Here is a 72,089-nt window from a genome sequence, read left to right as displayed (position 1 = left end):
CATGCAATGGAAGACACGATTCTACAGCTACCCTCTGGAGAAGATACCGATCCAGCTGCAATTGCTCCTCCTGATACCACAATAGTTACTCTGAGTGAAAATCCAACCCCGACTTCACCCCCCGTGGGTAACATTTCTTCGCCGGTGCTGGCTAAGAGTCTCCCACCGCGAAAACACACGCACTGCTATGGATGGATCGAGAGCAACGAAGAGGATCTTGGCGAGTTTATATTTTTTCAGCCGGCAACCGGATCATTCCAGGAGAAGCCAACCCTGCCGCAGCAACAGCAACAGCAGCAGCAGCAGCAGCCCAAGAGAGTGTCGTTTGCGGCTCAAGGGAAGAGAATACGACGGTCGAGATGGGACGAGCATCCCGGCGAACCTTAGCTCCTCTTGGGACTATGTTTTGGTGAGTTTTGCTGCAACACTCGAGAATATGTGCATTCTTGTTTGAAGATGAACAAGGCATGTATAATATATATATAGATATATATATATCACATCATTTATGGGATTTGTTAATGTACTTTGATCTAAAAATAGCATAGATGTTACATTGTGACTTCTAAAAAGGAAAATACATTTTGGATTTGGACATGTTTGAATTGGTTTTTTTTTTTCTTTTTTTTTTCTTATATCAAAAGTAAAAGAAGAATTTAGAGTTTTAAAAATACTTTTTAAATTGGAGATGCTTGTGAAAAAAAAAAAAAAAACATAAAAATAAAAAAAAGGTAGAAGAGAGGATTTTTAAAACATAAAATTTAATTTAAATTCTCATTGGTATTTTGATATTTAAGTTCAGTACCTATACCCCTTTTTTGTATACACTGCACTTCTCATTTTTAAAAAAATATTGGTATTAATTCCCTGCCCTAATGTCAATTTTAAAATTGTCATTCTTCACCCCCAAAATCTATTTTATCAGTTATGATATTTGCGACGTAGTGTTTCTGTCTAACATGCAGGTTCATTTGCGCATGCCGAAGACACTAGTAAGGGGAAATTTCGATTCCAAATCCAATTTCTAATTTTCAGGTTTATTTCGCGAGAAAAGACACTGGTAAGGAAAAATTTCAATTCTGAATGTTCTCTTACTGTAATTTTTTTGGTTGAATACGGCGGTATTGTTAGGGCTCGCAACTGATTTTGGTAAATAGTTTACTATTATTTTGGTAATTGTTTCCCTATTCGCAATTATGATTACAGTAGTTGCTAAATGAGTTTCATTAGGACCTTTCGTTGGGATGGTATGTATAGAAGAAAATCTTGGTGGGGGGAAGAGTGGATTGTTTCAATTTTTTACTAGTATGCGCAGACATTTTCCGAGATACTTTCTTCTGATGTAGTATACTTATATTTACTAATAATGTACCTTTGTTGTATGATATTCTAAGTTGTATTTGTTTGAAAATGCCCTGGTTTTATTGATATATACTATGACTATTCATCTATTAACCTTGGTATTTATTTTATATACTTTGTATATTGAATAATGTTAAAATCGTATGTTTATGCAACGGTGTCTACAAAAAATGATAAAATTTCAGAATAGTTTTGGAAGTTAAGATTTGTTCTTCATGTCGATGATTTATAATTGACAAAAATACATTTTTTCGAATAGATATTCGGGACTTCTAAAATCCATTTCCGTCGTATTCCGTCAAAGCCTACCACAGATACTTTCCTCAGTACCTAGTGGTCAACTTTCACACTCAGGTATGTGTAGAATATATTTTTTATTTATTATAATATATACAACAACGTAATTACATTTCATATAGATAATATGAAGATATCCGATGCACAACAAGAAATGATAGATTTTCATTTTCAACAAAACCAGTTATGCTCCTTTATAGAAGAATTTTGAGCAGCATATAAAGGCTCTGGCGGAGGCCATGCCACTTCTCTGAAATTTCATTACACAATCACAGCTCTAGTATTGGGCGAATTATCTATTTGAATGGACTCATTGTGGGATAATAATAACAATATAGTCGAGTCGTGGAATAATATGATGCGCTCAATAAGGTCATTGTTTTTTTTCGAGATGCTTGAATTCATTTGGCAACAAGTGATGTCTTTGATGAACGAGTATCGTTATGGTTGTCTAGGACACACATCAACGAATTTGTAATGAGACTTTATTGTAGGTATGTGTTTCTCGTGACTGTAATTTTTTTTTTTTTCTTTTGGAAAATTAATCTAAATTATATGTTACTTGATGTACACAGTTATTATATTGTGGTACATATTATCTAAATTAATTCTTCCAAAGTAAAAATAAGGGTATATGAATTCAAAATGAAAATACGTTACACGTTATTGTAAATAATGGTTTTTAAGTATCTTGAAATAGTTGTATAATGTGATATAAATAGGTGTTTATGTGATATTTTGAATGTAAAATTAATTTTTAGTATATAGATATATAAGTTTTTTAAATTAGTAATTAAACAATGAAATGGATATTTTAAGTAACTAAGTAAACAATAAAAGGGTGGGGTGGGGTGGGGAAGGGCTGCAGCCCTGCCGCTTAATACGTCTGCCCCTGGTTATTAATTGTTAATGGATCAAACAACTTCGAATTGATTATATCACACATTTCTTGTCGGAAGTTAACGTGCATCAACGGATACTTATGAAACAATTTGTGAGATCACTTATCCATGTATTAAATGGTGGATGCGAATATCACTTAGAATAGACACGACTTTACATATCACATGGTGAATCATAGTAATAGATATTCTAAAGTTGGTGCATAATTGATGACATATGATGTTCTATGTATTGTGATTTTTTTACAAGTATTTTTCAAAGTATGAGGAATGTCCAAGCAAAAAAACAAAAAAAGTGTTTGAAGGTATGTGGAATAAATGTTAAGCATAAGTCATATTTGACCTACAATTTAAGGAACATATTAATCATTGATGCGTACATGTGAACCATGATTATTGATTATATGACCTATAGAATATTGCAGTCGTTTACTTAAATTTATATTAACAAAAACTACATTGATTAATATAGGTATTTAAACTTTTATATGAAATTCTTACATTTACTTTAAGAGTATGAAGTTGTGTTTGAAGTATATTGAGTGTGACCCAATGTATATTTATCTAATAAACAAGCTTTATCGTTGTGTATAGAAGTATTTATATTGCTATGTGGATATCAATTTGATAAATATGGGTACTTAAGCTATTATAAAAAATGTTTCATTGATTATGACTATGAGATGGTTTTGGGTTGAATAGGTATTGTTATTTTATCGAATATTGGTGTTTATTAATCAATATTACTGAAACAATTAGTGAGATCATTTGTTCATACATGAGAATGTTATGTAAGATAAATTTGACACAAAATATCATATTGTGGATCATGGTAAGAGAAAAAATAGACAAATGAGATGCCAACAATATGATAAAGATATCATTTTAAAGTGAGACAGACAATAATAGTAAAAAAAATATTTTGATTTGGGACGAAAATAATATTTTTTTCATTCTAAATTAGATGAAACCAAACACATATCCTCTTTTACAGCTTCCACCTGACTCACAAAGTGATTTCCAACGGAAAAACAAACAAATTATTAAAAAAACTAAGGGTGTGTTTCTCCTAGGGAGATTTGAAAAAATTTACTGTGCAGTAATGCACAGTGAATTTCCCCCAAACCCCTCGTATCTCTTTTTTCACCGACAGTCTGAAGCATAACAATTGTTTTTTTTTTAAAAAAAAAAATCGATAATTACACGGTCTGTGCACAGCCGTGAATAGACCATTAAAAGTATTTTGATATTAGTATATAATTACTTTTAATAAAATATGAAAGAGATATTTAAAGTGAGATGAATGAAAATGGTACTTTGAGTTGGGATAGAGAAAATATTATTTTTAAATTAATACAAAACTCCAAAAAAATCCATTTAAATTGAGACGGAGGAAATATTAATTATTTCATATAACAAAATTATTATTAAACTAATTTATCATATTAAATAGAATTCTTAGTATAGTATTTATATTAAATAATACCTCATCCATTTATAAACTAATGTCATAATTTTTTATTTGGAATGTCCGATAACTATTGTCTTATTTATATTTTTATATAAAAAATTTATTTTTTTAGCTTTATTCATTTATCATTTTTATTTGAGCATATTTTCTCTATATTACCACAAAGAATAAAATTGTCAATTTATAACCAGAAAATACTTATTTAAACGAATAAAAGAAAAGATTGTCGTTCTTGTATAGAGAAATAGTTCCTCAATTTTTATTTTATTCTTTTATTATTTGGTTGATGTGGTGGCATTACATCATAACGGTGGATTCTTCAATGGATTAAGAGCACACACAACAACTATAATTTAGACGTCTTCTTCATTTTCTTCGAAAATTTCATTCCGCAACCGCTTTTATGAGATGTCTCATAGATCTTACATATTGGAATGGTAAAATGGTTTGGCACTTTCTCGTGGGGATGAGCTTCAAAGAGAATGGTTCAGGGTTCAGGACCGTATAGGCCTGGTATTTGACCCGAATACGCTGGACCTTTGGGTTTCGAAGTATGAATTTATCAAGGTGTATGTGTATCCGAGCATGCCTCACCGATGTATTAGAAATGATACATGCTTGTTTGAGTAATAGCAATGATATTTCCCAGCTGAGCTATCCCGACCATTCCGTGGCATCGGGTAAGAAAGAAGGGGGGAACAAGCACACTTGGAGAGCGCAGTGCAACGGAGAATTGTATGCTGCATTCGAGAATAAGGTTTGATCTTGATCCTTAAAAAAATGTGAACCCATGGACTCAGCAGGCAGTTCGAAAAGTTGCCCTATTAATCCTCGAAACTCATTTATTTTATCGATTGTTTCCTTAACAAACGACAGAAATTGATTTGAAACCTTACAAAATAAATAAAAATAAAATAAAATAATATTTTCATGATCAAGCAGTCCTACAGCCTAGAAACTGATCTGTTTCCTTCACAAACAATCACTTATCCAAGTCTTCAATACATATTTTCATCACTCTTCTCAAGCCACCATCTGTTCTTGCTCTATGTACATTTGCTCAATCCACCTCGCCCCCCCGCCCACCGGCCACCGCCCCCTGTCGCCGCCCGGCGGCGCCACCGCCACTGCCGGAGCCACATTGCCGCTTCGGATCCCGAACGACATCGACTTCCTAAGCTTACTCGCAACCTCGTCGTTAAAACCCCAATCGACCTTCCCGTCCGGTGAGCTCCATTCCGCAAGCTTCGATCCGATCACGCCCGGATAATTCCCCGCCGTCCGATAGGTCGCCGGACTCCGGTCTGCAAAGCTCTGGCTACGGTTCATCGTCGGCGACGGGTAGCTCGCGCGAAGCTGCCGGACCGGAAAAATGTCGTCTAGGTTCGACAGGCTCGCCGTCTCCTCGATCACCGGCGGACGCGCCGCCTTCGGCCGGCGGCCGGCCGGAAAATGCAGGGGAGGCGATATCGGCGTTGTTAGGTCGTCGGAAATGGCGGAGCCGGTGGCGGCGTAGAGCGGCCGGAGCTCGGCCGGCTTGTGGGCAAAGAAACAGACTTTACGCGCGCAGGCGGCGTCGTCCTTGCAGAGGCGCGTGCGGTACTGCGCCGGGTGGAGCCACGACTCGAAGACGCCGTGCGCGTACTCGCACGCGTCGGCCTTTCCGCACGCGCCGCCGCTCTTTTTGAACTCCGGGCAGGGGACGCAGGTGTAAGTGTATTTTCTCGGGTCCCGGCGGCGGGCATTCTCGCCGGGGTGGACGAACGGGCAGTCGGTCCAGTCGTGGGGATAGGCCCTCGAGCAAGGGTTGACTTTGAAATTATACATTCGGAACTCGTCGGAGCTGTAAATTCCGGCGTTAATGTCCGGCAACGCCACGTCGGTGAGATATTCCCGTTTTGCCGGCGCCGGCGTTTCAGATTCCGGTGGGCCGGCGCGGCCGTTGAGGAGGAGCTCCAGGGCTCTCCGTTTGGGGCCAGGGGAGGATCTGACTGCGGGGGGGATTAAATCGGCCGGTTTCTTGCCGCCGACGCTGACGGCGTTGACGTCGCCGGAGGCGGCGATTAGGAGGCGGGAGATTTCTACAGACGGCGGTGATCCGCCGGCGGCGGCGCAGTGAAGGGCGGTGGCGCCGTCGGTGGCGGAGGCGCGATTGACGTCGACGTTGCCGGATTTTAGGATGTAGTTGAGGACGTCGGAGCTTCCGAAGAGGGCGGCGATCATTAGCGGAGTACGATGTTGGAAGGTCATCTTGTTGGAGCAGAAGCTCCTGCTGTACCAGAAGCTGACGTCATCAATGGCGGAACCCTTCTTCTCCACTTGATCAACGAAGGCAGACAAGTCATCTGCGGCAGCCAATTCTAGAAGCTTCGAGCAGTGCTTTCCACCTTCCATTGCCGAATCAAACTCAAAAAAAATACCCAATTAAACCCTAAATAAGAAAGATTCGATATTCAGACAAACTAATTGCCCATAAATCCAAATCCTTTGTCCCAAACTTTCAACCAAGTTTTGAAAATAATTACAGCAAGAAACCTGACACAAGACTTTCTCAAGAAAGACTGTAAGGGAAGGGTTTGGATTGAAACTTAATTGCAACAAATGATTGGGATTTAATTTGAGCTGTGAGGATAAGATATATATATATATATATATAATTGCAAAAGGCCTGAGGAGTATTGGGAGGAAGGTGGGAGGAAAGTGTGACTTTTCTTATCGCGTCTTTAAGAAATTTTTGGCTATTTCAAAAGAAAATAGTATTTATTTATTCTTTCGTCATGTTTCTATAATATTTTTTAAAAAAATTAATTCCTCCTTTCGTTTCGAAATTAAATATTCATTTGTTTTTTCACATAATTTTAGAAATATTAATATTATATTGAGATATAATAAAAATAAAGTAGAAATAACTAAAATAACTTTATTAGTATTAATATGTGTGATATAAATATAATGACGTAAGGATATTTGTAATGTTAGGATAACACAGTTACTAAAAAAATAAATATTTTATAAAGGAATATATATTTTAATTATATTTTAAAATTTAAATATAAGTTTTTTAATTTTATTTAATTATTTAATTATTTTAATTTTAATTTATAATTATTTTTATTAATATATATTTTAATTATTTATATTTTATCTAAAATTCCATATCTAATTTTATCTGAACGGAAGGAAGTATTTTATTGCAAAAAGAAAAGTTTGAGGACGAGTCAAAAGTCAATGGTCAAAACTGGGGGGTTCAACGCAGTGCCCTCTCACACTGCTTGAGTGTCTTGAGCGCTGACTCAGTGTTTTGAGATGTAAATGTAGATTCGAGTGAAATGCAGATGAAATTGAAATTCAGATGTAAGATTGATTCAGTGGTGGTCCCCACCTTGGAGCGGACTTCGTTTATTCAAACATCCTCAACGGATTTGCCCGTCACGTGTGTAGAAATAATATTTATGTGGTTTGCTTGATTGACATCAATAATATTTGATTATATGATCGTTAGATTGCTCTAAACTATTTTATATTATAATTTCATAAAATCGTAAGAAATAATTTTTAATAATTATAAAAAAAAAATTGTGACAATTACATTGCTTTGCGACAATTACTATTTAATCGTTGTGGAAGGTTCCGATAAATGTTGCGATAATTATTTTTTCATCGTTGCGAAAAATTGCAACAAAAATTGCAACAATTATTATTTCATTGTTGCAAAATGCTGCGAAAATGTATACTTATATTGTTGCAAAAAGACGCGACAAAGAATATTAATATTGTTGCAACTTTCCGTAACAATTTGTCATAGTCTTCTGCGACAATCGTAATTAGCACGAAAAACACGGTCCTGAACTACATTTGTGACAATTCCGCAATTGTCGCCAGAAATAAATAGATTGTACAACAATTTCAAAGGAAAATGAATTTTAGTGAATAATTTTTATGATTTTTTTATAAAATTGTAAAGTAATAAATATAAGATTTTATACTACAATGAGTGTTAAAAGAAGCTATTTGAATATTTGTGATTCAAATTGAAATTTTAATTACAAGTGGTTGACGGTTCCAATTCAAATTAAAAAAGATAATAAAATTATAATGGAAATTTGAAAAAATAAAATAAAATAAAAAGCAGTAACCCAACCCATCACACAAGATATTTGGTAATAAAAAGCCCAAACTATAGTCAATAATCGTCTGCACTTCTCCATACATTGCATAAATTAATCAGACATATATTTGGTCAAAGGGATAAAACTTAAAACTTCCCTCCAGCCAAGACAACCACCACAACATTCTATTCTTATTCTTATTTCATTTTTTATACGATGAACAATCCTAATATATTATTAATTCGATTCACACATCCGCGAAAAGATGGTACGTACCGGAATCGACGACGATGAATCTGACGGCGGAAGCCGCGGCGGCGACGGCGAAGCAGCTGAAGACGAAGATGTTGAGCCAATGCCACCATTTCTGCACAAACCTTAGCTTGTCCCTCTTAGCTACCAAATACATGTGATGCGCCAAAATGAACGTCAGCGGGTACGTGCTCAGCGCCCCCGTCAGGCTCATGAAGTCGCCGAGGAACGGCAGCATCGCCGACACCAGCGACGTCAGGGCGATGTAGCCGCCGCGCACCCCTGCTCTGAAGAACAGGCTGCGCAACGCTAGGGAGCTGCCTTTGATGCCATACTTGGTGTCCAAGTACTCGTACATAGGGCTCGCGAATATCTGACAATGATCGAGTTAGTATGGTATGTAGATGGTAAGAAAATTAGAGTGGAATGGATTGTTTATCGGGCATTACATGTACAGCGATGACGGTCTGCAAGAAGGTCGAGATGTTGGCTGCAACTTTTAGCCAGATCGGGCCGTGAACGTTGTGGAGCAAGTATTCGGATGTGTGGGCGCCGTAAGCCCAATATCCGGCGAAGATGATCGTGTACATCGGCACCAGTCCCACCGTGAATTGGAAGAACAGACCTTTCATCATGTTTTTAATGGCTGGTTGTCTCACTGTTGCCTGTAAAGGAATGAAATATTATGTTCGTAGATTCGATCCTTCGGATGTAATAAACAGTAAGGCACCTGTATTTCGGGAAGCATGCCCGTGTTGAAGGAGAAAACCGAATTGGCGATGGCGCCGAGGATTTTGAAAACTTGGGTTGCTTTTGTTCCGGGGATGCTGTAATTTCTTGGAGGAGCTTCCACGCCTGCAAAAATGGCGAAAAAAATTACAAACCCTCAAAAATTGCAGAGGATCGAATTAGGATAGGTCGAAAATTGTAACCATCTTTAAGCGACAGAGCACATCCAACAACAATGTAGATCAAAGTAAAGAATGTCGAAAATCCAAGCCAAATGCGCAGTGCCGACAAATGTGGTATGGAAATGGCGAAGAGAGCAAACGCAATGGCGGCTATAGCAATGAAGTGCGGAAGCTTCATTGTGTGGTCATCTCTGAAAAGATCATACACAGCCTGCAACCAAATACAAGAATTAACACAATAGTAAACACATCCCAAGTTGAAAGAAAAAGCCTGCAATGTACCTTGAGAGAATTTCCTGCTATGATCATGAATCCTACATTGATCATAAACAGATTCACATATTGCATTCCCCAAGTAATCAAATAAGCTCTTTCACCTGTGCAGAAAACATAAACATCCTCACTCACCAGCAAGTAATTATGAATTCTAGTGTTGTTTTTGGTAGCTCTTTTTCTTACCATACACAGATGCTGCAAGGTCTCTGTATCTGATACGCCTCTGTCCGCCATGTTCGTGAAGCTTCGCTAACAGTTCATTGGCATGGAAGGATGCTATTGTTGCTAGAAGTAGAGCAACAATACCACCCACCCAACCCAACGGAACCATAATAGTACCAGAATAGCCCAACACATAAGCACTGTTTACCCCGGTGGTAAGAACAAATCCAGCTTGAAACCACGAATCTATGTTTGAATTAACAATTACAGCAACAGTTAGTAAACCAGGAAGGCTACTTTTGTTAGTCCAAAATTGATGAATTCGAATGTTTTTCTTCACATTATTCAGGTCGCTGTGATTGAAACATGATTTTCATTTGTCAAAAAGGATTGAATCCTCCCCCACATGCTCTTGGCTTTTTAGTCGGGAAAGCAGTTACACGGTGTCGTGTAAAACGTTAGTGTTACCAGAAATTGAATAAAATAGGGACATCACCATTAAAGTTGTTTGGTAAACACCTAAATCACGAATCCAACACGTTTAGGTTTTCATCCACAAAAAGGAGAGACAGAGAGAGAATTCCTTTCACAGTAAACAACGAATGGAAAAGCAGTGAAAGTGCTAGGCAGAAAACGAACAATCCAATGCATATACATCAGTTAATGCAGTCAATGAATCGAATCCAAAAACTTCTTCAAATCGAAGGCAAATTTTACCAAATAAAAAGCGAAATCAAATCAAATAACACAGAAGAAATGAGCAAACGCAAACATCGAACATCGAAGTTCAAAATACACTTATTATCGAGAAATAAACAGTAACTAATCTGCAAGTAGAAAAAAGGCTTCGTAGATTAACCATTGCTGATCTGATGCGCAGTGAGCGGAATTTCAATGGCATCATGCTCCTTCCCAACGCCTGCCTCCATCATGGAAACCTCTCGTCCTTGCCTCTCCATATCCACCTCTTCCAAACACACACAAGAAAAAATGAAAATTCCTGCTTCCACTGAAACAACAATCTACACGGCAAACCGCAGTAGCGAAATTGCGACGGGACTGAAAAGCTGAAATTGGTCAAGCTGTGTCTGATAATCGTAAATTCGTAATGGCGATTGGCGCGGCGTGGTCCTCATTGATATATATATATATATATATATGTGTGTGTACGTAATAAATACTACCAAATTAATAAATATGCTGGTTATTAGATGGGGAAATTATCCTGTGTGGCTGCGGCTAATTGTGCATGCTACATCAAACCAATCGGAGCCGTCCATTTTAAGAGATTTGGGATGGTTGCTGATAATCCTACCAGATCTGTCCCCATTGAACTCTATAAACCTTTTGAGCTCAGATAAATTTGATATAGAGAATGAAATTATAGAGAAATAAATATAGAATAAGATTAGTGGGAAAAAAAAATTGAGTAGAAAATAAAAATTAAGTTTTTAGTTTTATAAAATAGAAAATTCAGTTGAGAAATATAAAAAAAGATAATAATTCGGATAAGAATAAATGATTAATTTGACAAAAGAAAGTTTTAACTACCGAAAATTTATGAAAAAATATTTTTGATATTTTTTTTAAAAAATAAAAATATAAATTATGCACGATATTTTGTAATTATAATAAATAATACAAAATACTTTCTACAAAAAGTCAAAAAAGTCATTAAAAACCTTCAAATACTTAATACAAAATTAACAGTACAAAAAATATTACTCCCTCCGTTCAACAACTATTATTCTATTTTTTTTAATACAAATTTTACATTTTTACCCTTCATTCATTTATTACTTTTAATATCTATCATACAATTAAGGACAAACTTTTCAATTCATAACAAAAGATAATCACCTAAAAAACGGTGCAAATATACTTTAGGACAATAGAAATTGGACGGATGGAGTATATTTTATTTTATAAAAACTACTCCCTCTATCCCATGACAAAAATATCTATTTTTCCATTTTAATTCGTCACATACTAAAGTATTTATTTCAATTTTTTAGTAACTGTATTATCTACTTAACATTACAAATATCCATATATTACGCAAATGTCATTACTTTTATATCACACATACTAATAATGTTATTTTAGTTATTTCTATTTTATTCATACTATATCCCAATATAATATGAATATTTCTAAAACTATGTATAAAAAACAAATGAATATCTACTTATGTGACAGAGTATCATAACTACCTAAATAAAAGATAAAAATCAATACATAAAAACCATATATGAATATAACAAACCCTTGTAGCTCGTGTTTAGGGTTTAGGACGAGGAGTAATAAAAATTTTGATTTCAAATAAAATCAAACAAATTCAAATTTCAATATTTTGGATACTATTTTGCATATGAAAAATTTTAATCTTAGATAAATGTAGTGATATTTTCATTGATTTTTGAATATGATGAAATTTATTTAATTAAAAATAAATTTTAAATATACATTCAAATATTTTTATGGTTATTTTTTTGATAATAATGTATTCAATATATACATATTCTTTGTTCTCTTGACACTATTTTTTAATTGCGATTCTAAAAAAATCACTACAAAAAAAATAGTATATTTTTAACGGAATTCCGTTCCTAAAGTTAACGTAATTAACGTAATTCCATCTCTAATATCATTAGTAATGGAAAAAGTGGATTTAACAACGAAAAAATCTTGCTACAAAATTGATATTTTTTTGTAGTGAATAATAATACAAAATATTTTATACAAAATAGTAAAAAGTCAAAATATTCATTATAAAAAGTCAAAGAATCAAATATTCAGCTTAAAATAATATATACTCCATCCGTCTCATATCTATTTATCCATTTATTTTTTGCACGGAGTTTTAGGAATATTAGTATTATATTGAAATGTAGTAGAAATAAATGTAAAAAGATTAAATTATTGTATGATATAAAAGTAATGACATTTGTTTAATATGTTATAAATTGAAAGGGTAAATGTAATATTAGGTAGATAGTACAGTTACTATAAAAAAAAATGAATACTTTGTTATAATATGGACCAACATAAAAAAAATAAACAGATTGTTAAGAAACGTATGAAATATTGACAAAACCAAGTCTTTCAGTCCCTCTCAATGGGAAACCGGGGCAGACCAGCATTGTGAAAGGCTACTAGCCGCATTATATTTTTTATACAACTTTTTGTTACCACACATAAAAAATTATTTCATTAAAAAATGTTGCGTGAACTGAGCCATTATTTTAAAAATAAAATCTTTATAATAGTATATAAAAATATTTATATATAGTTATTTATATCAATTTAATAAAAATGTGTTCATTGCTTCTCTTATCAAACTTAGTTTACAGATTATTACATTCCATTCAAATTTATTCAAAGTGAAAAATAATAGCTACGAGTTTTCACGTTACATATGTTAACCCAATTTAATAAATATGTCTAAATATTTAATATAATACTATATTTATTAGGGTTAGTAGTTTTTTTATTTATTATTTATTATTTTTAAAATAATAATAATATAAAAACAGAGCAAAGGTAGCTCGCGTAACGAACAAAATTTATGTTAAATCTGAATGTTTCTGAAAAAGGCCATAACGAACCTAATTGAGTAAATAGTTTGGTTAACCGACTTTTAGAAAGTCGTAATTATTTTAAATGTTTTGGCGACAAGAAAAAGTTTGTTTTAGCAACAAATAACCGACACCAGCCATTATGTTACATAAATGTTTTGGTTGGAGTTTGAAATTAATTGGGTTAAAATTTGATACTGAAATTCTATATTTCAATCGTAAGAATACGTACATACATATTATATACAAATTATTTAAATAAGATAAACATCCTACGAATCTTTTAAATAAGATAATTACCATATATATAATACTCCCTCTGTCCTGGTGAAAGAGTGGCGTTTGCTTTTTGCACGTAGATTTTTTAATATTAGTATTATATTGAATTATAGTAAAAAAAAGACAAAAATGCCCATATTAGTATAGTGTAATATAAAAGTAATGACATTTATGTAATATAAAAGTAATGACATTTGTGTAATATATTGTAAGTTGGAAGGGCGTTTATTATGTTAGATAAGTAGTACAATTACTAAATTAGGAAATAGTAACCTTGTCTTAGGACGGGCGAAAATAAAAAATGACAACATTTCAATGGGACGGAGAGAGTATATTGCTTCTAAATATATTTTAACAAATTTGAAAATTTGAGTTGATTTAAATTTTGGTTGGGGTTTGAAAATTGAAAATTTGATTTTAATTTTAATTTTTATCTAAATAATATTTTGATTTGATATATTTGAAAAAAATAATGTATTTTATTAAAAGTTATTTATGATAAATAGTATTCTATCCGTCAAATACTAAATTTTTCATTTTTTCATTTTAGTATATCTAAATCAAAATTTTTCATTTTTTTTTTTTTTTTTGAAAAAATAACTCTCAATTAAATACTAAAATACTTTTACCTTTTATTTTTTTCATTATTTTTTAAAGGTAAAATAGACATTACGTTATTTTTAATACTATATATCTCTAACATACTAATTTTCCTTAATTCGCGTAAAAAAGTCAAATGAAAAGATTACCATTGGACGAATAGAGTATTAATTTTGATTTGAAATATTGAAAAAAAAAAAAAACCCATCGAGTAATATTTTTGTTAATTTTTATTTTCAAAAGTTTTGAGTAACCTTTTATGCTATTTCCGGTGTGTTCAATATTTTTATTTCAATCTCACATAATTTGTTTTTTTTTGTTTTTAAAAATTAATTATATATTTAAATCGCATTTAAAATTTCATGATATATAATTTTTAATTTAATTTAAATTAATTAATTATATTAATTTTAATTTATAATTATTTATATTAAATTTTAATTATTTATTATTATAATTTTTCAAAGTGCTATATTTATAGTAAAATAATATAGAGAGAATATAAATTATAAAAATTATATTAAAAAAAAAAAAGAAAGAAAAAAACAGTAAAAGAAAAACTAGAGGCAATTCGCGTGTTTGCCCAAAAATGCCTAAAGTAGCAAAGCCCTGGTCAATATAGCACTTGGACCAATTATTGTATTTAGAAAATTTGCATTTCTTTTCCTTTTTTTTTTTTTTTTTTTATGAATATTAGGTTAGAAAATTTGCATTTCTTTTTTTCTTTTCTTTTTTTTTTAATGAAGATTAGGTGTTAGAAGATTTGCATTTCTTTTTAATTTAATTTAATTTAATTTAATATTTTCAATATCTAATTAGCATGAGTTTTGTCAAATTTATACTTCAGACATTGTTTAGATCGAAATAAGTGTCAATTTTTTTTTTTTTTGATAACACCTAATATTCATAAGATTGACTGAAACGGTAAAACATTTGGAGTTCGTTTCTTTTGCCAAAAATCCTCAATTGCTACTTATTTAGATTTTGCATTTTTCGAAAAAAAAAAATATTTTTTATTTTTCACATATCATCATATTATACATTATTTTAATATCAAAACAAAATCAAAATTTTATCAAACACATCAAAAGAAACATACCCATGATGATTTGTATCGTCTCGTCTCGTGCTTTACAACAAATTAATTATTTAATTATTTCAATAATTAAATTTTAATCAAATATATTTAATATCAGAGTTGTCAAAATGAGTTGAGTTCGTCGGATTGACCCGCTCCTCCCAGTTTTAAAGAGGGTTGAATTTTAATATTTTAGGCCCGTTAAAATACGGGCTAAACGAGTCAACTCACGCATAATGAGGGTTGGAAATGGATTAATCTGTGGCCAAATAAATATAATTATAATTATATTATATTTTTAATTTTTCAAATAAATCTACATATTTTGTTATTTTAGTATATTTGAAATTAGTCTATTTATTTTATTTTTAGTAATTGTACTTATTACATAACTTTAGTAAATTCTTACGACCTAAGTAATATTAAAAACAAAATCGTCATAATTATTTAATACTCTGGTTGGAAGTGGATTAGCCCGCAGTGGAACGGATTAGCCCGTTGGTCAAATAGATATAATTATAATTATATTATATCTTTAATACTTCAAACAAATCTACCTATTTTGTCATTTTATTATATCCGACGTTATCATTGTTTAATATTAATATTTATAATTTTTAATAAAAAGGTAAACAAACATATAGATATGAGATTAATGAAATATTATATTTTATGATAGTTTTTTATAAATATTTTATATTAAGTTAAATCAAATAATTAATTTATTAAAAATCTTTTATATTATGCTAAACTAATTAACTAATATATAATATTTTCCATATTCTTCTCTTTTAAAACTATTTTAATGTTGTCGCTTTTTTTTTTATTTTAATTTTTCTTGTTTGTTTTATTTAATTTTTTATTGTCTTTTAATTTTTTTTTTTAAATTTATTGAAAGATTTATAAGTATAATATCTATTTATTGTTTAAATATTTTTTATTAACAATTTTTTAAAAAAATAACAACCAATGATATTTAAAATTTTGAATCAAGTTATGTTACATATTTATTTTAAATATTTATTATTTAACCTCTAAAACATAATTATTTTTTATATTAAATATATATAAAAAAATAATATTTTTAATATTCTTAAAAGCCTGTGGATTGGCTCGTTTAGCTTGCCACCCTCGGATGGATTGAGTTGGACTGCATAAATTTTGGTCCGCTCTGCCGCGGGTTGGCCCGCAAATAACCAACTTATTTGTGAATTATGATGAATTATGGACTAATCGGCTCATTAACCCGTTTGGACATGTATATATAATATGCATATGATCTTACAAATAATAAAATTCTACATAATACAAATAAATAAACAAATATAAATATATATTTATAATTAATATAAACTAATAATCAAATTATACAATTATTAATTTAATAAGTTTAATTCAATACATATTTGTATTACTATTATATTTATTAACTATCAAATCAATATATATATACATGGTTCACCTTATCGAGCCTAATTTCGAGGATATTAAATTCGGCCTGAAATTTTTACTTAGTGCACACTTTTCAAATAGCATTTGCGAATTTACGTTATTAAAAAAAACAAACAAACAAACAAATCCAAAACCTAGATCAAATCTATGAGACTAAAGAAACACAAAAATCTAAATTTATAATAGATTTTCAAATTCAATTTAAATTAAAATTTAATTTTTTCAAAACTCCCTTAAACAACATACCTTAAAAATATATATATATATATATACACACTAAGAGTCGCTTTGTTCTCCCAACATCATTCCAAAAATAATAATAATAAGCACAATATTTTATACAAAAGTTAAAATAGTCATTATAAAAAATAAAATGTCATTACAAAAAGTCAAAAAGTTAAATATTCAATATAAAATAATATATTTTATATTTTTAATACAATTCTTCATACTACTACATAAAAAAATTATTTCATCCAAAAATATTGCGTGAACTACAATGATTTGGTAATGCTGGGTGTTTCTACAATTGACATACACACCTAAGAATATATACATAAATATATATATATAACCATATCCATAGAAAAATTGAATAAAATTTCCACGTGATTCCAAAAAATTGTGTCAAATCTTTCATAAACTCTGTCATTATTTCATGAACTTTGCGTATAACCCCCAGACCGTCCCCAATTGACTGTGTTTGACGTTCACACGTTGAAAGTGCGATTGGATTTTATAATATCAATTTCTAAAGTTCTAAATTTACCAATATACCCGTCATCTTCTATTTAGTCTGAAATAACAGTCTAAACTGATTATAATCAGTCGATGACACTGATCTGCAGGATTCGACCGAAATATTCCTGATCGTAGCTTCAGATCAACAAATAGGTTGGTTTTTTCTTGAAATCTTTCAATGGGTCTTTAATTTTCTAGCGAACTTTGTTGTTGTTTATATATGTGTAATTTCTATTTCAATTTGTGAGAGGGTTAAAGATTTAAGTGTTATTTCTTTATTTTTATTTATTTTTTATTTTTTTTCAAGAAGAAAGTATGAAATCAAAATATTGGAATAAGAGTTGTTGATTTTTTTCTTCTTATTGGAATAAGAAGAAAGTAATTTTTGTTTCGATTCATAGAATCATAATTTGACGTGCTCAAACCGCAAATAAGTTTCATAATTTTTATTTCTAAACCGTTGAGATTACAAATAGCTTCAAGTAACAGTAAATATATTAAGAATAGTTGGTTCCTTTGGTTCTTAGGATTTTTTTTACTATTCTTTGATGCTAAATACACATAGCTCTGTTAGAAAGCTTGGGGGAAAATAATGAGATTGTGTTATTGATCATCAAAATAAGGAGCCTATATGTAGGCAATACTAAATAGGCTCGATAGACTCAAATCTAAGTAATAAATATATGAATAAGATCAAATCTAAATATAAATCTACTAAATCTAAAACTGAATATCTAAAATATCTCAACATCTCCCCTAAAACTCAAGTGGTATAACAAAAATCAATTTGAGTTTGATAAGAAATTTGAATATAAACGCAAAAAGAAAACATAAATAAAATTAGCAGTTGACTCTCCACCCACCGAAGCAAAAAACGAAATGAATCTTCACCGGAGCCGAAAACGACATGACTCCACCGGCGCCGAAAACGACATAACTCCACTGAAGCCAAACACGAGATGTCCACCCACCGGAGCAAAAAACGATATGACTGCACCGGAGCCGCCGAAAACGACATGACTTCTTCGGAGCCGAAAACAAGATGATTCCACCGAAGCCGAAAACCACATGACTCCACTGGAGCCGAAAACTACATAACTCCACCGGAGGGGAAAACGAAATGGCTGAAAATGAGATGACTCCACTGGAGCCTAAAACGACATGACTCTACCGGAGCCGAAAACGATATTACTCCACAGGAGCCGAAAATGAGATGACTCCACCGGAGCCGAAAGCAACATGACTCTCTACTGGAGAGAAAAACGACGGGAAATTAGCAGTTGACTCTCCACCCACCGAAGCAAAAAACAAGATGACTCTCCACCGGAGCCAAAAGCGACATGACTCTCTACTGGAGCCGAAAACGACGGGAGTACTCTCCACGAGGTCGGAAATAACGGAACTCTTATTGCACTCAGAAACATGGCTCTGGAGAAACGAAATAGACGGATCGCAGAATCGCAGACAGATGCGCAAACATGACTTCAATCGTAGACAAAATCAGGACTTAAGATAAAATCAAAATTAGAAAAAGAAAGGGCTATAAACTATAGAAAAAATTTCAAAATTGGGAGACCTCCGGGTACATCACATGTTGAATGTACCCGGAGAAACGCGAGTTGGTAGGTTATATCTACGGCATGAGAAAAATAGGCTCTGATACCATGTTAGAAAGTTTAGTAGAAAATAATGAGATTGTCTTATTGATCATCAAAATAAGGAGCCTATATATAGGCAATACTAAATAGACTCGATAGACTCAAATCTAAGTAATCTAATCTATGAATAAGATCAAATTTAGATATAAATCTACTAAATCTAAAACTGAATATCTAAAATATCTCAACAACAAACATCGTTAAATAAGAACGACCGAGGGAGTTACACACAAAGTTTATGAAACCACGAGTGGTCTAACGCAATTTTGGAAGTATTATGAATTTGACGCAATTTTATGAAATTACATGCGAATTTTGTGCAGTTCCTCTATAAAAAAATGATACTACCTCCGTCCGGCTCTAAGGATCCGATTTACTTTTTGTATGTTGATCTTTTAATATTAATTATTATATAAAACATAGTACAAATTAAGAAAAAATTGCAAAACCACTTCTATTAGTGTCTTATAATATTAATAGAATGATATTTTTACAAAAAATTATATAAATATAAAAATATTTTTAATATTATGTACAATATCGCAAAAGTTGTTTCAATTTGATTCGGTCTATTTTTTTTTATAATTAAAATAATATTTTATTTAATATTTTATGGGAGTATTTATTTATTTATTTTTTTCTTGATAACATAAAGTTCATATAGCAATTCATATATTTTATTGCAAAGGAAGATTGGTTTGTTTTACCCAAAATGCACTCGTAAAATAGCGGCCATAAGTTTTCATGTTATAAAAGGAAAAAAAAAAAAAAGAAGAATTTGTTTGGTTTTGATTCAAAATTAAAAATTTTTATTTGAAATTTAGTTTAAATAGTAATATTTTGATATAATGTTTATATATAATGATATATTTTTATTAAAAAATTGTATAAACTAAATAGTGATAATTTTAATTTTGAAAAAAAAAAAAACACATCATATATATTTAAGGTGTGTTTGTTTGGAGAATTGGATTTTAAATATACTATTCATCTTTTTTTTTTTCCCCAAAAAATATTAAATCAAACACTTATTTTTTATTTTTTATATTATACTAAAAATCAATTTTACATTCAATACATCACATCAATACTTATTTATATCACATCATATAACTATTCAAATTCAAATTTTTTACTATTCAAATCCCAACTCAAAATCCAAACTCCCAAATAAACACACCCATTTATCCATTTCACATCTTTCCATTTCTTTCATGTCGGTTACGCAGTACCGTACTGATTTTTTCACGCAATACTATTCAAGAATTCAGATATTATCGATTAAAAGTCTAAAAATCAGCAATCAATGGTTCATATAGCACACATTTTAAATATACCTTAAATCACAGTATCATGTGTTCTGTAATAATATACTACGTGTTTTATTAAAGTACGTCATGTGCTCTTAGTTCTTGTACTGCATTTGTAAAATATTAATATAAATGATATTTTACATAGATTCTTGATTGGTGTTGTTTTGAAAAATTTACCGTGGTGATATAAAATCAGTACCGTAATCACCACAAATTTCTTCTTGAGATTTTCCACATCAGTCAAAATTATGTTCACTTTTTTTTTACTATTTTCATAGGCCAGAATTGTGTATAATACAAAGCAAAAAAAAATTATAATGTTGGTACACAGAGAGTATTATTGAAAATTTTGAATGTTTTATTTTATGGTTTTTAGTATTTAGAAATTTTTAAAAAATTTATTGTTGGTTATTAAGAATGCAAAATATTACTTAAATAGTTATTTTTATTATCATTAAATATTTATAAAAGTAATATATTTTTATTAAAATATGAACATTGAAATTGTAATAACTTACAAATTAATATATTCTTAAAAATTTTGTAACTTTTATTTATTTAGAAATTACTTTTCTTTTTTTTTTTTTTTATCCTCCAATACCACAATTTATAGTTTCACAAATAACAGACAAACGAAACCATTAAAAATATCAAATTTATACCATTTAAAATGGAAGGGTTATGGTCGGTTAGCACATATAAACTCATATTTTTATTTATTACAACACTAACTGTGTTAAATAAAACTATATATATATACACTTTATTGATATATATAAATATATATATATTGTCCTGAAATCAATTGTAGTGTATTGTATTTATAATATAGTAGCATGATTCATACTATATTTTTTGTTTTATATTATATGTTTTTTATTATTATTATTATGAAAAAAATCAATTTTGGTTTCAATATAATTAAAATTTATAAATTTTGGTCCCAATATAAAAAACTCATCAATTTTAGTCCTAATATAAAAAACTCATCAATTTTAGTCCAAATATAAACAATTTCAATTAATTTTGATCCCATTCTAAACAATTTCAATCAATTTTGGTATCACCGTTAAAAAACTAACGAAAATTGATGACGTTGACATAACGGAGGTGACGTGGCAATTGACCTGGAAAGTACACTGTACAATTATACACGGCCATGTTGTTACATGGCCATGTATATTTCAGTGTATAATTGTACATGGCCGTGTTGTTACACAACCATTTACAATTATACGCGATCATGTTGTTACATGACTATGTATATTTCAGTGTATAATTATACATGACTATATTGTTACACGATCATGCATAATTCTACACAGTCGTGTATCTTTTTGTTTCGGTCTAAAATTTTATTTTTTTGTTATATATATATATTTTTTTAATTTAGAATAGTTGATACAGTTAAAATAAAAAAAATCAATAATAATCATAATATAATTAAAATGTATCAATTTTAGTTCAAATATAAATATTTATCGAGTATGTACTTTTGGAAGATTTTGTTTAAAATTCTATTATTTAGCAAAAAAAAAAAAAATCTCTTACAAACATCCAATTATTGTATTGAAATAATAAATTAATTTTTAATACTACTGTAATATACACAATTAAAAAATAGTTGTGTAATTTGATGTTTATAAGAGATTTTTTTTTTTTATGAATAATAAAATTTTTAGACAAAACATTTCAAAAGAATATATCTTATAAATTTTTATATTTGAATTAAAATTGATAAATTTTAATTATATTATAATTACTATTGATTTTATCAATTTTAACTATATCAACTGTTTTAAATTCAAAATATTTTTTTATAAAAAAAATATAACAAAAAATAAAATAAAATCGTAAACTAAAATAGAAATGTACATTGCCGTATATAATTGTACATGACCGTGTAACAACATGGTCATGTATAATTATACACTCAAACATACATGGCTATTTAACAACATGGCCGTGTATAATTGTACATGACCGTGTACTTTTCAGGTCAATTGCCACGTCACCTCCGTGATGTCCACGTCAGCAATTTCAGTTAATTTTTTAACGATGAGACCAAAATTGATTGAAATTGTTTATATTGTAACTAAAATTGATGAGTTTTTTATATTAGAACCAAAATTAATACATTTTGATTATATTGGGATCAAAATTGATTTTTTCACTTATTATTATTATTATTATTATTATTATTATTATTATGCTATGTAAGACCATTTCATGTATTGTAGGAATGTATTTGTATTACATAAAAATAACATATAATGTTTGTATTTATATGATGTACGGATTATTTTTTACATATGTTCATATTGTATTATTTGACTTTTTATTATTATTATATATTATTTGTATTTATAGTTTTACAGTGAATCTTATATCTTAATAGCCGCTATTTAAAAATTAAAACAGCGAATGAATAGTAAAAAATACTTTAGTTACAAAAATACTTGGCTAATATGAAATAGAAGCCCTGAAATTTTGCTTCGGCGTGTAAAAGTTCAACAGATCAGACAAATCGTGACCGTACATCGTTCTTTCCCCTAAAAATCGACGGCTCCGATTTATTTATTGAAGCATGCAATATCCGCGATCCAACGGCTCAGACGAAATCAAATATATATATATAATTTATTTATTTATTATTTTCATTGTGGCTATATATATATACGTGCAGCGCCCCCGCCATTGTTGCACCACACTAAGCTTGACCATAGCAGCATCTCTCTCCGATAACACTTTCACTGCAGTGGTTTTTCGTGTTTCATTTCCTTCTCAATCCGTCTCGTGCCTTCAGAGGGCGCGGTTCGCACTTCGCAGTGTCGGAGAGGTTTTCTTCATGGAGACAGGCGCCGCGGGGCAGGTCCGTTCCGAAGAGCATGTGGCGATTGAGATTCCGGTGACTGCGCATCAGATCAGCAACGGTTCGAACGACATTTTCCTTTTTTTTTTTTTGGTTAAGATAAATGTTTGTGTTCTCAATTTTCAGTTAGTATTTGTGGTATGAGGTGTTTGATTAATTCCGATTAGAAGTTTTTGGAGTGGATTGGGCGATTGGATTGAGTAACATGTTTATGCACATTGCAGTTAAATTGTTCGGTTTGTGCTTTAGGTTTCTACCTAACAGCTTTATCGAGTGATGTCACAATTTCATTCGATTCATGGTGAAATTAATCTTTTCACGTAACACTCCGTGACTAAATTCTAATTTATACGTTTTGGATTCTCAAAAGTGTTCTTCCTTCCTTGTTTATCAATGTCTACTGTAAATTCAAATACAGATTCGTGGTTTCAAGCTGGATTTGTTCTCACCACTGGGATAAACAGTGCGTATGTGTTGGGCTATTCTGGTGCTGTTATGGTTCCGTTGGGATGGTTGGGAGGAATTGCTGCACTACTTCTAGCAACACTAGCATCCTTCCATGCCAATGAACTGTTAGCGAAGCTTCACGAACATGGAGGACGGAGGAATATCAGATACCGAGACCTTGCAGCAGTTGTGTATGGTAAGATTGAATAAGAAAACATCGAAATTACTTCTTGTTCCTCAACATATATAAAAATCCTGATTTATTCAGTGAGAATTTGTTGGTATAGGTGAAAGAGCATATTGTATTACATGGGCAATGCAATATGTGAATCTCTTTATGATTAATGTAGGATACATTATTATAGCAGGACATTCTCTTAAGGTACATTTTTTTGTTCTTTTTAATCTCACTTTCTCTTGGTTGATTCTGATTTCCATGATCCAGTGGACTAAGGTATGCGATCTTCAACAACTCCGAAAACAGATCATACTCGAAGCAATTCAATCTGGAATCAATATCATTCTCACTTACCTAATTCCTTTTCATTTGATTGATTGTATGCTTTGCAGGCTGTGTACATTCTTTTCAGAGATGACCATATAATGAAGCTTCCACACTTCATTGCAATCGCGGCGCTTTCTTGTGGCCTCTTCGCCATCTCTATACCACATTTGTCGGCACTCCGTGTTTGGCTTGGATTTTCTACATTCTTTAGTATGGTGTATATAATTGTAGGATGTGCTCTGTCACTTAAAGATGGTTAGTTTTGATCATCATCTGCAAATTTCTACTCATCTTCAGTGTTACTTCTTTTTTTTTTTTTTTTTTTTTTTTCTGATCAAATCCTACCATTTTTACAGGTATGGAAACTCCCCCAAGAAATTACAAGGTCCCTGAAACAAATGTAAGCCGAGTTTTCACAACTATCGGCGCCATTGCCAATGCTGTCTTCTCCTTCAACACCGGCATGCTTCCAGAAATACAGGTTCTTGATCTGATTAATCTTATGCCCGAATGATTGAATCTTTGACATTCATTTCTTCATTCACAGGCAACAGTGAGACAACCTGCGATCAAAAACATGATGAAAGGTCTGTATTTCCAGTTCACGGTGGGAGTAGTGCCGATGTACGCCCTCATCTTCGCCGGATATTGGGCATACGGCGCCACCACATCCGAATACATGCTCCACAACGTCCACGGCCCAATCTGGATTCAAGCAGCAGCCAACATCTCGTCTTTCTTGCAGACGGTCATCGCCTTGCATGTAATAATCTTACCATACCAATACTAAATCAGTAACTAACTCTGTTATTTCCATCGTCATCATCATCATTGCCATTGTCATAATAATAATGTTGGTTCAGATATTTGCGAGCCCGATGTACGAGTTCTTGGACACGAAGTACAACATCAAAGGCAGCAGCTTGAAAGCGCGCAACCTTTCGTTCCGAACAGGGGTGAGGGGGGCCTACGTGGGGCTGGTGTCGCTGGTGGCGGCGATGCTGCCGTTCTTGGGGGACTTCATGACGCTGACGGGGGCGCTGAGCACGTACCCGCTGACGTTCATTCTGGCGCACCACATGTACTTGGTGGCGAAGAGGAACAAGCTGAGCTTGGCGCAGAAGGGGTGGCATTGGCTCAACATCGCCTTCTTCTGCAGCCTCGCAGTTGCAGCTGCCGTCTCTGCCGTCAGACTCATCGTCGCCGATTCGGAGACTTACCATCTCTTTGCGGATATATGAATCAAGGTTATGTTCTTCTTCTTCATTATTATTATTATTATTATTATGATATGGATTCATATTTATTGATGATTCGGAGTTGGAGTTGGAGTTGGAAGGGGAGTTTTAGTGTTGATCCCTTGAGAGTGAGTCCTCTGTCCTTGCTTGTAGCTGTGTCTGCGTTTTAATATTTAGACACTGGAATGGAATGGAATGGAATCGAATCCAATGTTAGTTATGAATTTTACATTTCTCTCTCTCTCTCTCTCTCTATATATATAGAGACTCCCTCCGTCCTATTGACATTATTTTTATTATTTTTATTTTTGTCTGTCCGTAATCATTGACATCTTTCTATTTTTGATAAAAATTATTAAATCACAACATATTTAACAAATATAAATCAATTTAATTAATTACATAACATAGACTCGCTCAAAACTCTTTTATTTCTACATCTCTCAAAAAAAAAAAAATATTTTTATCTATATTTAAAACTACACATCTTTTATAAAATTGATTTATGTTAATTATAAATAAACAAAAATATTTTTTTTATTTACTTGTATTATAGAAAATTTTATTCTCTACGAAAAGATATCCATATTACATATTTTTTTAATTGCTGTATAATTTTTAAATATTTAAACATATATTTTAATTTTTTTAATCATATATATTAAATTTATTTTAAAAATATAAATATTATTAATTATAAAAAATAATATAATAATATCATAACTAATTATTATTAATTAATTAAACATCGTTACCTTAAATACCATGTGCCTAATCAAATAGTTCAATTCCAGTGGGACAAAGAGAGTACATGTTTGTAACGTATGGATGTTTTGCTGTTTAATTTATGAACATATATATAGGTGTGTTTCTTTAATTAAATTTTCTCAAATTTTATTATTTGAATTATGAGTTTTCCGGAAAAAAAAATTATTTTTCCCTCACAAAAAAATCTCATCAAATATTATTTTAATATCAAACCCAAACCAATTTTTTCCAAACTCAATCAAAAGAAACACACCATCATATATATATATATTTTTTTTTACGGTAGGTTTTTACTATTCAAATTCTTTTTTTCTTTAAAAATATCATATCAAACAATTATTTTTCTTTTTTTATACTATACTACAAATTTATTTTACATTCAAAACATTACATCAACCTCTACTTATATCACATTAAACAACTATTCAAATTTAACTTTTTTACTATTAAAAAATTCAAACCCCAAAACTAAAACTCACGAACAAACACACCCCTCACGTTTCTACTATTTGGATTTTATAGTTTTTTCGAAAAAAATACTCATATATTATTTTAATATTAAATTCAAACTAAATTTTCCCAAAAACCCATCCAAAGAAACATATCCATAATCTTGGAGGATAATGTTGGAAGAAAAAAATAAAAAAGATTTTATTTGAATAACATTCAAACCTAATAGTAATACGAAACAGTTTCTTTTCATTTGCATGTTATTATATTCGATCAAAAATATATTTAAAATGCATAAAAGAATAGCGATAACGGATTCTGCAATCATTAAAAAAAATGATTAGGGCCAATACCTATGGTCATTTTAAGAATGGATTTAGACCTCACAAGATTTATAATTATGACGTTATAAGTTCAAAATTCTAGAATAATATAAGTTCAAGATTTGTGATTATGACGTATACGTAGTTGGAGATTTATTCAGTATGCACTTTGAAGCTCGAAATAATAGATACAATTTATATGACACGGTGAAAAATGTGTTGGCCAAACAAATTAAGGAAATGCAAATTAAGTTGACAAATGTGTTGAAACATCATTCTTTGTTATTGTAAGGGTAACTCCGGGTTGTGCAAAAATTGGGGGGAGGGGCTCCAACCCACCCCCAAATTCCCTTCATTTTTGCAGTCCGCACTGTACACTTTTTGAAGTGGAGTTTGTGTGATATTTTGTGGTATTTGTGTATTTTTGTTATTTTTTTGGAATATATTGTGTAATTATATTTTTTTGAAAAATTATGTATAATTTTATTTTTTGAAAAGTGATATAATTTTATTTTTTAAAAATAATGTATAATTTTATTTTTTTTAAAAGTGATATATAATTTTACTTTTCGAAAAGTGATATATAATTATATAGTTTTTTAAAAATAATGTGTAATTATATATATTTGGGTTATATTATAAAAATAAATTAACGTTGGTGTGCAATTTATAAATATAAAAAATTCTGTAAAATAATATAAAAGAGGAATATATATGGAATATACTTTTTAAAGTGAAAATTTGAAGTTTATAGTTGGAGTAAAATTATTATAGATCAACTGTATTTGTATTGTAGCTGCTGCAAAAATGAAAGAATGAGTTGGAGACGGGTTTATCGATCAAGGAAAAGGCACATATGAATATTAGCAGCATTTTAGTGACACTTTGAGATTAATTGTTCATAAGCATTGAAGAACTCATTCTAATTTCTTATTGCACGAAGAGCTAACAACTTAAACAGTTCTCGGAGTCGTTTGGACTACTTCTATTTCCACGGTCAATATATGGGACAATATTCAACATTTTTTTAGTTATACTAAAATTATTAATATAATTTTTAATTTTTTTTAAAAAAAATTAAATGCAAATAATTTAATATTTGATTGTAACTTTTATTTTTAATTTATATATTATTTTTAAATTAAAAATTTAAAATATAAATAACTATTTTTTTAAATATATTTTTTTACTATAATTTAAAATATTTAAATATAATTAATAAAATTTTAAAATAAATTATAAAAATTTTATAGAAAAATACTGTTATATTAACATCGTGTTCTTTTAAGTAATTTTAACAGCATTTTTAATTCTATTACATCCCAAGAAATTTTTTTATAAAAGCTGTTTTTATACATATTCATCCAAACACAAAATCGAACATGACTTATGCTTATTATTATTATTTTTTAAGTCAATCTAAACGAGCCCTAATAACCTTATAAATTAGTATAATTGTAACGGACCTTTAATTATATAAGACTCTAATGCATTAAAGTAAATACTCCTTCCGTCCCATGTAATATGAGTGTATTACTGTAGACACGAGAATTTAAGTAAAGTATAATTAGTAAGTAATTAAGAAGTGTATTAGTAAAAATAATTATATATTAAGATTAAGATAAATAAATAGTTTAATTAAAATTAAGAAAATTATAAAATTTAAAATTTAAAATGCGATTAAAGTGCATAACTATATTTCCAAAAATAGAAAAGACAAGTTATGTGGGACAGACGAAAATAGAAAATAGGAATAAATTATGTGGGACGGAGGGAGTATGAAATTAAGTCAGACAAAATAGTATTATCCACCATAATCTCGTAAAATAAACGCACCCTAAATATATAACGAGTCCCTATTTATATCGGGCCCCGAGCAGACGTCCTTATTGCACAGGTCCAGAGCCGGCCCTGTCCAAATATTTATATCAAAAGCAATTTCTTATGCAATTTTCATACTAGTAACAAATCTTTTATTTTTATACTTTAAAAAAAAAAAAAAAAACAAATCATCTTCTATTTGTTTAATAGCTATATTAATGCATAAAAATTCATATTGTAATTTTTTAATTACACTATTAATTATAAATAAAATATGATACCGGTAAAACAATTTATACTATTCGATTAGACTGATCAAATTATTGGCTTCACCTTTTGATTTAGCATCATCATAAAAAATTTTGTAATCCCAATAAAATTAATTTAATTTGAGGAATTTGAAATCTAATATATTTAAATTTGAAAGATTATCAAAGTAAAAAAATTTAATCTATTTTATAAAATTTTAAAATAATGTATATATATATATATATGTTGTATAATGTCAAAAAAAAAAGTGATATTAAGACTATCACAAGTACAATACATATATAATGTCTAAGACTAATATCAAATAATATTTTTTAATTATTTAATATTTACATTTCATATTAAAACTATTGCCACAACTGAGGACCAAATCATACTGCGGATAGAGAGCACCTGATCCCAATCCTTTAAATATGATTTTTTTTTTTGAAATAAAAAAATAAAAAAATTTATATTCCCTTCAAGTTTTGTATTTTATTATTATTTTTTGTAAAAACTAATAAAAAGTTTATAATTATGTTAAGTTTTTTTACTCCAAACATATTATTTTTATCCGACTTTTTATTTATTTAATTTTTTTTTACCTTTGCACCAAAAAGAAAAAAATAACGTAGAATTGATAAAAATAAACTTATACTCTTTATTTATTTATTTATTTTTTCTTCTCCTTGTACACTTGTATTATTTACTTTTAATTTTTTTTTTAAAAAAATACTCTTTTATTTTTATTTTGTTAGTTGATATATTTATATAGCACAATCAAACTCTTTTGTTCTTAATGATTAACATCTAAAAAAAGAAATATAGAAAAATATTTTAAGTTTTTAATAGTTTTAACAATTGAATTTTTAATACTATTAGCCAATAAATATGTCAATTTATTTTAAATTTTTATGTTCAAAATAATAATAATGAATTTTATGATTTTGGTAACATTTATTATGATCTTATGTTATTAAATCAAATTTTACGATCATTTCAATAATTATTATTTTAATATATTTAAATTGTTAATTTCTTTTTTTAAAACACTATATGTCAGTAAAAATTAGTTTGTTTCTTTTGCAAAAATTCTTTAAACATACTTTTTAAAAAAAATTAATATATTTTATATTTATTATTTTATATTACCTATCCAATTCTAACAGACAGCATACTCAACTTCAATTGAGTGGAACACGGCCGTATTTATTTATCAAACACGGTCGTGTTTATTTGGTAAGGATGTTCCTACAAATACTCATCCTTATTTTGTGCAAGTTAGATTTCCTTACACCCACGTCACCGTTTCCATTTTCTGTTTCATTTTTGAGAACAGAGCCAAAATGATAGAAAATTATTTATAATAGAATAAAATTGATAAGTTGTTTTTCTTTTTTTTTTTTAAATATTAAAATCAAAATTGATTATTTTGTATTTTAATAGAATTATTTATGATTTTTCTTCTTAAAATTAATTTATACTACTATCTTCGTCCCATAAATATAATTTTAATTGAATTGAATATAACATTTAAAAAATATTTATATTATATTAGTAATTAATAAAAAAAAATATGGATAATTTTTTTTTTTTATTATTATAAATATATTAATGTAAAAAATAATGATAATTATATAATAAAAAATATAATTATTTATGAAAGTAATGAAAAAAATATAATTATTTATGAAAATAAGATTATTGTAATAATGGATATACATGAATACATAAACCTGCCCACAACCCAATTCACGCCGCCGCCGTCCTCCCCCCTTCCCCTCCCCCACTTCTTCCTCCTCCTTCTTTTTCTAAGTTGCGCCGCCGCCGCCCGGTGAGTTCTTATTTATTTATTTATTTTCTTTTCCTCTTTTTCGATTGTTCCTCTACTCATGCTTCCATTTAAAATCGAGTATGTTGTAACATTTTTCTCATCTCCTTTTTTTTTTTTTTTTAATTCTATTTTTTTTTCCCGTTCGCAGCTTCTTCTACCGGTGGTCGCCGGTCCCCGCCGCTGCCGTTTCAGACCTCTTTGGCCAATTTTTTCCGGCGGCGGAAAACATAAATAACTAAATGAAATGAAAATTGATTTATGCCAGTGCAGTACGAGCCAGCAGTAGGGACGGCCTAATTTGTTTCTGGCATCTTTCCACGTTGTCTGTGGCTTTGCCGCCGTCGGCCTAGTTAGTTTTCTTCACCGTCGTGTTTGGATTCACAGCGCAGTTGTCTCCGTCTACGTCTTTATCTTCCTCTTATCTGTTTCTGCTTAGTCCGTCTTCATCTTGCTCGGCTAAACCACCACGTGAAGAATGCTTTCAGGTCTGCCTTGGTTAATTCCCGTTATTATCTGCAATCAAAATGTGTATGTGCAGATAATTGTCTTCCATGCCCATCATCGTATGAATAAGTGTTTGCAGCATAGGTGTTTGTCAAAATGTCTCAAAAAAGAAGAAGTATATTTTATGAGATTATATTTGTTGCGTCCAGAGGGATATGAATGGTGCTAGGCTACTGCGCTTTAAATGTTGTTGGTGTTTTATGTTTTTGATTCCATGTATGTAAATGTCGAATGTGTTGTTGCAGGTGTGAATGTGGGGAACCTGCATCAATCTCATTTCTTTTCTACCCACAAATGGCAAGGTATGTCATCGTAAATAGTGCTAACCGGTTCAATCTTTATTCTTAACAATCATTGTGCAGTCTTTTCGATGGTATTTTTGAGTTGCATCTTCTTGGATGTATTAATGATGTATGTGTTTGTGCTTTTTGTTGGTATGTACATTAAAATTGTGTTTTTATTGTTAGTTTTTTAAGAGTTATAGGATGATTGCTTGTGTGACTAGATATGCAATTGAAGGTTAATTTTATGGCTTCCGGTGAAAATAAATCTTGAGTTTGAAAACACTGATGAGGGTCTGTTTGGTGTAGTAATTGCAGTAATGTTTGATGGTGTTGTGGAAACTTTTTTGGATGTAAAACTACTTCCAAACAGTCTGTTGTGTTTTAACTCAATCATGTGCTTGTGTGAATGAGAGAGATTATACAAAAAGTTTGGTATTGACCAAGGTATCAAACTTTGGCTTCGGAGTTGATTTCAGATGTGGATATACAGAAATTTCGATGGATATTTGAAATTTGTATTTCTATTTTAAAGAACACATAGAAGATACTATTAAAAATATTTGGAAATTTTAGATATTTCTTTCTAACATTAGTTTAGATATTTTGAAGTAAAAGTAATTGATATGTAATATTAAAAAAGATATAAATTACTGTTAAATTAAGAGGAATGTCTGTTGACTGACACATATAAATTGTAGCAAATATTCAATGATAATATAACTCCATTAATAATATTACATTAAAATTCATATACATTTTTTGTTAAATATAATATTTAAAACTACAAAGTTTTTGGGAGGATCAACATAAATAAAAAAGTAAATTTAAATAGAATATTAAAAAAGAAAATATGGGAAACTAGGGATTTCTGCTGAAATTTAATACCCTCGTATTGAAAAATACAGAGACATGTGCAATCCTTTTATCATTATGAATCTCTATCTCTGGCCAAGAGTGTATGCTTTAGGTACCAAATGACATTGCATATTTAGGACTTATTTGTACATTATTTTCTTGGTTTTCTTTTATTTGTACCAAATGCTCATTGGAATGGGATGATCTACAGTAGTAATTGTTTTGACGTTGGAACAGAGAAAGGACTGGAATTGACATCTTAAGTAAAAGCTTGACAAAACTTCTTGTATAATAAACTCCCAAAGTGTGGTGAGTTTGAGTAGGTTCTTAATCGACCCTGTTGCATCGATGTTATGTTACAAAAGCTCGAGAGTTATCTGTCACTTTTTGGTATTAAACTTAAAAATTAGTTTGTTTGGTTGGTGCATACAGCCATTGTTGTTTTAGACGTTTGGTACTTCTATGCATTGTATTAGAGGCTGTGAACATCTATCTTCTAGATGTGCTTTTCTTCAGTGCGCTCAGTTGTGATATCTATTGCAGATCTAAATCGGAAAGGAATGCATTTATCTAGAAAACAGACCTTACCCACAACAATTATGGCTTGTGCATTGAACCAATCAACAAAAGTTTCTTTCACACACAAGGGTGAAGAGAATAGACCTCTGGTTAAAATGTGCGGTATCACATCAGCTAGAGATGCAGCCATGGCAGCAGAAGCTGGTGCAAATTTTATTGGGATGATTCTTTGGCCTAACTCGAAACGATCTATTTCCCTCTCTGTTGCCAAAGAGATTTCGAAAGTGGCGCGGGAACATGGAGCCGAGCCTGTTGGTGTGTTTGTAGATGATGATGCAGACACTATCTTAAGAGCTTCTGATGAAGCTGACCTTGGATATGTGCAGGCAATTACATATTATGGATGATATCTATCTTCTTAGCCACTGCTACCTTACTTTAACCTATTGTTTCTTGCATCCATGCAGCTCCATGGGAATCGTTCTCGAGATGCTTTTCAAAACATAGTGAAAGATATCCGGATAATATATGTTCTACACGCAAATGAAGATGGAAAACTTTTGAATTCAATTTCGGATGAGCGATCATCTCAAGTTGATTGGATTCTTGTTGATAGTGCTACAGGTGGCAGGTATGTAGATCCTATGTGTAGTCGACAGCCTCTCTTGTTCTTTATTTGATTCTTTTCTACTACCATAATTGATATAATTATTTAAAATTTATAAAACTCTTGTTTGCTGAAAATTATAGAAGCCATGGTCGTTAAATACTGTATTAAGCTGCACTACAGGAGGTCTGGAAGAACCCTTCTATTCAAGGGGCATTCTAGAGGAATTAAACACGGATAGATGTAAAATTTTGTCTTTGTTTCAGTTTTTTAAACTTTTTCAGATTGAATCCTTCAAAAATTGTGTTCAAATAAGATAAGAGCTGCATCGATCTAAAGGGTATAATGTCATTGGAATACAAAAGATGGTGGCTTTAAATTTTTTCTTTTCATACTTGCAGTGGGAAAGGCTTTAACTGGTCAAAGTTCAAATTACCTGCTATCAGTAGCAAACATGGATGGCTATTAGCTGGAGGAATTAACCCTGAGAATGCATATGAAGCTCTAACGACTCTTCGGCCACATGGGATTGATGTTAGCAGTGGCATTTGCGGTCGTAATGGGATTCAAAAGGATAAACAGCGGATATTGTCTTTCATGAAGTCAGTCAGTTCTGTGCATTATTGAGGTAGCAAGTGTGGATGAATCTCAAACAAATGAATGTGGTAAATTTTCTAGGTTCAATTCTGTTTTATGTTTTTGGAGTGTATGAGAGTCATTTTTTATATGTCATAACTATACAACATGGTAGTTTCATCGGTTGTAATAATAACATTTTGGCTGCAGTGATGGTATATGAGCAGATCAAGACTGTTAACAATGTTGATGATCAAAGGCTAACAAGGTAAGATTGAAATCTTTAATCATAAAATGACATGGATCTGTGAATTATTCTTCTAATTTATCCATGGATGTATTATAAGTGCAGAAAGTGGTGATAGCAGTATAGCACTCGAGGACAAAACATCTGAATATTGATCATAAGTTGGTGTGCTTAGATATATTTTGGAACTATTTTGGGATTTTGGGTTACCTTGGGGATGATAATTTTTTTTTTAATTTTTTTATTTATAGAAAATAAGTATTTGATATTATATTTTGAATATAGAATAATAGATTTTTAAAATGATATTTTGAATATAGAATATGTTCTTTTATCCAAAAAAATTCTACTACTTATTCAATTTTTTCTCCCTCCAAATATCAATCAAATACTTATTTTTTATTTTTTATATTATATTAAGAATTAATTGTACATTCAAAACATCACAGCAACATCTATTTATATCACATTATATAACTATTACAATTCAAAATTTTTACTAAAAATTCAATTTCTCAAACAAACACACTTGTCATGAATTACTTTTTCTATCCATTGTTGGTGGAAAAGAATTTCCTGGTAGTAAAAATTTAGGTTGTGTTTTTTTTTTTTTTTTTTGATTTTACCGTAAATTTTTACTATTTAGATTTTTTTTTTCTTAAAAAAATATCAAATCAAATAATTACTTTTTTTTTTCATATTATACTATAAATTTATTTTACTTTCAAAATATCACGTCAATACTTATTTATATCGCATTAAACAACTATTCAAATTCAATTTTTTACTATTCAAAAATTCAAATTCTAAACCCACAAACAACACCCCCTTAATAATTTAATACTTCTTCGAGGTATTTTTAAGACCATCTTGACATGGATACAAAAAGATCGGAACTTGCAATTCCACATATTCCAATCGGACCACTCTTGAGAGGTCGAGCAAAAGCGTGCATTGAAAAATTGCAAGACCTGATAAAGAAATTAGAGAATTGGAGTCCAACTGATGGACTATGTTACAATATGCGAGGACTTGATGGAAAGCCTAGAACGAGTGAGTTTGTAACGCCTCAATCGGACAACTAACGGTAAAATTGTGCAAATCTAGGAGTATGCTAAAATAGAGGGTTTTATATGTAATTACGAAAATCTAGGTTTGCACATGCTTAAGTGGGGGACCATGCATTGGGACCACTTATATTTATATATATATATAATAAACTCTCATATGCCTTTCACATGCAAGGGGGACATTAGCTAGGTGTCACTTAATGGGAGGTTATTTACTTATACTAAATTTATTCTACATTGAAAAATCACTCAACTTGCCCCTTCCCCTACTCCTATAAATAGGACCCAAGGTGCTTTGTAAGACACACCAAACAATAATATTTTTATGAATATTTGATCATTTATGATTATTTTCTTTTTATGAAAAGTTATGCTTGATAGCAATACTTTTCTTTTTTTAGTCTAATATTTCATGGAATGCAATTCCATTGCATGCTCCATAGGATTTAGTTTAAAAATTCGGGTTTGAGTATAAAGCCTCAAGTTCGTGGTATTTGGGGAAGGTGGAAGAGCTCTCCAAAGTGTTGACCGAGGTGGTGCCTTCGTGGAGGATGGTTCGATGCTAGAAGGGTATCGGATCGTGCTTACGTTAGTACTTACTTAGGTTTGTTTATCTTTCGATTATCCTTTTTCTCGCTTTATTCGTTTCGTTTAGTTAATTTGTTTCTTCTTTTCTTGCGTAATTAGTTCCATTTAGTAGCTTGTTCGTTCTTTTTGCTTTATTAGTTAGTTCCGCTTAGTAGTTTATTCCGTGTCTTGTGTAGTTGATCAATTCGGTCCATGGCACATTCCCAACAAAAGATATCCATATTTGTGTATCTCAGCTACTTTTACCTTGCTCGTCATTTTTGCTCTACCACGTCAAGCGGAAATATTTTTTTTCTGTTTTATATTATTTTTTATTTTATATTCACACTAAAGATATTAATTCTAATTTTTTAATTAATTTTTATTCTCATGTATATATAATATATTTTACTTATAATTTTTTTGTGATTAATTAATTGTGTTAAATTTATAATTATATTTTATTCAATAAATTGAATTATTTTTATTAATATTGATTTGGACAATAAAATTAAAAAATATTCATATTTATATATTTTAAATTTTAAATTAATAAAAATATATTCAATATTAGCATTATTTCGTAGCGTTGAAAGTGGATTGTATTGTTTTTAAGTTTTGGTTTATGTTGTTGCAGATGGTCCAATCAACGGACAAATAATGATAGACAAATACGGCCTACTTTATCTTGAAACCAATCAAACAAGAAAATTTCCCAGAAGCGTTGAAAGTGGATTGTATTGTTTTTAAGTTTTGGTTTATGTTGTTGCAGATGGTCTAATCAACGGACAAACAATGATAGAAAAATACGGCCTACTTTATCTTGAAACCAATCAAACAAGAAAATTTCCCAGAATTGATCAATCAAATCAAGACCCAAACGAATTGATTGAGAAAGTTAATTGGAATAACAAACTTTGTGGATGTAGGGAGAGATAGTGTGGGAAATATTATATTCTTGTTGAGTTCGTTAGAGTGAATATTCTCATGTTTGGATATTTAGCTTTATCATATAATATAAAGTAAAACAAAATAGATTTGAGGAGTACATAGAAAAATATGAATGTAATTCATTTAAGGAAATATGAGATAGTTCCTAGGCTCTTGGGTGACACTAGTTCATTGAGTTGGTGGTGATGAGGATGATAGGTTAGGGGTGGGGTATCTTCAAGAAATAGTGAGATAGATTTCTTGAGAGTTGTAATTCTAATTGTATCCATAAAACCTCATGCTTCGATTGTTTTGACAGTGAAACTCGTCTGGATTAGAACCCAGATGTAGATCGTTGATGACCGAATTGGGTTATCACCCGTGTGTGCATTTGCAGTCTGATCATCCAGAAAACAATCCGTTCGATTGTGGAAGTTGTCTCTGTTGCTGTTGTGCATGTTTTTGGTGGTGAGATATTGCTTCTGTTTGGTTTTGAGCAATTTTGGGGTCAACACGTAGAATATAAATTTTTATACATTATAAAAGTATTACAAAACTAAAATAAAATAACACACTTAAAATAAATTACAAAAATTATATATATATAATATATCATATAATATGCTATGTGTTCAATTATGATGGGACACATAGCAAAAATAAAAAATCTCCCAAGACATCTTTGCGGAGATTCCTGAGAGGAGAAATCTCCTATTTATATACATATATATTTAAATTTTGATATGACAGTATTTCCTTACAGATGGTCTTAGGATGTGAGTAGATTATGAGTGTTGATTCAATTCAACATCAGTAGGATAATAGACATTAGACAATATCACGAGTGTCACTTACATACTGATCCTCTTTTATGCTTCTAAAGAGTATTCTAAACTGGTGAAATGGAAAAGGACCCGATATCTTAGGTGTCATGTAATATTTTCCTAGAATAGGCTGAGCTGCTTTAGTCTGCACCAAAAGAATTAGCTATATAATCAAAATAACAAAGTATAGTGAAATGTCTAGTTTCTTGGGCAAAATTAGGACACACTTACAGCTTCGATCAAATGATAGTGTGCAATTTGGGGGAAAAGATAGATGTATCACATGTGTCTGTATGTTATGATGGATGTTGTTTATCCATCCGTAATCACGGTCAAGAGTTGTGAGGCCAATGGTGTACCCAGTGTCCAAAAATGAATATTTGTATGAATTTACTAAATGACCAAAAATGAGCTTGATAGATTTCGATTAGAGCAAGAGTTTATAATTATTTTCATGCGGGTCTAACAAATGCAACAATTTAACACATATTTTCTCTCATTTGAATAATTAATTTGCATAAATTTAGGTTAATTTTAAGGTTGGTAATACGCTAACACACCAATGTGCTTTGAGACATCAACTATATATTCCCTCAAATAATCAAATTTGCCTCATCAGCCATTCGTGTAGCTATCTTACGTGTCTGGAAACCTACGTCGTCAATCGTATCATATATAAAAGAGCATTGACATATACCCGCCGATCATGTGCCTCTGTTTGCATCCAAACAACTCTGTAGTAAAAAATTCATTTATAAATGATTATCGTCATATACCCATATTTCTCGTTCATTTACCACGGTACACGAGTTTACAAAAAAGTTTCAATGCACATTTGGTCTTACTGTTGTATATTTACCTACAATCTTACATAATATCCAACATGGCAAAAATAATTACAAAAAATATACATTGACAACAAAATATTGATGTACATCCTATAAAAATAAAAAATTGTAACTTTTAATGTTCTACAATACCCGCTCGTTACAATAACTATATATATACATGAAAAATATGATATCAATAACTATTAATTTAACAAAACAATATCATTTAACAAGCAATTCTTATGAGATTAACTAACTAAGACACTATTGATTACAAATCATTTGATCTATTAAGTAATACAATCTCCTGAGATATGAGTAATTACAAAACCAACATATACATTGATGACAGAGGTTGGACAATATAGCATTAAGTACTCAAGGAAATAAAAAACAATTTGAATTATTAAAAAATTATCGAAAAAAAAGCTACAGTTTAAAACTAAGTATCTCAAAATCAATGAAATATTACATTAAGACAAAAACTAAAAAATTACAATATTAGAAACCTATGACACCCCGGCCCGCAAGCCACGCAAAATCGAGCGTGTCAAGATCGTAGACTAGGTCCACAGGTCAACACGAGTCCTTCTAGCGTGCTTCTGTCATCACTCACGTGCACCTTAGGAGACTTCCCAAAGGTCACCTATCCTCAACTGGCCCCACAGTTCAACACGAGTCATTCTAGCGTGTTTCTGTCCTCACTCAAGTGCGCATTCTAGGAGACTTCTCAGAGTGTCACCCATCCTCAACTGGCCCCACAGGTCAATACGAGTCATTCTAGCTCGATTATGTCATCACTCACGCGCATCCTGGGAGACTTTCTAGGGGGTTATTCATTTTCAAATTACTCTAGGGCAAACACGCTTAACTTTAGAGTTCTTTCAGTAGAGCTTCCGAAGAAGAACGTGCACATTGTTGACATGAGTAGTTTTATTCAATCAATTTAACCTCTAATCAACTTTGGATGGCCAAATACCGGCTCATCCACATACGGAAGTTGGCCAAGCAACGGTCCAACTCCGGAGGTATCACACCGGCTCATCTACATACGGGAGTTGGCCAAGCAACGGCCCAACTACGGAGGTATCACATCCTCCCCTAATTTAGAATGCAACGTTCACGTTGCACCCCAAGGATCGTCAACTGCTAGGCCTCTCAACAGTCAGGTCAACGAGGTTATCGCAAGTCGGCTCTGATACCAACTATGACACCCCGGTCCGCAAGTCAACCAAAACCGAGCGTGTCGGGATCGTAGACTGGCCCCACAGGTTAGCACGAGTCCTTTTAGAACGCTTCTGTCCTTACTCACTCGCACCCTGAGAGACTTCTCAAGGCCTAACCCATCCTCCAATTACTTTAGGGCAAACACGCTTAACTCTAGAGTTCTTTCAGTAAGGTTTCCGATAAAGAATGTGCACATTGTTGACATGAGTAGTCTTATTAAATCAATTTAACCTATATCAACTTTGGATGCCCAAATACCGGATTATCCACACATAGGAGTTGGCCAAGCAACGGCCCAACTCCGAAAGTATCACAAAACCATTAATAGATTGTAAACAACAAAAAATCTAAAAAGTAGTAATTTTTTTTATACTAAAAAAGAACAATATAAAAGCTCTTACATATGAAGTGTTGTGAATTTATATCCCGGATCGTTGAATTTATTTGAATAATACCTCATATACAGGATTATACAAATCAATTAATAGCGAAAGCAAATTCAAATAAATCCAAAATAATATCAATACCGAAATGAAATGAATTGAACATAATATATTAGGCTAAATCAATTTTGGAATTAGGAAAATCAAAACGCAAACAAATGTGCCTTAATTCCAATTAACCAAACAAATCTGAAGTAAAAAACAAATGAACATAACAATTAGAAATTATGCAATTGACTTCGAATGACTTCCTTTTCGTGTTGCGGAGATTCAATTCGGATGAAATTGGGGACGCCCAATTCGACCGACGAAGGCTTCTTCTCCAACCAAATAGTTACGCGCGGCGACAACGGCGCACTCCTCCGATTAACTCCGAAATAGCACCGAACAACTTCTTCCTCTCATCGACATTCCTAAAGACAACTCCTACACTTACATTCATTCTAAATCTCTCTCTCTCTCTCAAACCAAATGCTTTCTCGGTTCTCTCTTCGTTGTGCGATTCTCCCTCTGTTATGTTTCTCCACTTGCCTTTGCGGCGCGGTGCTGTTCTGAAGCTGAAATAACTTCCCCCTCTTTCATAGTGTTTCAAACTTCAAACAAATTAGGAGAAATAAATTTCATAAATTCCATAACCACAGTCATCGAGCACGACCAGATGTACACAAATATATTATTTTAGTTTTGATATATATATATATATATGATATTTTATTCAAGAATTTAGGATTATTTTGTAATTGAAATTAAAATTTAAAATTATTTTTTATTTTTAATTTTTTAAATATATATTTAATTTATATATTTATTAAAATTGAAAAGTGAAATTATTTTATTATTTATTTTAAATTAATTTATAAATTATAATACTCCCTCCATTCCAATACAATAGTTTTGTTTACTACTTTTTTGTCCCAAATCAATAGTCTCATTTTCATAAATAATCATATCATTATAAAATTACCCTTACCTTTTCATTATTATTACACAATTGCCATTTTTTTTTACACTAATACACTCACAAGGGTAAAAAAGTTTTTTACCCACTACCAATATAATATCCATATTGCTTAAATCTCGTGCCGAACACAACTCAAACTATAGTTTTGGGACGGAGGGAGTATATATATGTATAACATGTATAATAAATATATTATTTTAACAGACGTTTGCGAACAAAGTTCGATCTCGTTCATTAACTAAACGAACTTGTTTATGCTTTTCGACTCGGCTTGTTAATATTCGTATTCATTTGATGGCCAACCAATTGTTCATCTTTCTTCTCATTCTCCATATTTCTTGTTTTCTTCATTTTTTTTTTTCATTTTTTTTTTCTCCGGGACAAGATTTCTAATGATGTGCCATAAGTTCGAACCGGCGGTTCACGATTTGGAGACCAAAACCACATGTTGGAAACCGAAAAATCGGTTAGGCAAAGCCTGACCTAAATTGTCAAAACCGTCTGTTACAGTTTGAAATCGCCAATTTCAATTTATCAAAAGGTGAAATCAAACCTTCTGAATTACGGTTTTGATTACGATCCCGGTTTAAATTGTCTATTTATATTTATTATTTTTAATAATTTTTTTTTAAAAATTTTATAAATTCTATTAAAAAATAATTAAATTTAATTTTGATATTATTTAGATCTATATTTATTATGTAAAAATTATATCAATAATAATAATTGATTAGATTGTTACTATATAAAACTAATCAAAATAATAAATTTAATAAATAGTTAAATTAAATTTAAAAATTAATAATCAATTATAAAAAATATTAATGTGATATAATTTAAATTAAATATAATTATATACTACTTAAAATTTTATAAAATTTAAAATATGAATTATTAATAAATATTTAGTTTTATTAATATTATTTTAATTTTATATAAAATTAGTAATATATAATAAATATTGTTGCCCTAATCAATTATCTCAATTAATTACAAATCCACAGCTGCCGCACATTATCTCCGACTACACCAAATTAATATATTTTTAAATAATAAAAAAAAAAACAAAACAAAACTGGCGGTTCGAATCGGAACCGAACCGTGGGAAACCGGTTTTGGTTGACCGGAATCGCCGGTTTGAAACCGGTGAACCAAGATTGGAACCGCCGGTTAGAAACCGGTTGAGCAAGTCTACCGACCTCGAGGCTCGAAGGTTGGAGAGTTTAGGATGAAATGTGAAACATTATAAAGATCCAGGGGTTAATTGCAATTTAGATAAAATACAAAATGAAGGGGTAGAACCGTAGAAATAGCTGCTCGCAAACCTTTCGGACGGAGATTTATTCTCCGGCGATTCACTCCATGCTTTCTTTCCTCGTCGTCAGTTCGCAATCCAGCCCATAAAATTTATCCTGTTCCAGGTAATAATATGCTTCTCGTTAGGTTATGGATTGGGATGTAACTCATTCGGATTAACGGGAGAACTTTATGATCGTGTATTTTTTTAGAATTTATTTTCCTGGTATTGGAAATCAGCTGGAGATTTGTTTCCGTAATGCTGTTTATTTTCTTTAATTTCATGATTTGTATCTATTTTGTCTTTAATTGAATTTGTTAGGTAGTTTGTGTGTTTAGTTTTGGTGTTGGAATCGATTTCCCTGGAGATCGACTAGAACATCCTACTGATTCTGCAATAGTTCTGCCATCTGAATTTGACTGAATCCATTCCTGGGAATTATTCAATCCGGAACGATCTCTCCAATCAATCCCACCAGTGGCTTTGGCACATATATTTGAATGGAAATAGAGAATTCAGTATAAAGCCTAACCATCTTTTGCTAAATTCTTGTGAACCATTCTATTTCACTTTAGAGGGTGTTATATCTCATACTATGCTGATCCTGTAGATGGCTTGTATTTGATCTTCTGCTAATCAACTTGCTGGTATTATTACGGAATTCCTATTCGACATCTTGATCTCTTGTGCAACCTAAGTTGGTTTCTACAAATTCAAGAGGAGGTGTTACAATAGATATCTGGAATATATTTGCATATCTTGTAATTATGGTATTATTCTTATTTAAGATTCTAGACTTATTTATAAGATTTATATTTTGTTATAAATATGTATGATTTCTTCTTAATAAAAATAGAGAATTCAATTTTGCACTGTATCGTCAACGATTCAGCTCTAATCTTCTTCTTCAACTGGTTTCGTCTGCTACAAATCAAAATTGTTCTTCTTTATCTTCTGCTGGTTTCATCTCTTACACTGCAGAAAAGTGCTAGTTCTATCATTCTTTTCATTTATGGATAAAAAGAGAAACGAGTGTGGGAATCTGTCAAGCTTTTGCAGCAATTTTGAAATGTTTGATGTTTTGTTATTCCAATTCAATCGAATGATTCAAAAGATATCTCTTGGGTTTTGCTGCTGGAAGACCTAATGTTCTAGTCGTGGTTGTAGTGTATTTGTATATGCGTGTATGCTGTGGCTTTCTGACATTACTGATCAGTGATGGTGAGGTGTGGTGTAATTTCTCCTGTAGTGCCGTGCTAAGAATTATGTGAAAATTTCAGGCTTCCCTCTTATTGAAGTTCTGAGTTCTATTGAATATGGATTGGCTTACTTGATTTTGTTTGATTGTGTTAGTGATGCCTTTCGAGGTTTGCATTATGTTTTTACGTTGTGACAGGCAAAGACAAACTTGATAGGATGTTTATTATTTTCTTCTACATAGAACAAGATTTTAATGGTTGAATTGTTGCAGAAATGGCGAAAGTTAGAGACAGAACTGAAGATTTTAAGGATGCTGCGCGGCGGTCAGCGCTAAATTTGGGATATGATGAGGTTCTTCTACTGAGCACTTTTCAAATATTTGAAAATCTTATACACTAATTGCAAAAATTAGTTTACATTTTTATGGAACTAATTTATGAAGATAAGGGTTGATTCATTCGTTAAGATGCAATTGTTTTCGTCAGTCTAAAATCGCAGCAATTATGGCGTCATTTATAATGCACAAAGCTCGGGAGAGATCATCTTTCACCAAAGCTGCCCTGAAAACGGTAGCCAATAACTGCTTTACAACCTCTTTTGATGCTAGCGTTTCCAAACATTTTCATAACTTTTCTTGCCTATGTTCAAGTCTGAGTTATGCCATGTGATTGTGACAGCTTGAAAGCATTGTTGCTTTAGAGCAGTTTCTTGTGGCTCATAAAAAGGACTACATAGACGTGCACCGAACCACTGAACGTGAGAGAGATAGCATTGAACATGAGGTAATAAATTGGCTACATTGCTTAATTAAGATTAAAATATCACTGCCCTTTTCTTTACGGTGACCAATTTGAATTTATATCTTTCGCTGAATCCTGATTTCCGGTTTCTCCCATTAGTAATGTTTCATTTCCAACCTTCTCAAAGATATACATGATTTTTGTATCATGTTAGATTTTCCTTGTTAATGAATGCATATAGAGCTCTTGATACATACTCAATTATAAAATATTTATATCGATTATCGTATTGGCCTTATTTACCTGCATATCTATCAATCACCGCATCATGCAGGTGACCGTCTTCATCAAAGCATGCAAAGACCAAATTGATGTTCTCAAAAATAGCATAAATGATGAGGAAGCAAACTCAAAGGGATGGTTAGGTATGAGGAATGGCAATTTGAATGCCGATACTGTTGCTCACAAACATGGAGTGGTATGCTTCTTTGATGGCGACAATACATTACTTTTTTTTTTTTTTTTTTTCTTTCTTTTGAGTGCTGAGTTAGAACTATTTGTCTACAATAAACCTTTACCTTATTTGGATTATACGGTTAGTACATACAGTGGCGCGTTGGTCAACTGCAGGATATATCATGAGTAGAGGTAGGTGGCAAAAACTGACATGAAATTACCACCCGATACGAAATAAATAGGTTTGGGTTAAGAATTTTGACCCGATTATATATACGGGTCGATACGAATCTGACACAATAATAAATGAGTCAGGTTAGGGTTGAAGTCTCCAATCCGAACCCGATACGATAACCCGTTTATAATATATAGATATGAATTAATATATTTATTATATATGTAAAATGATCTTACTTTGATAATTTGTTTTTCAAAAAGTTATTAAATTGAATTGAATACAATCTGTATATTTTATTTTAATAATTTACTGTTTGTTATATATGTATGTGTGACTATTTTTTATTGATTTAATGACTTGGGTTTTTTTAGATGGATTATTTGATTATAATTTGATTTGTTTAAATTTAATTTTAAAAAAATTTAAATGAATAAATGGGTCGATTTGGTGTTAGTTGGGTTGGGCTCGGGTCTAGTCTTTTGATCCCTTTAAGTAAACGGGTCGGATTCAAGTTGGATACTTTGACCCGTTTAAAAACTCAATTCGACTTGAACCTGACCCAACAAATTGCCAGCTCTAATCACGAGAGGCACGATTTCGAATTGTTTACCTTAAATCAATTTGAACACTAGAATCAGATGATCTTTCCTCATTATGAAGTTCTATAATTTTGGGTTGTCGGAGGAAATACCAGCCATTTTTATTCTAGTCCCCGGTCATATCCTCTAGTAATGATTATGTTTGGTTTTATTGGGCATTTGATATACTGACTTCTATAAACTGAGTTGCACTTTTATCATGTTGCAGGTCTTGATATTAAGTGAGAAACTTCATTCCGTGACATCGCAGTTCGATCAGCTTAGAGCTCTGCGCTTCCAAGATGCCATCAACCGGGTAACACCGAGAATAAAGCGCAAGCAACATGGCAAAATCGATGTTTCAGATAGTTCTACTTCCAGGAATTTAGACACTAGAGAAGTCAACACTTCGGAAGTCAGGAAGGAGGATGATGTTCAAGCAGGGCCAATTAGATTCCAGCAACAGCTGTTGGATGACGAGACGCGCGCCCTCCAAGTAATAAGCAAACAAAAATAAGAAAGAGGCTTCTACATACACGAAGCATGTTATTGAGTTTTGGAATCGTTTGTTTTCATCATGTGGTATTTTGACCCGCAGGTGGAGTTGTCTAGCATGTTAGATGCTGTTCAGGACACAGAGACGAAAATGGTGGAAATGTCGGCCCTAAACCACCTCATGTCCACCCATGTTCTGCAACAGGCCCAACAGATCGAGTATTTGTACGACCAGGTTAGCTACTGTTTTTTCACTCTGATAATTCTTCTCTTTCCAAGAAAAATCCCATGGTTTTGCCTCAAGGTCTTCTCAATTCAAATTTTCCGGATTGAAACTTGGTATGATGCTCCATTTAAATAAGAAAGCGTGCTGTTTGTTTACTTTGAGGTTTGGTTTTAAGTTTTGGTCCGTGAATAGTAGTTCGAATGTAATGTTCTGTAAGAGGAGATCCTATACTTTTATTAGGGATCGTAAGAGTTGCATAATTTGTTTTATTTTATTTTTGGCGAAACAAGAGTATAGAATTGCCTAAGATAACCGAGCTTAAATTCTTGTGATGTTTGTAGAGAGGGTAGTTAATCGAGCTGACCTATATGACTTGACAATATATTTGAAAAAAAGTCTAGTTTGAGCTCGATATATATTCTTTCGGACAAGGAAGGAGAATTTGCTCTTTGATTGGAGTTTATGTTTCGAATCTTAATTGAATGAGAAAACTAGAATTAAACATGTCAAGTTTAAAAACTATATTTGCCTTTTTGTCATTTATTTAATTTTGTATATTAGAATGGATATGATACTTTTCGACTTTGCTTGCTAGGCAGTGGAGGCGACGAAAAATGTTGAGCTTGGTAATAAAGAGTTGTCGCAGGCGATTCAACGGAACAGCAGCAGCAGAACCTTTCTACTGCTCTTTTTGTTCGTCCTCACTTTCTCGATCATCTTTCTTGATTGGTATAACTGAAACATCGAAATCGAAACTTCAAATGTACATGTGACACACATTGGACCTATACTATATTGTACTAAAGTATACTTTTAGCGGGAAATTTTTGTATTGTAGTTTATGCGACTGTAATTAATTGAATTGTTGATATTTTGTGCGTGCGCGGGGAATATAATTTATTTTGTGAACGCCTGTTCGTGACATGTGGAATTTTGGTGATTTTATAGTTTTTGGAATTTTTGTTGTTCTAATACTAATAATTTTTAGATTGGTAATTTTGTATAGAATGAAGTTGATGTTGGTATATTTTAAAAAAATATAGTACTTCATTTTATTTTATTTAAATTGTTATATGAAAGATACTTTATTTTCTTGCGATCATATATGAAGGACAATTTTATCAAGTACTTTATGAACTTGATGCAAATACGAAATGTGATTTATTGCTAAATTTACTATGGAGCTTCACCATTAGGGTTATATTCTCATTGGCAATTTTATTTATTTATTTATTTTGATTAAATTTAATAATTAAATAATAAATTAAATATAATAGTATCTTATAAGAATAAATAATATAAAAAAGAATAAAAGAAATTAACAACTTTTTGTGGAAATAAAGGGGATTTGTTCGCATTGCTGCGGAGACGATTCTTAGTAAATAAATAAAAAAATATACTATATATATTAATACAATATATATACATATATATATATATAACATTTTATTTCTTAAAAAAATTAATTTTTTAATATAAAATATTATTTATTATATTACAAAAATATTCTTTATACCTAATATGAAAAAAAAAAAAAAAAATTTATCCAAGACCACTAAGTGAACAAACTTAAAAAATCCGACTCTAAGATTTTATTTGTTTTTTTCTATCTTTAAATATTAATTATTGTATATGTTATTAAAAAATAATAAAAAAATATTTATAAAAAAAAATTATTATAAATATAAAAATAATTTTAATGTTTAACAGCTAAGCGAGAACATTAATACAGAGTTATCACCCTCTTATTACCATATCGCACACATAACATACAATACAATACAAGCACAACCTACGATTACACAAAACCTTACTCCACCAAACCAAAAACACACTAGTAATAATAATAATCCAACCTGCAAAAACCCCTATGAATTCCAGGGTACCAGGCTGATCTCTAACACCAATATACATATATCTAAATTACAAGAATATGATCAATCTGCTACTTGACCACAACCACAGATGGAAGCAGAGCTTCGCCGGAATCTACATCCTCCGATGCATCGACTTTCACCACCGACCACCCCTTCACCCCTAACTTCTCCACAGCTCCGGCCACCCCCTTCCCCAGAACCTCCCTGATCCAACCTTCCACCCTCTCGCCGCCGTACGCATACGCCGCTGCCACCACCTGCCGCATCACCTTTTTCTCTACCTCGATCGAACACTCCGATCCGGCGACGTCGCGCAAACACTTGTCCATCTCGTCAAACAGCTTCTCCGCCACCCCGTCGAAATCAAACGCCTTGAAAACCACAGTCCGATCGACCTGTCGGCTGACGTCGTCCCGCCACGAGGACGCCATCGAGTCATCGGAGCCAGAGTCGGAGAACGCGTTCGATAGCGCGGCGACAGCGACTTCGCTTTCTTCCGCCGGAAGGTTCAAGTCGGGGCACGAGTTTGACGACGACGACGACTTGTGCGGTCTTTTCGTCGTCGACTCCGCGCTCCCGTGCTCGTCCGCGGCTCGACTCTGTCGGAGCAGCTTCCGTTTGTTCATCAAGCTCGCGGGACCATCGTTGAGATCGAATCCGATCGATACCTGAATCGAACCGCTGCCCTTCGTCTTTAATATATCTTCCTCGCCGTAACTTCTTTCGCTGCCATCCGCTGCGACGCTTGTTGTCATAAAAAATATGCAGTTGCTTACGCTCGCTTCTCTGCCGCGCACGTCGATAAATCGGTCGGTCTTCATGGCCTGAGACAAGCTGTTCTGAACAACCATGTCCGCGTTATCGATGTTTTCGATGAACACAATCGACGGCTTCTTGCTCAGCTTCTCGACTAAGTAATCGACGACGGTTCCGCGCATCGTGATCTCGTATTTATTCGTCACCTGAGAAATGACCACCGCGTCCGTCTGAGATATCTCGTCGGGGAAACTCAGGTCGATATAGACGAGACTTTCTGTGCTGCCGTATAGTAACTCAGCCAGCGCGATAGCAAGTTTCTTCTTGCCCAAACGATCGGGTCCGCGGCAGTTTATCCATAAGCTTTTACGGCTGGTGGGTTTGGTTCGACATTGTGTAATTGTTTCGACAATGTCGTTAATAGCATCTTCTTGCTGATGAACTCTTCTGGCAAGAGCTGCATAGATTGTCTTCGGATCCTTCACGTAGAATTTCGAAGCTGATAATATCGAATCAGAATTCAAAGTCAAGAGATGTGAATAGATAACAGGTGAGATTTTGGGTAAACCAGATCACCTTTGGAATCGGATAGAAGTTCGGATGAAATGCTTCGATTGTTGGCCATCGACAGCGCATCCAAAGAGCTAAGACCTTTCAGTGAAGAACCCTGTTGTAAATCGGTAGATAAGCTCGACGACACGTTCTTGTTTCCCGCTTCATTTGATGATTCGTTGGAGCGGTTGCTACGAACACAGCTCGTGTCGTCGCCAACAACTTGGAAGCCGAGAACACACGGATGTTGCCGGTATTCGATTTGCTGAGTCAATCCTTTGGAGAAGGATTGATTTAAGTGATGTTGCTGGCAGACGCCGTCCCATTTCTTTCGTATCGACATAATTTTTGCGTTCAGTAACACCGTATCGTCTTTGCCCTGCACTGAAACTTTCGAAAATCAAGTTGCTACGACTTGCTCGTAAAATCGAACAACTAAGATCCATATGATCATCATAAAGAACTGAAATTGAGATCTCAAGAACACAAAAATAGTAACACACCTTTACGGATGCATTCAGCTCGGCGTTCTGCAGCCAAGAAGGCAAGCTTGACTTGCACTGCTCTCCACAACTTCCTCCATTCGAAACTGCAGCTATTTCTTGCTCGCATTTCTCGTTGCAGAGATGACAACGCGTCGTATACTGCCATGCATTATTGCTCACCGAGCTTTGCGTCTCGGATGGCATTGAGAAGAATCCACCCAATGGAACAAAAGACCCCATCAAGCTGTAAGACCCAAAAACATAAGTACATTCAACTTATTCAGTTAGTTTTCTGCGTACTCAAAGATTCCAAGTAACGGAAGTCTTTTGGTATCATATAATTGCAAATGGAACACTATCAACCATTCAAAAGCTTCGAACTAAACTAATGTTACAATTCAAATAATCGTCGAGAATTACTCATCACATTGCAAAGTAAAGGAAAACTTGAGAATTGATATAACCCATTTAGCTATCAGTGTTGGCCAATCTAAGTTGAAGATTAAAAGAATCGACGTGACAGAAATAAAGGTATCCATCCAATATAAGGACAAACACCAAATAATTCCAAAGGAATAAAAACAATATGCAATGATTTAACTGAAACCAAACTTGTATTTGACATCTACTGTATCTTTTCAGTGTCTCAAAAGTATGTTGAAGTTGGCAGATAGAGAGCATATGCAATGAGAAAATTATGTTGTCTATATTGGTTAGATTAAAGCACTTAATTTGTCTCTAATGTTTCTTGGAGCTAAAGGTGTAAAGAACTGAAAAGAGAAAGCACTCGAGGTTGTAAAGTATCGAAAGGTAGCGTTGTTTAAGAATTAGAAAAGCCATTACTCCGACAACTTTGATAATTCAAGTTCTACTACTAATAGTTGCTGTACATATGTTACAAATGACAGTTCTTCAAACTATATGTATCAGTAGTGGACCAAAATGTTCGACACAAGCTTGAACAACAGGACTAGTGTGAATATAACACAAAAGTTAGATGAGCTTAAAGAAGTAAAGGGCAGTAAAAACTTGTTGAGAATCTAGCAGTAACTTAATTGAACCTAATAAAATTCAATCGTTGATTCGAAATCCGCTTACAAGAAGTCATCTAATTACAAATATATTCTCTGCTAGCACAGTCAAGGTGTACCTACAAGTTAAAACTGTGATATTTTTATAAATTACGTATCGATTGAGAACACAGTAGGATATTTTTTATCTCCACTATGTGATGTTGATTTGCAAATTGAGAACACACCACAGTATATAATCAATGACTTTCCTTTTCAAAAAAGGCTGACTTTGAGGCTAAATGACTCAGTCAGGAAGATATGCCGCGGCTTGATACCATGGCTATATTCAATCAGATAAGGACAGAAAGTTCTCTGGTGAGAAAAGTCCCAATATTTGATTCCATATCTAATTTCACAGAAAGAATCTTTAACAAGTTGTGGAGATAAATAGATGCGTATCCGGGCGAGAACATCAATGAGGAACACACAGCATAGTTTCAAAGATATGATACAGAAATATCATAAAGAACTTGGAACAAGATGCCAGGATTATGGTACTGGCTTATCTTTTTCATATTGGCAGCTAAGGGGTCAACTATCACAACAAATTTCGGTAAATACATGTATCAGTTCTAACTCATCAAGTTTGCACACCAAAAGAAGAACTACATATGCAGATCTAAGAACACAATTTTCCAGTAATCGGACCTTCATTATTCAACACAAAAATGCATTCAAGGATCATGTTTGTTTTATCAAATGCCAAGGGATTTGTTTTCTAGTGCAGATGAAGATTTTCATGGCCTAACAATGGCAGTAGAAATTGTTGCACTAGAATTTGAGGCAAGTGGGGAAAAACACCTATCAGGCATTAAAATAACTTGCAGATGGATTCAAAGAATTGTTTTTTTCATCAAAAGTATGCATAATTTAAAAAGATGCACGTTTCGAAATCATAATAAATAACTTCAAGATGCACTTTCTATCTAACTGATTGCCAAAAAGGGAAAAGCATTTATATATATATACATATAGATATATGCATATTGAATTGAGCTTACCTAGATCTGGGATAAGTGCCTCCTCCCATGGAAAATTTAAGGGAAGTCATGGGCAGAATTTCCAGATCCCAATCCTCATCAATGGTGGGAAACTTGCTCAAAACCTTAGAATGAACTTCATGTGTTGCTGCTGCTCCAATCAGCCAGAATCTCCCTCTGTGAACCTCCTGCAAGTCAGCCAATTTTCTCACCAAATAGTTCAATCTATCAAGAGCGGCTGCATCCCCAGCCAGTGCATTCAAGAACCCTAAATTCACCACCACCCCAGCCCCTGTAACTCTCTCCTCCATCACCAATCTTTCCATCTCCCCAAACCTCAACTTCAGAGGGCCCTCATCAGAGTCCCCATTCAAATACCTTGAAATCTCATCTTTTATGCAGACCACCCTCAGACCATTCAGCTCCTCTGGCAGAATTCCTTTGATCCTTTTCTGCACTGTTTCCAAGAAATTTGTCAAGGCATCCCCAGCAGAGACACCCAAAAGCAGTGGGCACCTTTTCTTGTCCCTTGACATAATCTCACCTATCCTCCTTGAGTTCTCGTCGTCCGCAGAGAAGCAGCCCATAAATGGAAAGCTAAAGCCTCTTCCTCCTCTAGCAGCTTCAGTGATGCTCTCATTCCCTGAAGCAGTCAAATTGCAGAGAAACAGCGGCGGAACTGTCCGTTTGTACCTGGAACAATAACCGAACAGGTGGTGTGCGTGAAAAGTGCTGTTCCCCGGCGGCCTGAGCGTAGCTAGCTTTATGTCGGAGCTCCTGAATCCTGCCTCCGCGAAGACTCTACTCACCAGAGGATCGTCGAGGATCGAGATTATTAAATTCTGGAGCTCCACCTTGACCACGGGTATGGCGGAAGAGCAGGAGGCGTATTGCTGCTGCTGCTGCTGGTAGAATGAATAGTTCTCCGGCTGTCTTCTCTGACTCGCCTGCGATCTCTTGATCGCCGCCATCAGCGAGTTGGAGACCGGAGGCTCCTCAATTTTAACCCCCTGCTGCGACGACGGCAGCCGATCGAGCGAGACGCTCAGCGACAGCTCGAGCGCCTTGAACTGCACTCGAGAGGAGTACGCACTGATCGTCCTCGTCCGCGTGCACGCCTCGCGCAGAGCAGACCGCGGCAGCGAGAGGAGCGACGACACCATGTGAAGCGACGTCGTCTGCGCGTGACCTCGCCGCCGCGCCACCGCCACCGCATCGTCGAGCGCGCATCCCGCCTCCTGCGTCAGGCATTGCCTCGCCGCGCTCACCGCCGTCGGCATGGAAGGAACAAATCCAAAAACAAAAAAACAACCACAAGTGGAGTGGGGACAACAAAAAGGAACAGCGCAGGGCACACGATAAAAATGAGCGAGAACTGAATCAACAATGGCGACTGCTATCAAGACGACAATGAAGGCGTTACAGCGACCATATATACCACCACCGAAGCTTCTTTAATTTCTTCTCTTCTCTTCTCTTCCTTCCTGCATAAATTAAACAAAGTAATTGTAAGGCTGACTGAGAAATCTGCAAGGGAGAGTGAGTGAGCTTTTGGTTGATTTAGGCGTTTCAATTATTTATGGAAAGGTAGTGATGGTGGGGAAGACTGTGGATGTGGATGGTGGGGTCTGATTGGGAGAACAAGAACCAACCGACGGTGGAGGCGGTGTTGGTGTTGGTGGTGGTGGTTCTGATTCTACTGTGTTGAAGAATTTTGATATTCGATTGGCAATGGCAATGGCGATGGCGATGATGACGACGACGATGATGATAATTCAGTGAAGTGACGGTCGTCTTCGTCTCCACTTTCACGTCTCTAATCTCTTCTTCACTCCACTTCAATAAATTCCCTCTGTATATATACATACATATACGTATATGTATATGTATAGTATAACATAAAGCGTGTGTATGCATTAAATAATAATTTAATTTTAAATAAATATTCTTTATTTTAACTTTTGACATTTAGATACTATAAATATATATTGATTTTCTTTATTTAGTATTTGTTCGTAATATTTAATTTGTCTATTATTTTTATTTTTAATTGTACATTAAATTTGTTTTTTACTTTTTTTTAAAATATAAATATACATTTAAATACATTTTAAAATGTTTAATTTATAAATTTTTTATTTAATTAAATTATTTAATTATTTTAATTTTAATTTAAAATTATTTTTATCAAATTATAATTATTTTTATTAATATACTTCGTACCTAATTGAAACAAATTAGTCGAAACGGAGAGAGTATTTTGATTTGATATATAGTATTTTTTGCGTGAGTATAAAAAATTGCGTAAATAATATAAAAATAATATTTTATATTGAATGTTGATTTTTTGTGAGATAATAAAATATGAATATATTATATTTATTGAAAATCATGTTAAAAAAAATAATAATAATTGAACATTTTCATATATCATGGTATTAAAGAAAATGGTATATAATTAGCTAATAATAATTAATTATAATAATATTTTATTATTTTTTATATAATTAATAATATTAATAGTTTTAAAATAAATTTAATGTATATGATTAAAAAAATTAGAATATGTATTTAAATATTTTAAAAATTATATCACAAAAAAATATGCAATATGAATATTATTTTGTAGAAAATAAATTTTTTATAATAAAAATAAATAAAAAATACATTTATTTATTTATTTATAATTAATTATATACTAATTTTATAAAAGATATAAAGTTTTAAATTAGATAAAAATATAGTTTTTAGGAATTTTGAACGAGTTCTACATGATTTATGATATTATATGTAATTAGTTAATTAAGTTGGTTTATATTAATTAAATATATTTGTATTTAGTAAATTTTAACCAAAATATAAAATTATCCATTGTTATAGCACAAACAAATACTCCATCCGTCCACTTACAATGTTTTTATATTTCTATTTTGGGACGTCCAATTATAAAGTTAATATTTTATTAAATACCCTACTTTTTTCCACAAATACCCTTATTTTACATCACATCATTACTTTTACACAAAAAATAAGGGCAAAAATGTCATTACACTACTTTTAACTGCTCACTATAATTAAAATACTATTATTTCTTAAACAACGCGTCAAAAGTAAATATAAACATTGTAAATGGACGGAGTGAGGGAGTATAAAAAAATATTAATTGTCACGTGATTGAGTGAGTATTAGAAGAAAAAAAATTATTAGGACAAAAGAATATTACTCTTTCTCTTAAAAGTTTGTGCATTTTTATTTTTTGTCAACCATCTTAGAAATATTTATATTTTTCTTAATAAAAAAAAATTATACTATCAAGTTTTCTATTTTTCAAGTAAAAGGTCAAAAATAAAAAAAGAAAAATGCATATGAGTGTATTTGTTTGGAGATTGATGGAGTAAAAAAGTATTGCATTTTAATATGATAGATTTTTAGAAAAACAAAAAATACTCTTTCCGCCTTCATTGTTGCATGGAGAAAGTTATTTTGGGTTGCCAAATTTCTTCTTATTTTTTTTAGTCCGCTAATTAAATTTATTCAATTATTAATTTTGACGAAATCAACAAATAAATATTTAACCGTTAACCTTTATTTTACAATAAATATCATTGTTTTTTTTTTCTATTTCCTTTAAATTTTAACTAATTGTTCAAAATACTTCGAATTTTTTTTTTCACTTTTTAATAAAATTTATTTTTTTTTTAAATTTTTTTGTACTTAATCCAAATAAACTAATCTTAGATAATAATACTTAAGATTGAAAGCATATTTTACAGTAGGATGTTGTTTGAAATTAATTAATATACTATTGATAATATAAAATATAAATCGACAATATAAAATATAAATTAATAATACAAGTGTTTGTAATTTACCAAGAACATAACATATAAATGGATAATATTTGAACTCAAAAAAAAAAAAAATGTTAAAATAATATATGTAAAATATAAATTGACACTAACAATTTACACAATACATGATATGAAATTTAAATCATATGGTAGCTACCTAAGCATTCTAAAATAATACTCTCCATCCAAGTTAAAGTCTCCAAATTATTGTAAACACATCAATTTAGGTAAAATATAATTAGCAAGTAATTAAAATTAATAAAAAAATTATTATATAATAGAAATAATTATAAATTAAAATTTAGATATCTAAATAATTTAAGTAAGATTAAAAAATTTATAAATTAAAAAATTTAAAATATGATTAAAGTATATAATCATATTTTTTTTTAAAAAAATGACAAATTACGAGAGACTTACTGAAATAGAAAAAATAACTTAGAATATATTTGAACAGTTTTATACTCATATACAAATAACACATAGTTTATATTCAAACAACAAGACATATATATACAAACATCACATAGTTAACGTTTATTTAACACTATATGATAGAAATAACTAGAATATATTTAGATAGTTTTATACTTATACACAAATAACACATAATCTATATTCAAATAGCAGGTCATCCCGTACCCAGTGGTGTGGAGAGCGAATTTATGACCGTGAGGTCATGAGTTCAAACTTTAACAACCTTGTTAGGCCTAGTTTGCAGGGTATTAGGTTCGGTTGGGTTAGTGATTTAACTTTTTATCTCTTGAGGAATTTCAAGAACATGTTGGATAAGGTGGAACTGACTGTGGGCGACCATCATGGCAAGCTTGACGAAGTGGAGCAGAATATTTGTGAGCTCGAGAGAGACAAGTTGCATAAAGAGATATTGTCATCAATCAATGTCATGATGGAGGAATCTCGAAAGTAAGATCACATAATGCAGAAGCTTTCCGAGGTGTTAAGGCACGCACAACGAATAATATTGAACTTGCAAAGTACAAGTTCAACATTACAAAGTTAGAGAAGGTGAAAGTTGGAGATACTTTATATCTCTTAGAAAAATTGGCTACATTAAGGGAGACAGTAGCCAAGTTGAGGACGCGGAGGCCAACCAAACTTATATTGCAATGACTACTAGGGAATGTTTCATGCCCATAATGCTTTGATGGGGAGCGTAAGGCGAGAGCAATAGATGATTTCATCTATAACATGAAGCAATACTTCGAGGATGCAGGCATCTTAAGAGATGAGACCAACGTCCATATGCCTTTCGGTACTTGAAGGATTGGTCTGCATCTAGTGGAGATGGAATGATGAGATGCATGGTATCAAAGAGGACATCTTCAAATAGAGGGCATTTTGGCGGGGGCGTAGTGAAGAAAAATTTGCACCAGCTGATGCTGAAGATGAGGCATGGTCCAGAATCTGCCGACTGAAAGGTGCTGAATGTGTCAGGAAAAAGGCTCTACTTACTTTCTATGCCTTGAAGTTGTAGGCTAGACTAAAGATCAAGGAGAAGATCCCCTCTAGCGATAACAAGGTAATAAAATATGCACAATGACTTATTGAAGTGGAACAAAAAGAGTCGATTAGGGGGTGTGATCCTAAATAAATCCTTCTTGATAAAAGTATGGGAGAGTAGACCAAATGAGTTGGTGATGTCGAGACTGTTAAAGCTTCTATTAGGCTAAAGACGTAAGAATGAAAAAGGCAGGGCCGACATATGATAAATATTTTATTTTCAAGAATAAAGATCACTATGCGAGAGACTGTCTTAAGAGAGGATGTCTGTCAGCACCACGTAAATAGAGAGGGCCAACGGACGAGCAACTAGCGTGTACGAAGATGACAAAAGACAAAAATGGTATCGTACTTAGAGGAAGGATGTATGTCAATGCAAAGATAAATGAAAAAAATTATAAAATGCATTATCAACACATGTGATTATGTGGACTACATCAACTTAGAAGTAACTCGTTAGATAGGCCTTACGTAGGCGCCGGAGTCATAGAGATTCAATGGAGTCAATAGAAAATGGACTTCTCTAATTGGAGTAACCAAAGACATACCAATCCAACTTGAAGAATGAAAATGTACAACGAGTTTTAAGGTTGTTTGCATGGATGAATATTTTGTTTTCTTGGGGATGCAGTTTTTAGACTTCGCACAGTCGATTATACTATCGTAGCGGAATGGATTCTAATCATAAAAGGAGATGTCATGTATGTGGTGGATGCGCGCCAATAAAATGAGCTTAACTGAGGGAAAATAATTTTACACTCACAGCAATCTTCAACATGGAAGATTATCCAATGCATGGAGGAGAAAAGACGACATCTATGAGGAACAAGAAGAAATTGTGTACTTTTGAGAAATGATTTGAATGTGACAGAAGAGTGCCAAACTTCTACATTGAATTTCGAGGATCCGAAGATAGAAACACTTGAAGAGTATATAGTTAAACCAATGACGCACAAGGGAAAGCATGTAGGATCTAGTCCCCTAGCATTTCACTTTTTCAAAGGTTTGCGGAGTCAACCCATGAAAAAAAGACCATACCAGCACATGACTGTGTGCAATAGTCACAGGATTTCAATGCAGCGATTTGAGAGGCCATCACCAACATGTAAAAAAGTTGGAGTTGTGGTTTGTAATAAGCCCGAGCAAGTTGTGGTACATAAGAGATGTACACCGCCAATGGAGTATCCAACACAATGACGAGATCTGTTTGAGAGCAAACTAGCCGAGAAATGCTTTGGATTATGTTTTGAATCAAGAAGATAGCTAATGAGTTCAAGACATCAAGGACAATGCCTATTTCAAGTGAGGGAAAACGTCACGGATCAAACATGTACCCGATAATGACCGAAACAAACCCCCGAAGTGATCAAAAGATAACCAAGAGCCAACATGTGACTCAGGGAGACGGCTAGGGGACGGAAACTAATGGAACCTTCCAGAATATTCCGAGAGTACCTAAATTATCCTTTGACTAAGTCGATGTCTATCTGCTAAACTTAATATATGTTTATCCGTATCTTCGTATAAATAGAGCTTATCTAATTATGGATATACTTTGGCCTATGTTGGAGCCGGTCCGTTATAGAGCTTGTAAATAGATAAACACCCCCTTAGTTGTAAAATACTTAGATTTGTGAGCAATATATTGTTCACTTAGTACAATGAATCTTTGTGTGCTATTATTGCGAGGTTGTATTAGTAAAGCTCTTAAGGGTGCCAAGAAAATTATAGGGCGATAAAGAGGTGTTTAAAGAGGAATCATTCGACCCGTTACACTTACAATTTTTTTACTATAACAGTTACACCATTTGTGCATTCAATTTATTGAACTTTTCTCCTCAAACTATTAACTCAGTCACCCGCATTCTCATGACACCATCTTTTTTAATATCAATCAATATTCGTTTATATCAATATATTACTATATTATCTATTAAAATTTATGCCCCCAACTTCTATATGATTATTTATTTTATGGATGGATAAAATATTATTTAATCTCGTAATTGGACTTTTATCATTTTAGCCCTGTAACTGGAGCCTGTCACAAACTAATCCCGTAAGTAGAGAATTTTTGCAATTTTAATCTTCCGGTACCGGAGATGCCTACGTGGTGTGGCATCCATGTGGTTCGCCAGAGACAAGTGTCCGCCAGGCCAACGACACCATGTGTCCACATAGGTATCTTCGGGCTGGAGGACTAAAATTACAAAGATTTTTCACTTACAGAACTAGTTTGAGACATACTCCAATTGCAGAACTAAAATGGTAAAAGGTTTCCGTTCTGAGACTAAAAAATAAATTTACCCTATTATTTATATATATATGATATTTTTTTAAAAAAATAAAAATTATATAATAATAAAAAGTAAAATTGTTTATATTTCAATTAGGATTTATAAAGTCCCTGTCATTCCCTTTCAATTTGTGCAATTATATATATAAATATTGCACAAAATATCTAATGTCTAAAGTTAATATAAATTGACGAAGGTTGTTGCTATTTGAGCCGCTTGCAATATGGAGATTCCATCCATTGCTTTTGAATAAGGAAAAATTGCACATTTTATAAAGTATATAAATTTTTTAAAACCATGCATGGGGGCTATATACAATACAATACAATAATAATAATAATAATAATAATAATAATAATAATAATAATAACTCAAATAAACAATTATGTTCAATTTATAAATATAAAAAATATATTCTGTTCCAAAACTATAGTATGAGTTGTGTTTGACACGAGATTTAAGGAATATTAATATTATATTAGTAGTGGGTAAAAAGTACGAGTAAAAGACTTTTTTTTGCTCATGTGAGTGTATTAGTATAAAAAGTAGTGGCAATTGTGTAATAATAATGAAAAAGTAAGAATAATTTTATAGTGATATAGTTATTTATGAAAATGCGACTATTGTTTTGAAACAGACAAAAATATAGTAAACAAGACTATTGTATTGGGACGGAAAAAATAACTAATAATAAACATTGAAAAAATAAAATTGAAACTAAAATACAAGTTTGAAAGTAGAATAGAACCACCTTTTCCTTTCTTTTTCGAGTAGTCATACTATTTCCATGTCTCGTCTTGTCTCTCTCTCTCCCTCTCTCTCTCTATATAAATATATATATAAATATAAATATATAAAAAAATCAATAATTGTGGGATAGAGAGAAATTTATTTGGCTTCAATTTGTAAAGGTAGACTGTGACACGTGAAGAAGAGGCCATCACACACGAATTATTTATTTAAATGTTACTATAATATATGTTCTAAAAGCAGTTGAAAAAAAAAAAAAAAAAAAAAACCTTGTAAATTGTCCCAATGTTAGTGATGGCGATTGGGGACTTTGATGTTAATGCGGTGGATTCGAATTTAAAATTTTACAGCAGAATGAATTATTCCTTTTGTACCAAAAAGAAATATCTATTTGCTTTTTGCACGTAGTTTTAAAAATATTAATATTATATTAGGATATAGTAAGAATAAAATAAAAATAACTAAAATAACCTTGTTAGTACGTGTGATATAAAGGTAATGACATTTGTGTAATATATTATAAGTTGTAAGGGTATTTGTAATGTTAGGTAGATAGTACAGTTACTAAAAAAGAAAATGGATACTTTGTTATGGGACGGACTAAAATGGAAAAAATGAATACTTTGTTATGGTACGGAGGGAGTATATGATTTGATATTTAAAATTTGACCGAGTTCGATACTGGTTACGGAACTTGATAAAAAAAATCTATCTTTAACTCAATCCATCAAAATCTCTTATTATCGAGAGAGATTTTGCACTGTACAAAAATATTTTCATACTTTTATATTAAAACCCAATAAAATTAATAGGCTTTTAAAATTTATAGAGTATTGAACACATCAAGATTTTTTTTTATATTTAATTAAAAGTTAATTTTACATTCAAAATATAACATTAATTTTTATTTATATCTTACTCCTTTAGTTCCAACTCAAATATCATTTTTTACCATTTTATCTGTCTCACTCCAAATTATATGTTTTCTATTTTAATAAAAGTAATTATACATTAACACTAAAATACCTTTAATTTTTACCTAAAGTATAAATATACTATTTAACGCACAATTACTTTTTATTAAAGAGTAAAAATGTCAAAATCTCTTACACACTTTCACTAATTAATAAAATACCACTCTCTTCGTCATTCAAATTTATTCTCAATTTTCTTTTTTTGATTGTCATCCAAATTTATTCCCGTTTCTTTTTTTAATAAAAAAATACCATTTTTCTTTATAAAAAAAAGTAAAAAATTTTATTCTCATATATTTTTCTTAAAATTTATATCCGATCAAATAAATACACAATTAAATAACAAAGGTAGAATTATTTTTTAATATAGTACAAAACTTCAAAAATCCCTTCAAACCGTGACGAGTATTAAATAATTATTTAAATTTAAAATTTTATTACTGAGATAAAAACCTTGTGAACAAACGCCCTTAATTCATGGGCACCCGATTCGTTGCCATTATTGTCCGGAAGAAGAAAATGGACACCAACAGTTTCATTCATGTATTTTATGGCGGGTCCCACGCCCAATTTCATTAAATTATTACAATAATTGACACACACACAAACAGAATATGTATAGTGGGGTGGGGGGGGTGGGGTGGGGTACTAGGGGGTACCCAAAAAGTTGTTTGATTTGATATGTTGCTTTGTTTTAACTCTCACACTGTCTCATAGCTTCAATTCCTTTACTTTTTGCAGACTTTAATAATAATAATAATAATAGTAATATTTATTTTTTATATATACGTTATATATTAAAGGTGCATACAACATAACAACAGATATTTTTCAATCTTTCCGATACTATTGGAGGTTATCATTGTACACATGCTTCTTTAGTCCTTTTTTTTTTTTATTAAGTGAAATATGTTAAATTAAATAGGTAAGAAAAGACTTTTATCATTTTAAAATCGTAAATCGTAATTAGAGAATGTATTGAATTATTTTCATAAGTAAAAAAATTTGGCCGGAATGATCCATAGATGCTGAAGCTACTGACATGACACTGCTGTGATACATTGAAAATTGTATAGATAATATGTAAAAAATATTTAAAAATTATTTTAGGATCTTAATTAAACTTTGAATGAAATTAATCTCGTAGCTAAAAGATTTTGCGAAAACGATCCTCAATCATTGTTCACGTGTCAGTTACGCAATTACTGGCATGACACCAACTCCGATGCCTGAAAACCATTGATGCCGTTGTGTTTTTTTTTTTTTTTTTTTTAAATTGTAGCACTAATTCAATACAAGATAGTAATTGTCTTAAAATGACAAAAGAGTTATATACGAGACTAAACAATAATTTTTTCAATATGTTATAGACATTCGGTTCAAGACTAAACAAAAAAAAATAACTTTTAAATATATATAAATATTATTTATTTTACCTATAATAAAATATAAATAAATAAGTAAAACAAAATTTTCTTAATTTTTAAATATAAATATATCAATTATAATATTAATATTAATTTTGTCTAATATTTACTTTTTAATGCTCACATTTAAAAATAAAAATTTCAAAATTCGAAGGCATTTGAATTTGAACTCATGATCATAAGTTCATCCTACACGATCAACCTACATCATTTTAGTATTTCATAAACATCAATAATTTCTATATAGAAAACTTATATTATATCTTATATACACGAGATTGTACGAATCTATCACTTGAAAAGTCTATCATGCCCCTCATTTCGAAAATGACAATTTAGCCCTTAACCTACCTTTGTACTGACTTGCTGCTTCACCTGCCTGATCGACAACCCCTTCACCACTATCTTTTCACACAGCCACTTGCTCTGCTCTTCCGCTTCTCCGCCGAAATCGCAGCTCAGGCCGCCGCTGTTGCCGTCCAGCCACGCCTTTGTCTATCATCTTCTTCATCACAATGCACTATCCCTAAACAGGTGGGCTTTCCCTGGTGTAGTCTTCATTGTTGTGGACCGAAAGCGCGATTTTGATTTGGCCATCGAAAGTACAGATCTCTGCCCCGACCAGCTTTAGTTTTAGTTTTGTCTGGTTTTTACTTCCGTCAAATTTTGGGTGCATTTGTTTCGAATTCCTCAATTTCATTTCGTCTTTTAGATAGTGGTGTTTTGGATTTGATTAATTAGTGCCTGAGATTAGGAATTTTTAAACATTATACGGTACATAAGAAAATTAACTAGAAATTAAAATGTTGGAAATTTAAAACAGTGATCCCCAAATCTGACTTTGCTTTTGTTGAAGTTGATTGAAGATGATTGTCAGTTGTTGATCCAAATCCTTAAATATTCCTTGAAAAGACGTTTTGGAACCGTTGCCAGCAACCGCCCAAGACAAAACGTTTTGAAACGTCGTCTGGTCGGTTACATCAACCGCCTCGCCAAACGCCTCCACCAGTTCCAGAACTCAAATAGCCCAACCGACCAATCAAGAGACCAATCGCTAGACCAAAAGACTCCTTGGCCGCACCCACCAAGCGACCTGTCTATCCGCCTGCGGACCAGCTGAGTTGCCTATCCCACCGCAGACCAGCCGACCTACTTTATCCGACCGCAGACCATCAGACCTGTCTGTCCGACCTGCTGACCATCAGACATGTCTGTCCGACCGCTAACCATCCGACCGAGGACCAACCGACCGAGGACCTTCCGACCTGGCTATCCGACCGCTAACCAACCGATCTGATCATCCGACCGAGGACCTTCCGACCTGCCTATCCGACCGCTAACCAACCGATCTGACCATCCGACCGAGGACCAACTGACCAGACCAACGGACCTGAGCGCAAATTTTTCTCCTTTTCTACCCGACTTCGTGTCTAACTTCCTTTAAGATCCTTCTATCCTTATTATTATTATTATTATTATTATTATTATTATTATTATTATTATTATTTGTGCGTAACAATTATCAAAGTTGAAATATCCTTGCTATTTTTTACATTTCAAAACTCATAAAGAGATGTAGGGTCACCCTTCTTATCTCAAATATTTCATCTACATTCTCCTCTATTTTATTTTTTATTGTAATTTTGGGTGTGTTTTCTTTATAATTGCTTTTGTGTTTTTCACATAACTTATCAAAATTGAACACTGATATCTCTTTCCGAATTTCCGAAAATCAAATTCTTCAATATTTCTTGTAGTCCATTGTTTTGTTATTGATATTGTTGGTGTCTTTTTAAAAAATTGCTATTTTTATTCTATTTTGTGATGGTGTACCCTATTAATTCTTATTGACTGAATTGTGGAAGAAAAAGAGCCACAGGTTGTTGCATTATCTTTCGGGCAGCTGAAATACGAGGTTTACGGTAGAATTGGTTCTATTTTTGGTTGACCATGTTGTCATATTCCAATATATTATGATGCCAATGACTCTAAGAATTGCTCTCTAACCTTATAAATAACATTGTATGTAAATTGTTTGACTTAGAGTAGCATATTTATTTTTACGATTTTTTCGCCAATAGTGTTAATAAATTTGCTCTTTGTTATTTCTGATTTTAATATTGAGGGCCCTTGATTGTGGAATAAAAGGTCAAAACATAGACTAATCTTGTGCAAAAATAATGTATATGTTCAAATATATATATATATAAACATGTTTGATTTTCCCGAGAAACTTTTGTTATTGAATTATTTGAGAAACTTTTGATTTTACCACGAACAAAATGGATTCAACATGTTTACTACTTTCTATAGTTGACTTTAAAAGTAGACCTTATGTATTAGTTGATTTGGGTATTAAAACTTCTATGTTGTTATACACGAGATTGTACGGATCTGCCACTTGAAAAGTCTATCATGCCCCTCATTTCGAAAATGACAATTTAGTCCTTAACCTACCTTTGTACTGGCTTGCTGCTTCATCTGCTTGATCGACGACCCCTTCACCACTGTCTTTTCACACAGCCTCTTGCTCTGCTCTTTCGCTTCCCTGCCGAAATCGCAGCTCAGGCCGCCGCTGTTGCCGTCCAGCCACGCCTTTGTCTATCATCATCTTCATTACGATGCACTGTCCTTAAACAGGTGGGCTTTCCCTGGTGTGGTCTTCGTTGTTGTGGACCGAAAGCGCGATTTTGATTCGGCCATCGAAATATATATATATATATATAACATAAATATATGATACTAATGATAGAAAAACCAAGGCTGGCTCTGATATTATATATACTTCCTCCGTCTCTCATTGAAAGGTTGTCATTTTTTATTTTTATCCGTCTCAAAACAAGGTTACAATTTTCTAATTTAGTAATTGTAGTATCTACCTAACCTAATAAATACCCTTCAAACTTACACTATATTACACAAATATTATTACTTTTATTTTACACAATACTAATAAGGAAATTTTCGTCCTTTTCACTACACCCCATTATAATACTAATATTAAAAAATCTACGTGCAAAAAGTCAACGACAACCTTACGACGGAGGGAGTATATAATTTGGCAAATAGTGCCAATTTAATTGCCCAATTTCATTGATCTGCAATTTCAATTTTTCAATAATATTTTGTAAAGTTAGGGATCAATTTGTTGTGCACCAATATACTTGTAGTCAAATGACAATTATCAATCTTATATAAATGACATGTAACAAACTTTTATAAGAAACTATATCCTACACTTTATATAAGTATTTATGGATATATATATATTCAAATACAACAACAATTGTTTATTTTTATATTTATAAATTTATATACTTTCTTCGTATGCCTCTAAGAGTCATATTTATCTTTTGTGTTATTGTACTTAACATTAAAAATATTTTTATATTTGTATAATTTTTTATACAAATATCCTTCTATTAGTATTATAAGATACTAATGAAAATATTTTTGTAATTTTTCTTAATTTGTACTACGTTTTGATATAATAATTAATATTTAAATATCAATATGCAAAAAGTAAATGAGACCCTTAAAGCCGGACGAATGTAGTATATCTTATATTTGAACTTTAATTATATTTTTATTTATTTTTTATTAGTATATTTATAATCATGTTAGACCAGGTGAAATGTAAAGTTAAACTAAGCATATCTACTAACCAAAAAGTTAAACAAGAATCAATTTCATGAGTTTATGAAATTAAAAAACTACACTTAAGAATGACACTAGCATATACCAAAACCGTCTCGTACTATTTTGAGGCTCTGTGCAGAAAAAATAAAATAAAATAGGTCCTCTAAAATTAATATATATAATTTTATAATTTTTTTTATTTTAAATCATAAATATTATTAGAAGTCATAACATATTTTACAAAGAATAAAATTACAATATTAAAGAGTAAGTATAAGAATAAAAAAAAAAATTACTAATTTATCTATTTTTACTTAAAAAATCTTGTTCTCCGAGTATTTCTTAAAGCAAATTTATCAATCAAATCTTCGTAATCAAATGTATCCAAAATATCATTCTCAATTGTCATCAAAGATAGTCCATTAAGTCTTTATTGTGATATAGAACTACACAAATAAAATTTGATTAATTTTAATATTGAAAATCTTTCTTTCATACGATGCAACTGTTACAGGAATGGTTAATAATATCTTATATATTATAATAGTATTATGAGAACAATCAACACGTTTCAAGAAATTTAAAATATCAACAGCTTCCAATTTTTTTTTTTTTTGATAAAAATATCTGAAGGAATTTCAACTCAACATATAAGTTATAGCCAATACTTTAAACTTAAATCATTCAGTGAATACAATATTTTGGAAGAAAATAAAAAATCAAAGATATTTCCATATTGCTCGTATTATTCATATCTTTTTTCAAGAGGGACAATTGCTTGATCTACCATACAATTTTTTATTTTTTTTAAAACAATTTATTGTGTAATTTTAGCATATTTACTTTCATATAGTTATATATATATAAAGTTATTATTTATTAACATATATATATATATTAATAGGCCTCACAAATTAGGAATTGTAATCTTTTTATTTTTTATTTTTTTATAAACAATTTATTTGTAATTTTAATATATCTACTTTATTATTTATATGTATAATTAATTTAGTATACTATTATATGTATATATATATTACTCCCTCCGTCCCAATATAATAGTCTTATTTACCATTTTTGTTCGTCCCAAAACCATAGTCTCATTTCCATAAATAACCATATAACCATAAAATTATCCTTACTTTTTCATTATTATTACACAATTGCCACTACTTTTTACAATAATATACACACAATGACAAAAAAGTCATTTATCCTTATTTTTTACCAACTACCAATATAATATCAATAATCCTTAAATTTCGTACCCAATACAATAAGACTATACTTTTGGAATGGAGGGAGTAACATATTTATGGGGCCCCTACAAATTAGGGCCCTGTGTGATCGCTCATAGAGCACGTGCTAATAGCCGACTCTTGCATATACACAATTTTGATTATAGATTTTATAAATTTTGTTTAATGGAGAAACTAAACTACATAAATTTACGATACAATACTTAGAAAATATATTTATCCTCTTTTGATAGGGAAATAGCAAGCAAGCAATGATTGTTCATCGAAAGAGTATGTTAAAGTACTTGTAGGATATTACTTTTTAAGTGAGGTCACTACAATGAAATATGTTGTTAAGACAAGTGTATTTTTTAGAGTTAAAATAGAAGCAAGAAAACAAAAAAGATGTGAGATGTTACTAATTTGACATTATTTCAGCAAATACTATGATAGAATAGTTCAAAACTAAAATTCACTAGCGTGCCTGTATACCTTATGCTATTAATATAAGGAGGTTCAAAGCTACAAATTATCTTGCTCTATATAATAACATTTCTTTGAAAAGAGTTTTATCTTTGTATTTTCTTGTATTAATTATTTTTATTTATACGAGAGTGATTAGAATTCTCATTTTGAGACAACTTAAGAAATAAATTATTGAATAAATGTTTAATTCTTTGAAACTATATATTTATTTTTTTTAAAAACTAAATTCTAATTAGTGAGAAATAGATGAGTTATATAGTAAATTTAATTATCCACGCTGCCTCGCAATGGGCTCAAACCAAATCATACCCTATCTTGTCCAAAATTAGACAAGATTGGATTGGGCTGAACTGAAATTGAGGCTTGAACTTGAAATCTATTAATTAGAGTTTTGAATAGAGTGATAGATCGAATCTTTGGGCTTCTGGATAAAAGATAAATCCAAAAAATTATATCCCTATTGAATTGATAAACTTTGGGTGTGTTGTTTTAGGTTGAGTTTGAGAAAAATTTGTTTGAGTTTGGTATTAAAATAATATTTCATGGACTCCTCGAAAATATTAAAGCTATCTCTCCTCTTGTTTTCTCTTTATCAACAATTTTGCTCACGCCTTATTCCGCGTTTTGATAATGGTGCTGCTTTGATAGATATTCAAGCCGTTTCATCTTTGAAGATGATACAAAAAAACCCGAGCACCATCGACCATAGTTGTTCTATGGAAAAAAACTTATCAATTCGGTTGAAATTCAAAATAGAAAATAATAATAAAAAAACCCAAAAAGTATAATAATGTCGATTTGAAACCCTAAACAATCTCAGATAGAAAAAATGCATCATAATCTAAAAAAATGATGAATTGACCTGTCGGACAATGGTGCGAATTTCGTTTAGTTCTTAATACAAACACAATTTTTTTTAAAAAAAAAAAAATGAAAAAAATGTGGCAATACTTAATTTGTCAACTTGATAGTAGAATATCGAAGAAAATGATAATTTTGAAGTAATTATTCTCAATTTATATATAATTACTTGCATCGACATCAAAATATATTGATTGATTAATGGAAGAAAGAGAAGTAACTAAAATAGGAGAATTGAAGGGTTACAAATTGATGATCCATCATTTTCCATAGGATTTGTAAGTCATTGATTTTTGAGGCCCTCTCCACTTTCAAAAGGCCATGCAAATTGCACACCCTCTATGTGGTCCTCCTCTCTCTCTCCCCCTCTCTCTCTCTCTCAATATATATATATATATAAATATATATAAGAATCACTATATATTTATATATATATTTGTTTATTTAGTATTTTAGTTTAATTATATATATATATATATATATTTGTTCGTATTTAAAATTCATATTTACTTTTTTTAATAATTTTATTTAACATTAAAAATATCTTTATACGTGTATACATATTTTTTTTATACAAATGTTATTCTATTAGTATTATAAGACGCTAATGGAAGTATTTTTGTAATTTTATTTTTTTAATTTGTATTGCATTTTGATATAATAATTAATATTCAAACATCAACATGTAAAAAGTAAATGAGACTCTTATAATCGGACGAAAGTAGTTTAATAGTATTAGAAAATAGATATTTTACAGTGAAATGTTGATTTTAGTCCGTTCACATAAGATGATTCATTTATATTTTTAGTAAATTGAACCATTTTAAACATATTTAATAAATATAAATTAATATAATTAAATTACAAATCTCTTTTATTCAAAATCTCTTTATTTTTATATCTTTTCGAAATATTTTTATCTATATTTAAAACTCTCTATTATCTATAAAATTAATTTATGTCGATTATAGATATATATAAATATATTTTTTATTTAATAGCATTGTAAAAAAAAATTATTCTTTACAAATTGATATTTATATTCAGGGGCGGACTGAGGTGGGGGCAAGGGTGGGCTGCAGCCCCCTCCCCACCCCACCACATCCCAATTTTTTATTTATTTATTTATTTAAATTTATGTATTTTTTATATAAATATATATAATATAGAGAAAATGGATAAATAAAAAAATACTAAAAAATTGTATATTTTGTCTGAATAAAAAGAAATACAAAAAGAAATATTTATAATACAGTGTATAACTATTCTTATTGTTTTAGTTCGTTATTTGTATTTATTTTTTTCAAAATATAATAATCAGAATGATAATTTTTTCGGATAACAAATAAATATTTATAAATAAAATATATTATCTTATAAATTTCAAAATTAGCCCTCCCCTCGAATATAATCTTAGGTCCGCCACTGTTCATATTATATATATTTTATTGAAATATAGTGCTAAAAATATTTAAATACATATACAATTTATTTTAATCATATATATTAATTTATATTTTCAAAATACCAATAATATTACTCATATACAAAATAATAAAATAATATTATAATTAATTATTAATAATATACTAATCTATATTATCTAAAATATTTGTTTTCCTAACTAACAATAAATATCTTATCCAAAACAGATGAAATATATACTCCCTCCGTCCCATTGAAATGGTGATATTTGTTTTTTGCACGTAGATTTTTTAATATTAGTATTATATTGGATTGTAGTAAAAAAGACAAAAATACCCCTATCAGTATAGTATAATATAAAAGTAATGACATTTGTGTAATATATTGTAAATTGAAAGAGTATTTATTATGTTAAGTAGGTAGTACAATTACTAAAATAGAAAATAGTAACCTTATTTTGGGACGGACGAAAATAGAAAATGGTAACCTTTCAATGCGACGGAGGGAGTATTATATACTATATATATTTTTAATATTTATATAAAAAAAATGGCATAAATAATTCTCACTCTTTTTTCTTTAAAAGAAAATCAAGGAATCCTTTGTATTATATATACTTTTTAAATGGTACTTAAATTTAATAGTATTATTTTATTTAAAATATTATACATTTTTCGCCCATCATAATGTATTTTTTAAATTTTATAATAAATTAAAAAATAATAATATTTTTCTAATTAATGAAATATTATGACATATAGTTTTGATATTTCATTTGTATTTTATTTATAAATTAATTATATATGAAATAATATAATTACAATTTATGTAAAAATTAAAATATAATTATATTTTAATTTTTAGTGTAGGGTTACTTTTATAATTAAAAATATATATATTTTTGAGTATGATACTTTCAACCAATAATAGTATCTTTTATTTTTTATTTTTAAAAAAACTTAGTTATTAAAAATTTATTTTTTATTAAAAAATCACAATCTTATCCGTACTTTAAAAATGAATTAAATGTATTTTAGAAAACTCTATTTAGATCTCTTAGAACAAAACCCTATTTAGAGCTCTTAGAACTTCTAATCCATTATTTTTTTTCCTCTCATGTTCAATTTTTTTATATTTTCGTTCGTCTCATATAATTTGTTATTTTTTTTTTAAAATATAATTATACAGTTAAATTTTATTTTAAACTTTATAATTTATAACTTTTTAATTTTAATTATACTATTATTTTAATTTTAATTGATAATTATTTTTTTATTAATATATTTTTAAATTATTTACTAATTATATTTTAGTTGTCTACGGTGATATGGACAC

At 31.2% G+C, this 72,089-nt stretch overlaps 7 protein-coding genes across 10 annotated transcripts in view; 4 read left to right on the top strand and 3 right to left on the bottom strand.

Moving 5' to 3' along the window:
• LOC127259957 (uncharacterized) overlaps positions 1 to 564 on the top strand; it is a 4,577-nt gene extending 4,013 nt beyond the window's left edge. The window contains exon 5 of the mRNA XM_051287577.1: positions 1 to 564. This exon is cut by the window's left edge and continues 32 nt beyond it. Within this exon, the coding sequence (XP_051143534.1) occupies positions 1 to 387 (387 nt within the window). The 3' untranslated portion in view covers positions 388 to 564.
• A 4,284-nt stretch (positions 565 to 4,848) lies between these two features.
• Positions 4,849 to 6,662, bottom strand: LOC127260122 (zinc finger CCCH domain-containing protein 29-like). Its single transcript, XM_051287800.1, has one exon. It carries the CDS (start codon positions 6,424 to 6,426, stop codon positions 5,056 to 5,058), a length of 1,371 nt encoding a protein of 456 aa, XP_051143757.1. The 5' UTR covers positions 6,427 to 6,662; the 3' UTR covers positions 4,849 to 5,055.
• A 1,520-nt stretch (positions 6,663 to 8,182) lies between these two features.
• Positions 8,183 to 10,844, bottom strand: LOC127259806 (proline transporter 2-like). The gene is made up of 7 exons (XM_051287418.1): positions 10,602 to 10,844; positions 9,764 to 9,988; positions 9,587 to 9,681; positions 9,326 to 9,515; positions 9,124 to 9,248; positions 8,843 to 9,058; positions 8,183 to 8,766 (listed from the first exon to the last, which is right to left on the bottom strand). The coding sequence occupies exons 1-7, from the start codon at positions 10,699 to 10,701 to the stop codon at positions 8,389 to 8,391; spliced, it is 1,329 nt and encodes a 442-aa protein (XP_051143375.1). The 5' UTR covers positions 10,702 to 10,844; the 3' UTR covers positions 8,183 to 8,388.
• A 12,457-nt stretch (positions 10,845 to 23,301) lies between these two features.
• On the top strand, positions 23,302 to 25,506 carry LOC127259969 (proline transporter 1-like). Its single transcript, XM_051287589.1, has 7 exons — positions 23,302 to 23,374; positions 23,732 to 23,956; positions 24,048 to 24,142; positions 24,331 to 24,520; positions 24,622 to 24,746; positions 24,813 to 25,028; positions 25,129 to 25,506. The coding sequence occupies exons 2-7, from the start codon at positions 23,809 to 23,811 to the stop codon at positions 25,504 to 25,506; spliced, it is 1,152 nt and encodes a 383-aa protein (XP_051143546.1). The 5' UTR covers positions 23,302 to 23,374; positions 23,732 to 23,808.
• A 5,338-nt stretch (positions 25,507 to 30,844) lies between these two features.
• On the top strand, positions 30,845 to 34,729 carry LOC127259657 (N-(5'-phosphoribosyl)anthranilate isomerase 1, chloroplastic-like). Of its 2 annotated transcripts, XR_007840535.1 has the most exons (8): positions 30,845 to 30,948; positions 31,097 to 31,433; positions 31,698 to 31,754; positions 33,135 to 33,496; positions 33,578 to 33,741; positions 34,119 to 34,382; positions 34,504 to 34,561; positions 34,646 to 34,729. XR_007840535.1 is itself a non-coding variant. In XM_051287146.1 (7 exons), exons 2-6 carry the CDS (start codon positions 31,424 to 31,426, stop codon positions 34,342 to 34,344), a joined length of 819 nt encoding a protein of 272 aa, XP_051143103.1. In that variant the 5' UTR covers positions 30,845 to 30,948; positions 31,097 to 31,423; the 3' UTR covers positions 34,345 to 34,382; positions 34,504 to 34,729. The 2 variants fall into 2 exon arrangements, 1 of the variants encoding a protein (XP_051143103.1); XM_051287146.1 differs by having other exon boundaries at positions 34,504 to 34,729.
• On the top strand, positions 34,538 to 47,479 carry LOC127259656 (syntaxin-81). Of its 2 annotated transcripts, none has more exons than XM_051287145.1 (8): positions 34,538 to 34,561; positions 44,161 to 44,240; positions 44,375 to 44,458; positions 44,567 to 44,671; positions 44,964 to 45,107; positions 46,071 to 46,337; positions 46,440 to 46,571; positions 47,158 to 47,479. In XM_051287145.1, exons 2-8 carry the CDS (start codon positions 44,163 to 44,165, stop codon positions 47,299 to 47,301), a joined length of 954 nt encoding a protein of 317 aa, XP_051143102.1. In that variant the 5' UTR covers positions 34,538 to 34,561; positions 44,161 to 44,162; the 3' UTR covers positions 47,302 to 47,479. The 2 variants fall into 2 exon arrangements, with proteins under 2 accessions (XP_051143102.1, XP_051143100.1); XM_051287143.1 differs by lacking the exon at positions 34,538 to 34,561 and adding an exon at positions 42,652 to 42,813.
• Positions 47,480 to 48,271: 792 nt separating this feature from the next.
• LOC127259691 (protein SMAX1-LIKE 6-like) lies at positions 48,272 to 54,198 on the bottom strand. Of its 2 annotated transcripts, XM_051287215.1 has the most exons (5): positions 53,938 to 54,198; positions 52,307 to 53,769; positions 50,251 to 50,476; positions 49,772 to 50,126; positions 48,272 to 49,694 (listed from the first exon to the last, which is right to left on the bottom strand). In XM_051287215.1, exons 2-5 carry the CDS (start codon positions 53,563 to 53,565, stop codon positions 48,508 to 48,510), a joined length of 3,027 nt encoding a protein of 1,008 aa, XP_051143172.1. In that variant the 5' UTR covers positions 53,566 to 53,769; positions 53,938 to 54,198; the 3' UTR covers positions 48,272 to 48,507. The 2 variants fall into 2 exon arrangements, with proteins under 2 accessions (XP_051143172.1, XP_051143171.1); XM_051287214.1 differs by having other exon boundaries at positions 52,307 to 54,198.
• Positions 54,199 to 72,089: the final 17,891 nt, after the last annotated feature.

Source organism: Andrographis paniculata, unplaced genomic scaffold (genome assembly GCF_009805555.1).
Source record: "Andrographis paniculata isolate CXL003 unplaced genomic scaffold, ASM980555v1 Contig60END, whole genome shotgun sequence".
NCBI classification, from domain to species: Eukaryota; Viridiplantae; Streptophyta; class Magnoliopsida; order Lamiales; family Acanthaceae; genus Andrographis; species Andrographis paniculata.
The sequence above is the reverse complement of the archived record's forward strand: the minus strand, read 5'-3'. Positions and strand labels throughout refer to the sequence as shown.

Coding starts and splice junctions, on each gene's coding strand:
- LOC127260122 (XM_051287800.1), bottom strand. CDS start 6,426: ATGGAAGGTGGAAAGCACTGCTCGAAGCTTCTAGAATTGGCTGCCGCA.
- LOC127259656 (XM_051287145.1), top strand. CDS start 44,163: ATGGCGAAAGTTAGAGACAGAACTGAAGATTTTAAGGATGCTGCGCGG. Junction 46,338..46,439: donor ACGAGACGCGCGCCCTCCAA/GTAATAAGCAAA, acceptor TTTGACCCGCAG/GTGGAGTTGTCTAGCATGTT. Junction 46,572..47,157: donor TCGAGTATTTGTACGACCAG/GTTAGCTACTGT, acceptor TTTGCTTGCTAG/GCAGTGGAGGCGACGAAAAA.
- LOC127259806 (XM_051287418.1), bottom strand. CDS start 10,701: ATGGAGAGGCAAGGACGAGAGGTTTCCATGATGGAGGCAGGCGTTGGG. Junction 9,516..9,586: donor TAGCAGGAAATTCTCTCAAG/GTACATTGCAGG, acceptor ATTTGGTTGCAG/GCTGTGTATGATCTTTTCAG. Junction 9,249..9,325: donor TGCTCTGTCGCTTAAAGATG/GTTACAATTTTC, acceptor CCATTTTTGCAG/GCGTGGAAGCTCCTCCAAGA.
- LOC127259691 (XM_051287214.1), bottom strand. CDS start 53,565: ATGCCGACGGCGGTGAGCGCGGCGAGGCAATGCCTGACGCAGGAGGCG. Junction 50,477..52,306: donor GGCACTTATCCCAGATCTAG/GTAAGCTCAATT, acceptor TGGGTCTTACAG/CTTGATGGGGTCTTTTGTTC. Junction 49,695..49,771: donor ACTTCTATCCGATTCCAAAG/GTGATCTGGTTT, acceptor CGATATTATCAG/CTTCGAAATTCTACGTGAAG.
- LOC127259969 (XM_051287589.1), top strand. CDS start 23,809: ATGGTTCCGTTGGGATGGTTGGGAGGAATTGCTGCACTACTTCTAGCA. Junction 24,521..24,621: donor TGCTCTGTCACTTAAAGATG/GTTAGTTTTGAT, acceptor CCATTTTTACAG/GTATGGAAACTCCCCCAAGA. Junction 25,029..25,128: donor AGACGGTCATCGCCTTGCAT/GTAATAATCTTA, acceptor ATGTTGGTTCAG/ATATTTGCGAGCCCGATGTA.
- LOC127259657 (XM_051287146.1), top strand. Junction 31,755..33,134: donor TTCTACCCACAAATGGCAAG/GTATGTCATCGT, acceptor TATCTATTGCAG/ATCTAAATCGGAAAGGAATG. Junction 33,742..34,118: donor GATAGTGCTACAGGTGGCAG/GTATGTAGATCC, acceptor TCATACTTGCAG/TGGGAAAGGCTTTAACTGGT.